The sequence below is a fragment of the Lactuca saligna genome, chromosome 4, assembly GCF_052625555.1.
Source record: "Lactuca saligna cultivar CGN05327 chromosome 4, ASM5262555v1, whole genome shotgun sequence".
NCBI lineage: Eukaryota > Viridiplantae > Streptophyta > Magnoliopsida > Asterales > Asteraceae > Lactuca > Lactuca saligna.
This window is the reverse complement of record NC_136420.1, coordinates 275,221,576-275,293,664: the sequence shown is the minus strand read 5'-3', so window position 1 is coordinate 275,293,664 and position 72,089 is coordinate 275,221,576. Positions and strand designations below refer to the sequence as shown.

Sequence of the window (72,089 nt, the reverse complement as noted above, 5' to 3'; positions counted from 1 at the left end):
TTTTCATTTTTCAACAACCAAAATTTTCATATAATAAACATTCTCCAAAGTATTCCACAATAGTTATCAATTAAAAAATATCCCAAGATCAAAATCAAATATTCTCTCTGTGTGTACGGGTCATGTCGGCGCCGTTCCACGGTCCTCGCTAGTACCTGAAACACGTAACACAACAATTGTAAGCATAAATGCTTAGCGAGTTCCCCAAAATACCATATACCACACATACGCCTTTCCAGGCCATACTCTATGGGATCTTCCGATCCAGGTGTCTCAGGGGACTTCTGTCCCGGATCCCGGTAGACCTTCCGGTCCTACCCGTATCGACCTTCCGGTTCATACCCTGTTGAGCTTCCGGTCCTTACCATACATATCATACATAGCACATACATATCACATAACCGCATATAACACATATATCATATCATACAAGACCTTCCGGTCACTCATAAGTACCCTTCTAGGTACAATATAGTGAGAAGACTCACCTCGGATATCTCGGATAGTATCTCGCTCACGTATACACTGATCTAGCCTCAGCCTAAAACATAATAATCATCTTAATTAATATCAGTTCTCCTGCTAGACTAGACTCCCATATGTCCTCTAAGAAGGCTAAAAGACCATTTTACCCTTCAAACAATCCACTAGTCCAAATGTTGACCAAACCCTAAAAGTCAACAAAGTGAATGTTGACCAAACCCTAAAACCAAGGCTCTGATACCAACTTGTAACGACGTAATTTTCAAAAAAAAATTTTCATTTTTCAACAACCAAAATTTTCATATAATAAACATTCTCCAAAGTATTCCACAATAGTTATCAATTCAAAAACTATCCCAAGATCAAAATCAAATCTTCTCTCTGTGTGTACGGGTCATGCCGATGCCTTTCCACGGTCCTCGCTAGTACCTGAAACACGTAACACAACAATTGTAAGAATAAATGCTTAGTGAGTTCCCCAAAATACCATATACCACACATACGCCTTTCCAGGCCATACTCTATGGGATCTTTCGATCCACGTGTCTCAGGGGACTTCCGTCCCGGATCCCGGTAGACCTTCCGGTTCATACCCTCTTGACCTTCCGGTCCTTACCATACATATCATACATAGCACATACATATCACATAACCACATGTAACACATATATCATATCATACAAGACCTTCCGGTCACAGATAAGTACCTTTCTAGGTACAATATAGTGAGAAGACTCACCTCGGATATCTCGGATAGTATCTCGCTCGCGTATACACTGATCTAGCCTCAGCCTAAAACATAATAATCCTCTCAATTAATATCAGCTCTCCTGGCTAGACTAGACTCCCATATGTCCTCTAAGAAGGCTAAAAGACCATTTTACCCTTCAAATAGTCCACTAGTCCAAATGTTGACCAAACCCTAAAAGTCAACAAAGTCAATGGTCAAACTTTGACCAGACTCGTCGAGTGCACCATTCCGTCAACTCAGCGAGTCATCAACTTTGTGATCCTCGGGGAAACCTGCTCCTACTCGTCGAGTCTGTTCCTGGACTCGGCGAGTTCATACCGTGCTCAAACTCAAGAGACTTCCTGAGGTCAGATCTGTTCCTCTAACCCTTAGATCTAACCTCCCCTAGATCAATAATCACGTAAAGTCTCTATCTTGATGCACATGCAACATCTATAAGACCATATATGATGATTTAGCCCCAAATACCTCAACCCAAGGTCCTAACCTTCATTGCTCTTCATAAAGCTTGATGAGTAATGCTCCCTGGACCTTTATGGATCTAGATCTAAAGCCTCCTCACCATAAGGGACTATTTGGACATCAATTCAACCCAACAAAGGGAATAAGAAACCCTAAATCCATATATACTTCATATATCAGAAGATGAATTGAAATGGTACCTCAAATGTGATGATCTTAGCTTCAAATCCACAGAAAAGCAACCTTCTTTGCTTCTTCTTGGCTAGGACCTCCTTCTTCTTGCTAAACAACACCACAAAGGTCAAGAATGGCTTCCTTTCTCTCTCAATACGTTCAATCACTCTAGGGTTTCTCTCTATGAACTGGTAGCCACAAATGAAGGCCATAAGGGTCTTTAAATAGGTCTCAAAACCGAGAAATTAGGGTTTCTATCGTCAGCTCTGACTCGTAGAGTCGCTCCCCTGACTCGTCGAGTCCCCTCATTAACCATGTCATCCAGTCGCGAAAAGACTCGACGAGTCTAAGCACCAACTCGTCGAGTCACCTTACATAATTAAAGAAATACAACGTAAATCAATATACATTAAAAACCGGATGTTACAAACATTGTTTCCAGTGACTTTTAACTGTTTATACACTAACTTATAAAAGAAAGACCAATAAACTTATTTTAAACAAAGACAAAAAAACCATATTTAAATGATGAGATATACATGAAAATACAACTTATATGAAAAAGAAAATGTGTGCTCTATCATTCTTATCTTTCAAAAAATATGAAAATTTATCCTTTTGTTTACATGTTTTCCTTTAAAATTAAGCATTGTTTAGTTGTGTCGTACATATAAATATGCATCAACCATGAGCACAAGAACTCAAACAACTTCTATGCTTGTTATAAGTTTTAAACGATAATATCTTCATTGTCCTCACGCTTCTTTCCTTTTCTCCAAAAAAAACAAAAGAGGCATATTACGTTGCCTTTAGAGAGAAGTTGTTCTTCTCCAACATCTTTAATGACTACCTGCATGAAAATTCACTTGGAGAAAATGGTTAAAAATCATGAAGGTTGTCTACTTTCACAAACATACAAGTTTTCTTGAACCCATAGTCATGTTTTGAGTGTGAGAAAAGAAGTCGATTCTATCTTGTACAACATTTAAGGTACCTTAAAAACAACAAATTCTAACTCTCTAAAGGCCATTTTGGTTAAAACATCCACTTTCACATTTGTCTTCACAACCAAACCTAAATGAATATTGATCATTATAGCGATACTAACATGCAAACCAACAACCAAGGCCTAAACACATAAAACAGAAGTAGTAAATGAGTAAAACACTATATTGTCCTTATTATCTCAATTTGAATAACAATTAAATTACCTTTTTTTCATCATCTTTCTCACTTCTTATGACCTCGAAAGGCCACTCTCACCCCATCTTCTCAAGTCCTGCTACTATATATGTTTTTTTTTGGCTCTAGTAGTGTTTTCCGTTAAGTAACATGCAAAATGATAATATTGCACCCAAGACATTGATAAAGTTAAAGAAACAAGAATATATATACGGGTGATAACTTCAATTATTGCAACTGCTTCTTGTCGTTTATGTTTAAGTAAAAAACCCTTTGCACATGAAAACCCACTTCTAATTGTATGTCTTTTTATTAATCCAGATTTCAGTTTCTAAATCATTCCATAAATTATTAATATCTCATATAAAAAAAAACAAACCAAAAACACGTCAAAACGATTTTTACATACATACCCATGTCTTGTTTTCTAATACTTGACTAAATTACCCCATATAAAAGTGATATTACCATTACACCAATCATTAATCTCAAAACTATAAATTCACACCTACTTTGGCAGCGAATATCTTCCAAGTATCACATAAAGTTTGCATATTTTTCATCGCTTGTTATTTACCCTTATATCAGTGGTGTTAAATATAAGGATCATTAAGTAAAAAAGGGCATACTATTTTTTTTTTTTGGAAACGGCCATACTTTATTAAAATGCCCCAGTCGAGCAAGAAACTAGACAGGGGCAAAATGGGAAAACATTACAAGAACGTCCAAGTGATGTTTACAAAACATAAAAAGGAGACAATCTCCACTCGTCCCAATTGCAAAAATTACCAGAACCTCTTACTTTGATCCATAGGAATGACATTGACTTGATAATTTCCACTCCTCTGCTTGGTGTTGTGAATGTGCCATTGAATATTCTGTCATTCCTAAATTTCCAAATCCCCCATAATAGTCCATAACATATGACTATGAATCTCCTTCTTTGCTTCATACAGTTTCCCCATGTGGCTGCAAATTGAATTATTTCACTTACACCTATAATCGTAGGGGGGCAAATTCCACACCAGGTAAAAATCATTTCACGCACATAAGTAGCAAAAGGTAAAAATCATTTCACGCACATAAGTAGCAAAAGGGCAGTTAACTAACAGGTGATCAACCTGTTCGTCAGCACCAACACAAGATCCACATAGAGAGGATGGAATATTGATACCCCGACTCATTAAAGTCGATGATGTAGGAATCCGACCCAAAGAAACTCTCCATATAAATGCTACTACCTTAATTGGTGCAAGTTTGCACCAAGTGATTGAAGGTTGTGTAGCATGGTGAGATGTAAGGTCAATTTTTTTTACGAAGTGACTCCACAGTATACACTCCGTCTGTTGTCAATTTGCATCTCCAATGATTGTCACCTGGTGTAAGGGGACTGGAAAACAAGTCTCTATATAGCGAACCAAGATCTTGTGTGAGGCCTAATGACAAAGGGCATGATTTCCACTGCCATGCATTCTGTTTACTTGCAGTCTTTTGGGCTATAGAACAATTTTTGTTTGGTTCGATAGCATACAGGTTTGGATATTTGTGTCTAAAGTTTTCAGAGCCAATCCAAGTATTATTCCAGAATGAGGTTTTTTCTCATGATCTTACTACATATTTGAAGATATTGTCGATATTGATATTCTGTTTGCTGAGTTCTTTACGTGCGTTTACTATATTGTTCCATAGTCCAGGAACCTTTTTATTGGATAAGAATAGGTTGTGTTTACTATTTAAGTTTTGAATACCTATTACGACACTACTCCACAGGGAGGGAGGATCCGATTTCAATCTCCACCACCATTTGACTATTAGGCCAATGTTGAGCGCCCTAATAGAACCAACTCCAAGTCCTCCCTCTTCTTTGGGGGCAATCACTTTCTCCCATGACACCCAATGGATTTTCCTATTTCCATTATTACCCCCCCATAGAAAATTCCTTCGTATTTTTTCAAGTTTCTCAATAACGCCGATAGGGGCCATGAAAAATGTACAAGAAATATGTAGGTAGGCTACCCAACACTGATTCCACGAGCGTTAAACGACCACCAAATGACAACGACTTAGACTTCCAACAGGATAACTTGGATTGGAATATGTTACTTACCGGATCCCAATTTTTTTTTTATCAAATTCATGTTAGCACCCACTGGTACCCCAAGGTATGTAAATGGGAGGCATCCCGCTTCACAACCAAGAATATTTGCCCAATTTGTTGTTTCACGCAAGGTGGCCCCTACACCAAAGACTTTGGATTTCTAATACTTGCCCTCCCGTCTTCTTTTATGGTACCACGGTTGCTGGTAACTAAACCTATAAAGCATGAAACATATCTACAACATCAGAAAACAATGTTTGGTGAATTATATTCTTTCTATTTTCATGTTCATCTATTCTTTCCATCTTTCATACTCAAATCTTTCTTCTTTTTTCTATCGCATGCTCTACATTCAAAACTCTTCTTCTCATGGCATGGAATGTCATTCTTTCTCATCTCAACACTCTATCTCCTTTCTTCTATTTTTCTCAAGACTTACCATTCTATTCTCTTGTTCTCATACTCTATCATACATTATTCTTCTCCAATAGCACACATTGCTATGATAATCAATCATATATCTCTTTTATCTTTCTTAGCCTTTTATTAGGCTCATCTCATACTCTCTACATACTCTATCGATGTCTCTACCTCAAGTTCTTCACTTATATTCTCTTAATAGTTCTATCTCTCTATATATACCTTGTCTAATCTCATCTTTCATATACTATTCAATATTCTCAATGCAGACTCTTCTCTTGTTTTTCTTTCTTCATCTCATACTTCTCACCTTGACCCCTCATGGATCCTTTGACGGATTACTTCTATGTTCTTAACAGAACTGTTGGATTACTTGTCTAAGCTCATTACTATAATTGGTATATACTTGAATTGATGGTAGCATAGTCTTTTTGGGTTGCCCTCAAACCTAGTAACTGAATAGGAAATATTTTTAGCCAGAGAGAGTGATTTGTTAATTTATTAAATGATTAATAAATTAATTAGAAATCAAAATAAATGACTTATTAATATATTATGAGAATAATATATTAATTAGAAATAGTAATATTTAATTAAGTATTAACCAAAAATTAATTAGATTAATTTTAGGTTGAATTGGATTAATTAAAAGTATAAGGACCTAAGCTGTAATTGTTCAATAATTGAAAAAAAGGATTCCAGAACCTTCTCTATGAGAGGTGGATGGTTTTCGAGTGATTCTTAGGTTTCTAGCTTATCCCTTAGAGATAATTAGGAAACTAGATAATTAATTGATTTAAGATATTATTATTTTAATCAAGTAAAGGTCATCTAAGGTTTATTGGTCAACGATAAATAGCGTCTCATAGCCTCTAAATTTCGACTACTTGACTCCTTAAGAATATTGCTGGAATTTTGTCTCTTTAATTCTCTCTCTTCAAGTTTCATTGGTTGGTAGGGTTTGGGTGTGAACCATTAGAGACATGACACTTATGGTGCTAGCTTCCAAATCAAGGAAGAAAATACTTTTTTGATTTTTTACTACACCAATAAAAAAGGTATGTAATTTCTATTTTATTTGTAAATTTCAAAAAATACCCCAGGTTTAGAGGGTTCTTGTTGTTCAATAGAATGTTACTTCAATATTGTTATGACATCGATCCAATAGGTTGCATGTACTCTTAAGTGTTAAAGATTTATTTGTGTTATTGCATGTTAAACCCATCAGTGGTATTAGGCCGTATGGTTGCTTAACAATTGAATGTACATTCCTTGAACTTGAACAATTTTTTTTTCTATCAGACTTATCTTCCGACATGAGAATTTCATGCTCACGACATGAGCACAATAAAAATCAAAATTTTCTTTTATGTCAGACTGATCTCACGACATGAGACTTAATGCTCATGATGTGAGCACAATATTTCTAGAATATTGGATTTTTGTACCTAATTTGATTTATATGGTTATTATTTGGTAATTATCTCTTATAAAATCGGCGAAATCCTTATTTTTCTTATATTAGATAATTAAATAAAACCTTAAATGTTAGAAGATAATCTTCTATAAGATATTGATTAATCATAAGATTAATTAATATTATCCTTATAAATCTTATTATTAATTTATTTAAATGATTAATTAAAAGATATTTAGTAAATCCTTAAACTAGATTAAATTTGATTAAATAAAAAGGTTAATTTGTTAAAATATTAAACATTGTATTTTTTGAATTGTTTTAAATACACCTTATACTATGTATAAAATTATTAGTTTAATATATATATATATATATATATATATATATATATATATATATATATATATATTATGTATAAGGAAGCGGCCTACAAAATGGTTGTTGAATGGGTGTCTACTCTCACCTACCACTCTCATGTGTAGTGGAGGGTCAGTAGGCAAACGGATTTCATATGACATAATTTCATTAGAAAGTATAATGATATAAAGTAACTAAACTAATTTTAAAACCTTACTCTTAGTTACTTTAGGAAAAATGTGGATAGTGTGCTAATTTATGAAAATTTACATTATGCTTTACATGTTGTTAGTGAAGTGTGTATGGTTAACTGGCATAATAATAGGGACTATAAAGAGATATGATGTGCATCTTGAAAATTATCATTGTTGATGGAGCATGTGTAGTGAACTGTAACATCAATGTGAGATGATAGATGACATCGAGGTTGTCAAGCGGGTTTGCATGGTTATTCACATCTTATTTGTAGCATGCTATAATTCGAAATTAAACACGTTATTCATAAGATTCAATGAATCTCATAAGATCTAGGTGTTTCATCAGATTGAAGTTGGTAAAAGCCTTACCTACCTTAAATAGATTCAAATTTGATTATGACATCCCTCTTCAAAGTTCGAATCAATAATATCGATCCTAGCCTTAAAATTAGCTAACTTGAATTCTCTTTCTCCCATTATAGATGTCAAGTATAGAGAATAATAGTCTTTCTCATTCTTTTGGAAATGGTGTTCCGCTATCATCTGAAGATGATCTTCCACTCTCTAATCAAGGTGAATATGTTTTCTCTTCTTCGAGAAATGTTGGAACTAGACATCATGCTTCTTCATCTCTTCCACCTCTTCCTCCAGTGACTCTGCCAACGTCACGTTTTCCTCGATGAAAGATATGAAACTACTCAAACCCTATTAGCATGTATATATCAAGATGGAAATTATGTGTGTGCATGTTCTATAAATGAAATCGAGCATGGACATGTCGGATAGAATGGGTATCATTTTTCCAAGGGAGAAAGCCATTGATTTCGTTCTTCTTTTTCTTCCAAAGTCATACGAACAGTTCATTGAGAACTTTCATATGATGAACATAGATATGCCCCTAATTGATTTGACCCAAATGTTGATTATTGCTAAAGCAAAAATACTGAAGAGCACATCTGAAGCATAAATGCTTAAAGGGTCTGATCCCAAAGTTTCCATGGACTTCGAAAATGGTGGTCAAGAAAAGATTTATCATACAAATGGAAAGGGATTGGCCAAGGGCAAACAATTTATTGTATGGTAAAGAGAAAGGATAGTTTTGAGATAGTTCCATGTGTTAACCCCAAAGAGTCCATATATTTCTATTGCCAATTGAAGGGACATTGGTTGTGAAACTGGCCAAAGTAGCTAAAATATCTCAGAAATAGTGAAGTCAAATTTTGTGACTCTACTTTAGGCACATCAATTATCTTAACAAGTTCATATTCATAGATTCTTAATACATGATGTGATGATCACATTGCGATGTTATTGTAGGATCTAAGAGAAAGAAGGAAGCTTAAGTAGAGTGTGCTAAATATGATCAAGGAAATGGACTTCAGTCACATGGTTTGATAATTAGAATTTGGAGCTGCTAATAAGGATTGAGGATAATTTATGTAACATCCCAAAAATATAGTCCAAAATTTTGTTTTAAATTATTTAAGTAAAACCCATAATTCGTCAAACTACATAATAAAATTACAAGTCATGTATCTCAAACATCATATCAAAATACTGTATCAAAACCATGTGTCAAAATATCAGAGTCTAAAACATCCCAGGCCAAAAATTGTGGTGTGTGCCATGTAGTTATCCTGAGCTCTTCCTTTTGCTACCGGAACTACCTGAAACCTAAACTGAAAACTGTAAGCACGAAGCTTAGTGAGTCTCCCCAAACTACCACATACCATACACATAATAACTTACACTGGGCGTTGCCCACTACATCGGGCGCCGTCCGACATCGGACCGAAGTCCGTTATACATATAATATATCAACACACATGTAATATAACACATAACATAAAAATATATACTAAACTTTCCTCAGGCTTGTCGCGTGTCACACCCCCGTACCAGGATGGCAGAAACGTCCGGGGGTGGATGACGTCATTGTGTAGTATCATAACATTTGAATATGAATGAAACATAGCAACCAAGCATCATAGAATAAAAGATACAAACATACATTGCTTATAAGTCATATTAGTTCATGAAATTACACAAAACTAACATAGTGTATGATATTTCAAAAATACAGCAAATATCCAAGATCCATAGCCCAAATACCTACTTAGTAAGTCCCTGAGAATACAAGTCATTTTGAAAAGCGTCAACATAGAATGTAGGTGAGTTCATAAGCATATTTGTATGAAAAACTTTATAAGTTCTTTGTTTGTAATAATTTGTAAAACTCCAGAAAAGCCGATCACTACTAGAAACCAGGCTATTAATGACACACAATTTATGAAACGCACAGATATATGATACGCAAAAGTGTGTGATGTAAAAACAATGTCATCTCTCCTAAAATTTAAAGGATTTAGGATGCGCATTTGTGCGTGCCCTAAAATTAGTGTCACAAAATAAAAATAAAAATACGGAGGGCGCCTAGCATAAAATGTGTGTCATGTGAGTGCGTCGCTTTATAATTTTTTTTTTAGTGAAACATGCGTTTTAAGCGGGAAAATGAAATCACCAAAAATTAACCCCCCACCTATTCTATCCCAAAAATTAAAACCCCGCCTCTTCTAATTAGCAAGAAAAATCCGTAGGGACTTTGTCTTATCCGCAGCTTCCTCAATTCCTCGATCCATCACCTCCATTAAAAACCTAATCCTCAGTTCCAAAAACTTCTTACACTCTTAATCGAAATCAGTATAGATTGCCCCACTTCACCTCCCCTCTACCCTAATCCATTTAGAGTCATCGACTCCTCGTTTTTCTTTCATATTTGAAACTCCTCATTCATCAGAAATAGGAGGTAGCAAGGTCAATATTCTGAGATTCGAAATTATATGACTCAAATTAGAGGTTGAAGATCAGAAATCGAAGTTTGCAAGTCAGAATCAGGATTGAAAGTCAGCGGTTCAAGGTACGATCGAAAGCATTAGAATGTGGAAAACAAAAACGGAGGAGGCATCAGGTTCGAAGGTTGTCCTCTTCTTCTTATTCACATATGTGCCCTATATTTCTTTCTCTTACATTCAGTTTTTAAAGATTCTTTTATTCCCTAAATCAGGTACAGAGATTGTTCTCTTATTCTCCATCTATTTTTGGAATGACGACCTCTCTTGTTAATCTAAAGGGTATTTTCAAATTGTTTGTTTTTGTTTTTGCTAATTCATATTTGCTGTTGATTTGTATATTTCTTTATAAATGTTATATGATGGTTATCTGGTTAAAATCATATTAGCATACTTTGAATCATCTATCTCAAGAAAAAAATCTAACTGTTCCCCTTTCATTAGGTGGAAAACTTTATCCAGTATCTCTCGGCATTTTTGGATGGATTGGTGGTTGGTTTCGTTTCTGCATGGAAGCTAGCTCTTTTAAGTGTCGCAATCATTCCCGGAATCACATTTGCAGGTAGATTATATCCTTATACTCTTACAAGTCTCACTTCCAAAAGTCTTGAATCCTATGCCAATGCTGGCATCATCGTTGAACATGTAATCTGCTAATCTTAAATTGGGATACAAAGTACTCGATTCATAAGAACAGTGTATTCATATGTGGGAGAAACCAAAGCACTCGATTCATATTCATATGCAATACAACATACTCTCAAATTGGGATACAAAGAAGGAATGGAAAAAGGATTGGGATTGGGATGCACATATGGATTCACATGCATGTCATGGGCGCTTGTGTTTTGGTATGCAGGTGTATTTATTAGGAATGGGCAGACAGATGGTGGAAAAGCATTTACAACAATCTTCTCTGCCATTGTTGGAGGCATGTAAGGTTTTTCTTTTTTTAATAATAATAATAGTAATTCTGTTTCTTCATAAATTTAATTAAAATAATCATAACAAGAGTTTCGGTCAATTGTTTTCGAATCTTGTAGCATTCAGCAAAGGGAAAGCTGTTGGATATAAATTATTGGAAATTTTTAAGCAAAAACCGACTATAGTTCAAGACCCTACAGATGGGAAATGTTTGACCGAGGTCAACGGGAATATCGAATTTAAGGAGTTGTCTTTTAGTTACCCATGAAGACCGGATATTCTTATCTTTAGAGAGTTTTCCATTTTCTTCCCGGCTGGAAAGACAGTTGCGGTGGTTTTATGACCCTAATCAAGGTATATATATATATATATATATATATATATATATATATATATATATATATATATATATATATATATATATAATCTTACTACCTGTTTCTTATTTCTTTTTCACTTAATAGTTAATAGAGCTCCTCTTAATGGTTAACTATTCAGACGCTCCTTTTTACCTCCCTACCCTTTTACCATCTCTTATTTGGCCTCACTTCTAAATAAAATGGTAAAATGGTCTTTTGGAGTTCAAGGACTTGTTGGAGAAAATAGCATCAGTACTGGATAGTGAGGCAGAAAAGTCTTTTATGCATAGGTTTATGCTTCTAAAGAAAATGGTCTTTTGGACTATTTACTTCAAGGACTTGTAAGAGAAAATAGCATCACTTCTAAAGAAAATGGTAAAATGGTATTTTGGACTATTTACTTCAAGGACTTGTTGGAGAAAATGGCATTAATACTAGAAAGTGAGGCAGAAAAGTCTTTTATGCATAGGTTTACACTTGAAATATCTCATATTTACTTACATGTACATGAGGAAATTTAACTAACAATCATCATGTAGCTATCATATGTCTGCAGTCACTAATATCCACACAATCACGTCTAGTAATCTCTCCTTCTGAAACTGATGCATCTACTGATAGCATCTTGACTTCTGATTCAATCTGTATTAAAGTCCCTACCGATGATATTCGAGTTGGAGATTTTGTATTGGTTTTGCCTGGAGATACTATTCCTATATATGTAAGTCTTGTTAATTTTCAATTGGAACATCATAATTCACATTACAATTTTAATAAAATAGTTTATGGATTAGGGCTTTTGATATGATGAATTAAATCTTGTGTTCAGGGGAAAGTATTTGTATGAAGAAGTGTTGCGGATGAGTCTATGCTTACAGGAGAGTCTATTCCTATTTTAAGGAAGAAGGGCTTTTTGTCTCTGCTGGAACAATAAATTGGGAATTATAAAATTTGAGCATTTGGAGAAAAATTTAATCTTTGAGCATTTTATATAAAAAAAGTTATGGAATTATAAAATTTGAGCATTTGGAGAAAAAATTATTCTTTGAGCAATTTATATAAAAAAAGTTATCGAATTATGAAATTTGAGGTAATATTCTGTTTCATGATTGTCTTTTAGGATGACCCACTGAAAATTGAAGCTTCTTCCACCGGCTCCAACTCAACAATAACAAAGATTGTCAAAATGGTATTAAAGTAAAAATTAAATGCAAGAAATAGCAATTTTACTTTCATTTCTTTGTTTATTATATCTTTAAAGCACCAATTTTGTACATTGTTTTAGGTAGAGGATGCAAAGGGGCGTGAAGCACCTATACAGAGGCTTGCATATTCAATTGTTGGGACATATGTATACACTGTTATGACATTATCAACAACAACATTTTCCTTCTAGTATATAACTATTTTCCATTTTGCCCTTGTCATTGACAAGTTTAAACTAGTAATTGCTTTGTGTTTTTATTTAATTGTTAACTATGAAGGTACTATGTTTGGGTACATGTTTTTTCAGATGTGCTGCTAAATGACATTTCTGGCCCTATGGAAAATCCTCTGCTTTTGAGCTTAAAACTTTCCATAGATGTCTTGGTGAGTCATAGTTTAAACTTTTATCTTTTTACACCTTTTAAAAAATAGAAAAATAAAACGTAGTTTCACCATTTTATTAAAATAGTAAAACAAGTAGCATTTATAAGAAGATGTTCCTGATGAATTTGCATCACTCACAGTTAAAACTTTTATTTACTACACCTTTTAAAAAATAGAAAAATAAAACGTAGTTTCACCATTTTATTAAAATAGCAAAATAACTAGCATTAATAAGATGTTCCTGATGAATTTGCGTCACACATACTTAAAAATAAAATCCACCATTTTTGCTTGTGATTTACTACATATCAGCAGTAAATGTATGTACTAAGTATAGTTATTCTCATTTTTACATATTGGGATTTGTTGGTTTACGTGAATCTAATGGTTGCATTATTCAAATTTGTAGGTCTTGTTGATGTGCATAGTGTCAAGCAAAGTAGCTCGGATGTTGTGAAGGTGGGCAACAAGTTCTTGTAGTTAAACTATAATTTGTTGATGAGTTTCATCTCTTTCACATTTGATGTATTATATTTGTCTACTATGGAATGATTATTTGTATGACATTAACTTTTGTGCAATGGATTGTATTTTTTGTATATGGTATTTTATTTTCTATTGTGAGACAAGAAATGAAAATTCAATTTGAAAATTAGTAAATCTAGAAATATATATTTTTTAAATTAAAATTACGAAACGCAAAAATGTGTGTCATCTTCAGTTATGACATGGCCTTTCTTGAACGCGACTTTAATGATACGCATTTTGTGTCATAAATGCGTGTCGTCTATAGACAACGCGCAAAACCATGTCGTCTCTCGTTATGAAATGCCTTCCTTGACACGCATTTGCGCGTCGTCTGAATGTTTTACGACACGCATTGCGCATTGTAAATGACTGTTTTTCTAGTAATGGATATTTTCTGTGAAAAATGGTTTGCGAGTCTCGTTCTAAACTGTCAATAATTTCATGCATGTCCTTTGTTTTATGTTGTTTGTAATTGTAAATAGTGCATTCCCAGAAAATCCAATATTTTGTATTGTGTAAAAAAAATTACAGTCTTAAACCCTAAGACTGGAGTGGTGATAATGATGTACTGGAAAATGAAACGTACTTTTGTATTTAGTAAAACTAGTGAAATGTATGTTTTTCTGTAAATACAAATAATGTTGTTAATCCCTATGTGAGTCGTCACAACGATGCTTGATGTGACTGATATGCTTGTCATGACGTTCTTCAAGCGTCGGTTTCAGTAACGTATTTTTCACCCCAGACTGACCCCGTTTAGCTGTAGCGAACAGATCAGGTGTGGGGGTGTCAACCGCTTATAGATCTATAAAAAATTACCTCGATCTCCCTCCAGGAGACTCTGGTTATAACTACAATACTTACGGCGTACGCTACGTAGGTACGGTGAAGGAAGGTGTCTCACTAGAGCATTAACGGATTTACACAAATTTCGAGTCCCTTTATCGATTAAGGAAAATAACATTTCCTTTGCACACATGTGATAACTGTTTTATGACATCCGATTTGGTAGATTTCATATTATTCAATTTATAACATGCTTTACAGATTTTATGACATGCTATTCTTTATCCCTGCCTTTACAGTTTTTATGACACACAATTCATGACACGCTTATTGTTCTGTCATAACTTTTGCTTTGTATGTTATTTTGGTGAGATTATTTATAACACTTTTTGTAAATAATCTGTTATTAGCATTTCATATTGCATACTTCCTTATGTTTTTAAGCCATCCAACATTAGTGTAGACTTAGTTAAAAAAAATTTCTAATAAGATTAATATTAGAAAAATATTAAAACTTTTAACTTGATTAAAACACCAAAAATTAGTTTGAGAGTTTATAACACAAAACATTCTAGTTTGTTGGGACTTTTAGCAGGTCACAATTTTTTTTTTAGAAAACACATATATAACCATGAAACTTATTACATGCAAACATTTGTGTCAGTAGAGTGTTCATATATATATATATATATATATATATATATATATATATATATATATATATATATATATATATATATATATATATATATATATATATATATATATATATATGTCCAAAGTTAACATATTGAGCACAACACATATCTACAAGATTTCATGCAACATATATGTTAACAAACACTTTTCTCATGATTTTTATGAAGATGTATGAGATAAACTGCATATTCAAGCAATTACACAAAGGTTAAACATATAACACATTGGTCCATTTAATTATCCAATAGTTAAACAAAAACTTGACTTGTATTCCCCCTAAAAAAGTATGAAAAAATCAAAATTAGTGCGGTATGAAGCTCAACTTGCTTGATTTTCGAGATGTAGAAGAAGAAGAAGAAGGAAATTTTCGAGCGTAGCTTTGTGTCTTGGAGAGATTATAAAAAATGGTGGTGTTCTAAGAGGGTAACACACAACAAATGTGTGTAAAGAAGGAGTTGTTATCATAGTAATGTTTAGATTTACAAGAGTTACGTGAAGGTCTTACCAAACTTATGAACGTTTAAAGAAGAATCCTTTGAAGATGGTACATACATAAAATTTAGAGGAAAGAAATGAGAGAAGTTTGAGTTTTTGAGAGGAGGAATGGGAGGATGTTCTTGAGTCGAAGTGAGTGAAAATGAAAAAGTGAAGTGTGTGGGGGTGTAGGTTCGGCCGAGAGATAAAAGAGAGGGAAGGAGAAGAGTTGACCTTGGAGGATCATGGCTTTGTTACATGGGAGGTAATTATGAGGTGTCAAGGTATTTCTCTATTCTTTTTCCTTTTTACTGTTTAGGCCATAACCGACCTATAGGGTTCTCAGCCCAAAGGGTGGCCCAAAAATAGTGGGCTTTGATTTTTGGCTTGGCTCAATAGGAATTTTTGGCCCAATAGCATTTTTTGGTCCATTAAAGCCTAAGAAAATGGTTTTCGGCCCATAGAGGCCCAAAGGAAAGCTCTCGGCCCAATAAAGCCAAAAGAAAAAGCTTTCGGCCCAATAAGGCTCAATGAAGGGTTTAAGCCCAATGTAACGCCCAATAGAAGTTTTCGATCCAATAGGGCCCAAAGAAAGGTTTTTGGCCCAATAAGACAAAATGAAGAAGTTATCGGCCCAATAGGGCCCAATGAAAAATTCATGGTCCAATAGGGGATTTGGGCCAAGAATTCTTGGGCTAATGCCCAAAATTGATCGGATTTAGCTATTGGATCGAGTTTTGGACTTACATGAGGTTGTTTCAACTTGGTTCACAATGTATGTACGTATGAACTTAAATGGCATTGTAGTTTGAATTTCACTATCTTGATGAAATAGGGTTACATAGAAGGAATGGTTTCGTACAAGAAGTCTAAATGCCAACCCTAATTTGCTGGTAGTGACATCCCCCCCCCCCCCCCCCCCCCCTTTAGAGGGAATTTCGTCCCGAAATTTGTTCTACAACAAATTTTATGAAGAAAAGAAGAGGTTTGGATACTTTTGCATCATCTGGTCATCGCACTCCCAGGTGAACTCTGATCCTCTTTTTGTGCACCACCAAACCTTCACAATGGGAATGCACCTTTGTTTCGTTCTGTTCACTTCCCTATCCATTATCTCCGTGGGTTCCTCAAGGAAATCAAGGTTTTGATTTTTCTCAATCTCGTCGAGCGGAATAACGAGGGTTTCGTCAGATAGGCATTTCTTCAGGTTTGACGTGTGAAATATAGGGTGTACGTTGCTAAGCTCCGGTGGTAGCCACAACTTGTAAGCCATCAGACCGATGCTGGCAAGGATCTCGAATGGTATGATGTATCATGGATTTAACTTTCCCTGCTTTCGGATCGTATCATCCTTTTCCATGGAGAGACTTTTAGCAGTACGTGATCACCTACTTGAAATTTCAATGGCTTTCGCCTTTTGTTTGCGTAGCCCTTCTATCAGTCCTTGGATGCCTTCATTGGTTCCCTAATCTGCAGAATCTTCTCAGTTTTTTCCTTTATAATTTCAGGACATGTGAGAGTACTGTTGGGTACCATTCCCTTCGCTAATTGTGTGTCTCCTACCTCCGCCCAACAGAGACGTGATCGACATTTTCATCCATAAAAGGCCTCAAAGGGAGCGACCTTTATGCTTGTGTGATAGCTATTGTTGTACGAGAATTCTATTAGTGGCATGTGGACGTCCCACATCTTGCCGGAGTCTAACACATAGGCCCTTATCATATCCTCCAATGTTAGGATGCTCCACTTACTATGCCCATCTGTTTGGGGATGGTAGGCCGTGCTCATATCGAGCTGGGTCCCCAACGGTCTCTATAACGACTGCCAAAACCAAGAGGTAAACCTACTATCTTTATCTGATATAATAGATATTGGCACGCCATGTAATCTCACAACCTCCTTTATGTAGATCCGGGTCAGCCTTTCCATTTTATACGTTTCCTTTATTGGTAGGAATTGGGCGGATTTGGTCAATCAATCAACAATCACCGAGATGACATCCAATCTGTCTTTCGTATTGGATAGTTTGGTTATGAACTCCATCGCTATCCTCTCCAATTTCAACTCGGGTATTTCGATTGTTGCAGTAGACCCAATGGCTTTTGATATTGTACCTTCACTTTACTGCAAGTCAAGAACTTGCTCACATTGGTAGCAATTTTAGCCTTCATATTCGGCCACTAATAATGTTTTTTGAGATCCAGGTACATCTTGTCAGAACCCAGATGGACGGAGTATTTTGACTTGTGGGCTTCATTCATGACCACGTCTCTGAATCCACCAAACTTTGGTGTCCAGATTTAGTCCAGGAGGTACTAGGCTTGGTTATCCTTGATTGTAAGGTTATTGTCCATCCTGCGCAAAGCCTCGTTTGAGACGTTTACTAGTTTCAAGGATTCCAACTGAGCCTCCTTGATTTGTGAAGCCAAGTGGGAATGAATGGTCACCGTTAGTGTTCTTACTCGGTGACCCGAGTGTTGTTTTCTGCTTAGGGCATCGGCCACCGCATTGCCCTTTCCTGGATGATACTAGATCTCACATTCATAGTCACTCAACAACTCAACCCATTGGCGTTGCCTCATGTTTAGTTCCTTCTGGTTCAGGATATGCTGGAGGCTTTTGTGGTATGTAAAGATGGTGCACTTCGTCCTGTAGAGCTAGTGCCTCCAAATATTTAGAGCGAAGACCACATATCGCAGCTCGAGATCGTGAGTAGTATAGTTTATTTCATGGGTCTTCAGTTGTCTGGATGCATACGCAATAACTTTCCTGCGCTGCATAAGCACACAACCTAACCCTTGATTTGAAGCGTCGCAATACACCACGAAATATTCCGTTCCCTCAGGAAGAGAAAACACCAGAGCACTGCAGAGGGCTTGCTTAAGGGTTTCGAAGTGAACCTCTTGTTTCTTTTCCTATGTGAAATTTACACCCTTCTGTGTTAGAGCGGCGAGTGGCTTGGCGATCTTGGAGAAATTCTAAATAAACCTCCTGTAATAACCAACAAGGCCCAAGAATTGACTAATCTCCGTTGGAGTTCTTAGGGTTGCCCACCCCTCAATTGCTTTGATCTTGGTCGTCCATGTATATTCCCTACTTACTAAACACGTGTCCCAGAAAATCCATTTTACGGATCCAAAACTCGCACTTAGAGAATTTTGCGTGTAGCTTTTCCACCCTTAGAGTCTCAAAGACTTGCCGCGAAGGTTGGCTGTGTTCTTCTTTACTTCAAGAGTAAACTAGTATGTTGTCGATAAAGACTATCATGAAGCTATCAAGATAGGGTCGGCAGACTTGGTTCATCAGGTCCATAAATGTAGCGGGTGCGTTCGTTAGACCGAAGGGCGTTACCACAAATTCATAGTGGCCATAACGGGTCCAGAATGCGCTTTTAGGAATGTCTTCCTCTCAGAATCATAGTTGGTGATATCCGAACCTTAGATCTATCTTTGAGAAGTAACTGGCTCCTTGAAATTGGTCAAATAAGTCATCAATCTGTGGAAGAGGGTATCGATTCTTGACGGTGAGCTTGTTAAGTTCATTGTAATCGATACAAATGCGAAAAGAAGCATCTTTCTTTTTGAAAAACAAAACTGGAGCTCCCCATGGAGGGAAGCTCGGTCTTTTGATCCCTTTTTCTAATAACTCGCTCAAATGGCTGGAGAGCTCTTGTATTTCTACAGGGGATAATCTATAAGGTGATTTGGAAATTTGAATGGCTCCGGGTACAAGGTAAATCTAGAATTCGACCTGCCATTCAGGGGGTATCACAGGGTGTTCTTCAGGGAACACGTGTAGAAAATCGCACACCTCTGGGATGTCTTTAATGCTCTTCTCTTCCTTCTTTTTATCCACTACGTGGGCTATAAAGGCTTGGTTCTTTTGTGCAAGCACTTTTGTGCCTTGATTCATGAGATGAGATGGAGGTTTGCACTGGGTTTATCAGCATAGATAATTAGGGTATTGTCGCTGGGTAGGTGAAGGCGAAAGACCTTCTCACAACACATAATATCGAAATGGTGGAGGCTTAACCAATGCATACCGGTGATCACATCAAATCTTTTAATAGTAAGCGACATTAAGTTGATTTGAAATGAGTGTTTATTTAATGTTAACGTGCACCATAGAAATACGTCGTAGGTTGTTTTAGTTTTCCCATTAGCCATTTCCACCGTGATGGTTTCGTTTAACTTTTAGGAGTGTTTAAATTTATGACTGACGAAAATTCGTTCCGCCCCACTATCAAATAAGGTGCATGCATAAATGTTGTTGAGGAGGAATCTACCAGTGACTATTGCTGGATCCTGAACAACCTCCCCTTGTCCCATTGTTAGGACTCTGCTTGATCCCCCTACACTCCGATTGTTGGCCTTGAGACAGTTTCGTTTGTAATGTCCAGTCTCCCCGCACCCGTACCATACTTGACTGGCCCCAACGCTGTTGGGTTGGTTGTTTTGTTGTGGTTGTGTTCTACAATATCAGGCGGTATTCCGTCTTTGGTTATAGTTGATGCACTGCAGGTCTCGGCATATGACGTTATGGTGGAAATTACATTTATCGCATTTGGGAGGGAGCCTGCATGTGGATTTGCAGGTGCTGGTGCAGCTGGTATTGAGGTAGCAGGAGTGGTAGCGGCATGAACTGCTACATTTTCTTTCTTTTTCTCAGACTCTTGGGTTTGTTGTCCTTTTCTCTTCTTTCCCCAGTTTTTCTTGTTATCACCCCCTTCTTTAGTTCAGTGACAGCAGTCTTCGTGCCTTTTGGTTCTGCATGGTTGTAAAGCTTTTGTCCCAGGCGCTTGGCACTATTCAATGTTGTTGGGTTCGCGACTATCGCATTTCCCTGAATGAACCATTCGACTTTCTTACTCTCAGAAGTTATCATTCCCAGGCACAAGAGTGACAGATCGCTGAACCTGGCAATGTAAGCTTCAATATCGGAATCCTTTACATTCAGATTCCATAGCTTTTGTTCAAGCTTCTATACTTCACCCCGAGGGCAGTATTCATCCAGCATCAGGGTTTTGAGGTCTTCACATTCCATGGGGTTTTCTACTGGTAGAGTTAGAGCCTTGACATGGTCCTTCCAACATGCGAAGGCCTTGTCGGAAAACGTCCAAGCTGCCAACTTTACTTCACTTTCTTCTGGAGACACGCATATTTCGAAGACAGATTCGATCTTCTCGAACCATCGAGTGAGAGCTATCACTCCTCCACTCCTGTTAAATGGCCTTGGTTTTCCGTTGGTGAAATCTTTATATGTTCATTTTTCTGATGTCCTTGATTATCACTATGGTTGGAACTCCCCGCCCCATTTCCATTTCCTCCTCCGTTTGCTCCGTTGTTGTTAATATGTATCAGTGCTGCAATAACTGCAGCTGAGACTGTCGCCTAGAAAGCAGCAAAATCCATTTCTAGTGGAGGCGGCGGTGGTGGAGGTGCTATTGTGTTCTTTTTTGTTAATTTACCTTCTGGACATTTCCTGCTATGAAGTAGGAACGAAGATGAGTTTATGGAAACCCTTTGTTTCTAGTGGTTACAGTGCTTCGATTTATACTTATAAATGAAACTGTACTATATCAAATAAAAATGAAAATAGAGAACATAACAGATAACAACATCAGAAGTAAAACACATATCCGTTTCATTAATGATAAAAGTTTGGTACATAATGTGGGAAAATTGAACTTTGAAAAGGCCTACATTACATGAAATCATACAGCATATCGACCCTACGAGTAGTGTAACCACTTAAACGTAAGGTCGATCCTACATACATGAAGAAAAGAAAAGGAGTAGCACCAACGCATACCCAAAGCCTAATCTATAGGAAGTGGCAGGTACGATGAGTCCTACACACATCGAGTGGTCCCTGGTGGTGCCTATAATGACATAGAAGTGCCCTGAAACTCGGCTAGTTAGCGCTCGACGACTTGCACCCTTGCCTCCAGTATAGCCTACTGCTCTTGGTGTTCCATCACAAGGTCTTGAGTGCGCCTCTCCACACACTCCATTGCAGCTCTCGCCTTGATCATCTTGTTGGCGGTCACCTGTGCTTGATCGCTAATGTCCCTAGTCCGTCGGACCATAACAGAAAGAGCTCGATTCTGCAGACCTCCATGATGGAGGTTGTAGAAGCCTTTCTTCATGCTGAATGGTGGGCGATGTCCCTGGTGTTGGCTCCACCTCTCAATTTCAAGTGCCTAAGGGGGCGTAAGGCCATTGTAGCCCCATCGATGCACCGAAAACCTCGCCATGTAGGGTGGGTTGATGACTTTGAACTTTGCGTCCGAGTCACCCTCATCTTGTTCCTTATCGTCCTCAATCTCCTCTTCCACCTCATCCTCCTAGGTCTCTTCTTCTTCCATCTATTTCGAATCCTCCTCAATCCATCCCCCGTTTCCCTGGTTGGGGAAATATGGGTCTCCAGGAAAATGGAAGCCTCCCATATCGTCTGCACGAGAATATATATATATATATATATATATATATATATATATATATATATATAAGTACATAAAATAGATGGAAGGTCAAAATACTCCTATAATATTTTATTTCTTTTAGTTTTGTTCTTATATCCTTGTGATTAAGTTGGTAAGTTCTAGATTTCTTGTGCACCCCGACCACCCCTAAACACATGTTGGTCATATCTCAAATAAATATAGTTGATCAGGCTGTATTTACCCTAGATATGATTACATAACTGTCTAAGTCTAGTCGCGATGTCCAACTCCTTTAAAGACTTTTACTTGTTTTCATGTTAAGACTCTATTGTTAGTGTAATCACATGATGGTATGCTTTTTATAAAATACTTATATTTTTAAATCATATTTTTTGTCAGAGTGTTTTAGCCCCCATTGTATTTATACTTTCATATCTTGTATACATAGATATACTAGTTCACTATAAACCTGGCTCTAATACCAATCTGTCACACCCCTGAACCTGGACGGCGAAAATGTCCGCGTGGGGGGGGGGGGATGATGTCATTGTGTAGTATTATAACAATTGAATATGAATGAAACATAGTAACCAAAAATCATACATTAAAAGATACCAACATTCATTGCTTACAAGTCGTACTAGTTCATGAAATTACACAAAAACATAATGTATGATATTTCAAAAATACAGCAAATATCCAATATCTATAGCCCAAATACCTACTCATTTAGTCCTTGAGAATACAAGTCGTTTTGAAAAGGGTCAACATAGAATGTTGGTGAGTTCATAAGCATATTTGTATGAAAAACTATATAAGATCCTTGTTTGTAATAATTTGTAAAACTCCAGAAAATCTGATATTTTCTGTGAAAATGGTTTGTGAGTCTCGTTCTAAAACTGTGAATACTTGCATGCATGTTATTTGTTTTCTGTTGTTTGTAATTTTAAAGAGTGCATTCCCAGAAAATCCAATATTTTATGTTGTGTAAAAAAATTTCATCTTAAGCCCTAAGATTGGAATGGTGAAAATCCAAATGAAGAAGTTATCTGCCCAATAGGGCCCCATGAAAAAGTTTTGGTCCAATAGGGGTTTTCGGCCGGGAATTCTTGAGCTAAGGCCCAAAATTGATTGGACTTAGCTATTGGATCGAGTTTTGGACTTACATGAGGCTGTTTCAACTTGGTTCACAATGTATTTATGCATAACTTCAATGGCATTCTAGTTTGAATTTCATTATCTTGATGAAATAGTGCTACATAGAAGGAATAGTTTCGTACAAGAAGTCTAAATCTCAACCCTAATTTGTTGGTAGTGACATGCCGCCATCGAACAGAAATCTGGAACCTATAGCACATAGCATATAGCTAAACATTCCTCGGGCTTGCCCCAACATCAAACCTAAGTCTTGAACACATAACAATACATGCAAGGATCATAAAGACATTAAGCATAGAGACCTTCATCGAGCCCAGCCCAACATTGGACCGATGTTCGGAACACATAAACATATAAGATACATCGGGCTAACCCCATCATCGGACCTAAGTCCGACATATGCTAACATACATAAATGGGCCGAAATTTGTGTCTTCGACCCGTTCCTACTGGATGAAAACTATCCTCTCAAGCTGGCTCCTGATATCTCAAGTGAGGAATCTCCGATGGCTACACCAACAACTTCTCGACTATAAATTCACAGGGAACCCTTAGTCAAAATCTGAAAGTCCTTGTAAGGGTAAAACGATCATTTTACCCCTGGTCAAAGTTAATGCACTGGTCAAACTCAAAGTCAAGGTCAACTCTCGTTGAACCAATTCGTCGATTTACCTCCTAACTCATTGAGTTCCTATGCTATTCAGACTCGTGATAAACCGAGTCAACTCATCGAGTCCCTTCACAGCCTTGTCGAGTTCCACATGGTATGGAATTAGGACAAATCAACTCAACTCGTCGAGTCCCCCTCTGGACTCGCCAAGCCCCTTTGTCTGTTTAGGCTATCTTGATGGATTAAGCCCCTACACTTCAGATCCAAACTTCATACTTCACATAAACCCGGAAAATGTCCTTTTAATGGTAAAGTTTCCAACTTTACCTGTTAATACCTCCTTTTAATGGGTTTGGCACAAACCCTACTCCTTTGGACCTAACACTTGGTCCTTAAGCCATCCATACATCAAACTAAGACTTACAACCACATATCTTAACCCCTAACACTACATTGACACGTAAAGATCCCACCTTTCTCTTCGTGCATGGCCTTTTTGTGCTAAAGCGGCCAAGATAACACTCTATGTCTTGATGGGGGCTCTAATGGCATAAAGTTTGAACCATTATGCCTTAGCAACCCTAAATGATCCCAGATCTGAAAGGACCCTTGCTTGGGACGTCCAAATCCCAAGGGTCAAGCTCGTTAAACCAAAACCCTCAAAAGTGGAAAAAAATTAAGTAGATCGAAAAAATAAGTGATCAAATTATAGACTTGATTACCAGAAAAGGAAGGGAATGAAATGTTGCTTCTGGATCTACAATCATCTCTTGAAGTCCTCAAGCTTCTTCTTCCTCTTCAAGCTTCAAAATACACAAAAACACTCAAAATTTGCTCACTCACTCACACAATGCTCTAGGTTTTTTTGGATTAGGGTTTCAGACTTCAAGGATGGAAATGAGGTCACAAGGTGGGGATTAAGTTGCTTAAATAGGGTGCAAAACCCCGAAATTAGGTTTCATTCTAGCAGCTCTACTCGCTGAGTTGAGGGCTCTCAAGTCGTCGAGTAGATGGCTTTAAACTATGTCAAATCCCGCTTCTAGTCGACAAGTATGGGGCTCCCAACTCATCGTGTAGCTCTACAAAATAAGAAAAAAATATAATTTAAATGCGTATTAGGAACGAGGTGTTACAATTCTCCACCACTTGACTTAGACTTCGTCCTCGAAGTCCGCTGCATCTAGAAACAACTATGGATAGTGCTCCCTCATCGCCTCCTTAGGCTCCCAAGTCCACTCCAAATCCTTGTGGTGCTGTCACTGCACCTTCACCAATTCAACCCTTTTGTTCCTCAGCTCCTTCATCTTCTTATCGCAAATAGATACTGGTCTCTCAATGTAATTCGAGTTGTCATCAACCTGAATATCATCTAGAGGCACCACCTATGGGTCATCCACTAAGCACTTCCATAGCTAGGAAACGTAGAAAGCACTGTGGATCTGGCTGAGCTCTGCTGAAAAATCCATTCGTTACGATACCTTGCCCACTCATGCTATGACTCTGAAGGGGTCAATATAGCTGGGGCCCAGCTTGCCCCGCTTTCGGATCCAGATGACACCTTTCCAAGGTGACACCTTCAGGGGGACCATGTATTCCACCTAAAACTCCAAGTCTGAACTTCGCTTGTCGGCATAGCTCTTCTGCCGACTTTGAGCAGTCAGGAGTCTACTCCGGATCTATTGGATCCGCTCTATGGTCTTGAGTACTACTTCAGTGCTCCTCATGACCCTCTGACCGACCTCACCCCAACATATTGGGGTCCTACACTTCCTCCCATAGAGCATCTCAAAGGGAGGTCGGTCTATGCTGGCGTGCTAGCTATTGTTATAATTCCACAAACGGAAGATACGTATCCCAGCTACCGCCAAAATCCAAAACACATGCACGAAGCATGTCCTCGAGAGTCGGAATCTTCCTTTTGCTCTGTCCATCCGTCTGGGGTGGAAAGAGATGTTGAAGTGGAGACGAGTACCCATCTCGTCGTGGAACCGCTTCCAAAATTGGGAAGTGAAACGGACATCTTGGTCTGACACCACTGAGACAGGCTCTCCATGACGTGCCACTACCTCTCGTACATAAATCTCGAACAACTTCTCGACCGATATTCTCTCCAAGATCGGGATAAAATGAGCACTCTTGGTCAACCAATCCACGATTAACCATATCGAATCAACTCCACGTGCGGTCCTAGGAAGCTTTGTAATGAAATCCATAATAATGTACTCCGACTCCCACAAAGGAATATCTAACGGCTGTGACTTGTCATGAGGCCTCTGGTGCTTTGCCTTGACCCTACTACAGGTCATGCACCTCTCTATGTACCAAGATACATCTTGCTTCATGCAAAGCCACCAGCAATCAGGGCAGAAATCTATATACATCTTCGTCGCCCTAGGATGGATGGAGAACCTGGACTTGTGGGCATCATCCATCAGAATCTGTCACACTCCCCCCCCCCCCCCAGTATGGTACCTAGACTCTCCCATGCAGGGTCAACAGCCCACGCCTGTCGTAATCAAAGGAGGCCACCTGTCCTATGATCCGCTCACACTTCTGATGCTCCTCCTTCAGGCCCTCAACCTATGCCTCTTGGATCAGCTCCAACAATGGAGTAATCACTGTCATCCTTAGATAGATGTCTCGAATCGGGGCCGCTACCGCATTGCGGATCAAGGCATCGGCCACCATGTTAGCCTTGCCTGGGTGGTAGAGGATCTCACAATCGCAGTCCTTCACCACATCTAACCACCAACGTTGTCTTATGTTCAGATTTGACTGATCCATGAGGTACTTCAAACTATTGTGGTCTGTGTAAATGGTACAACGGACCCTATAGAAGTAATGCCACCGTATCTTGAGAGTGAAAACCACAACCCCAGCTTTAAATCATGTGTCGGATAGTTAGCCTCATAAGGCTTTAACTGTCTCGAAGCATAAGCTATCATGTGACCCCGCTGCATTAAAACCGTACCCATGCCTGTTATCGAAGTGTCACAGTAAACGAAGAAGTCGTCAACTCCCTTTGGCAAAGTCAGGATCGGTGCCTCGCATAACCGCTGTCTGAGAGTCTCGAAGGCTGCTTGCTGCTTAGGCCCCCATAGAAAGGTTACCGACTTCTTGGTCAGTCAGGTCAAAAGAACTGCAATTTTGGAAATGTCCAGAATAAATCTCTGTTAATAACCCGCTAGACCTAGGAAAGTCCAAATCTCACTTGGAGACCTCGGAATCTCCCACTACATCACGGCCTCTATCTTGGCCGGATCAACCAGAATACCTTTCTGGTTGACACGGTGCCAAGAAAGTGCACTTCGCACAACCGAAACTCACACTTGGAGAATTTTGCAAAAACTATCTCCCTCCTTAGTGTCTCCAGCACCTCCCTCAGGTGCTCCTCATGTTGCTCTTGATTCTTGGAATAGACCAAGATATTATCGATGAAAACTATCACTTACCAATCTAGCATCGGTCTGCAAACGCAGTTCATGAGGTCCATGAACGCGGCTGGAGCATTACTGAGCCTAAACGGCATCACTACGAACTCATAGTGACCATAGCAAGTCCTAAAAGCCGTCTTCTGCACATCGTCATCCCCGAATCGCATCTGTTGATAAACCGACCGTAGATCAATCTTGGAGAACCAAGATGCACCCTATATCTGGTCAACAAAATCATCGACCCTTGGGTGGCCTCTCACCCTGAATCACTAACCCTCCCCCACTAGGATTGCAAACCCTTACTAGCTATTGCTCACAGTCAATCACTGACACATTGGGGCTCAACCAATCCATACCGACTATAACCTTATTCCCTTGAAGGGGAATAGGGTCTAGATCAACTGAAACATGCTAATCAAACAACTACAGTGTACATCCTCGATGGACCCTCGCAACCCTGACGGTCCTATCATCTGCTACGTCTACATCAAGTAGGCAATCCAACTCCCTAAGAGCCCCAGAGAATTGCTTGTTGAGCATGAGTGATGCGTACACATAGCTACACCTAATTTGACCTACTCTCCTACTAGCTATTTGACTTAGGGTAGTGTACCCCTCACAAATATTATATCACAAAAGTTAGGTAACTAACACATGGAACATAATTAATTGTTTTACCTACTTACGATTAAATTAATCTAACATTCTATAAAAGTAAAATGGGTTTTTGTCCAATTTTTTAAGTTTATATGAACTTAATTTATCAACGACTATTCAATCAAATTATAAAACCACTTATGTTAGTTTGAATCCACTTTCCCTCAATGGTTTAAATATTGATTATGACAATTCTCGTTGGTTACCAATTAAAATATTATTAGCAATTCAATTCCAAACTTACCCATATCCAATTATTTCATGTAGACCTATGCATGATCACACCTAATTTAACACAAAATCAATTATTAGATAGGATTGGAGCTGTGTAAGGTTGAGTTAACGAACGCAATTGTGGTCAAAATATGAGTTGTCTAGCACAACCAAATTTAGTACTTCAATTACTTATCTAAGATTGATTTGATCTTAGCTCTAATAATATAATGTTCACTAAATTACTAAGGTCACTAAACTACACCGAATATGAATTAAAAAAATCAAGTATCAAGTTAAGCATGCTATGTATAAACAATCACACATAAGACATTAACCAACTAGGTAAATCTAAATTAATATAAACAAACTGATGAGTTCGAAAACTCTTTGATCGATTAGATCTTTGTAACAGGTAAATAAATAAAACAGAAACAGTAATGTAAAAAACACAAGTATGGATCTGAATGTGTCGAATGATTTGATTAACTCAAACCTCAGCAGAGCTCGATGAAGAACATCCGATGTAGAGGATTCTAGGGTTACAAAAGATAAGAACTTGTACGCTATCAAATATCTATCAATCTTACGTTAAGAATGCATGCAAGCATCTATATATAATAAACCCTAAACAAAACTCATGGATGGATAGGCCCATACCAGAGACAAAACTTGGACTAGCTAACGAGCCCAAAAGAAGCAACACTAAACTGGACCTAACAACCTCCCCCTTTGCGTCAATTTGGAGCGAGACTATCATTTCTTCTTGCTTGGACCAGCTGTTGGAACCTTCTTGGTTGTATCAAACAGACGAGAGATAAGTGAGAGAATAGTCTGTCTGAAGCGAATGTACCATTGAATCATATCATCAAAGTACTTCTTGTCATCCGCCGAATTCTGCTTGCACCGATGAATGATCCCTAAGACATGTTCCAGACATGCAGTGGTATAGAGATGTTTGTCTGCCAAAGCGAACATGCATTTTTGGCCTTTGTTTCTGGTAAACATAACTGAATTTCTCTTCGGGTCTATCTTCCCCATCTGCATCATGTTGAGATCACTGGCAGAGCCAACATGAGATATAGTAGGCTTTTTCTTGAATACACTCGCTATCTCCTGATCCATCTTGGCGACTTCCATGATGTAACAAACAAGCATCCTCTTGAAATGGTCGATGATCGGACCATATTCTGCTTCATTAGTAAGAAGGATGTTGTGCAAAATAATCCAGTGGTGTGGATTCAAGTTGGGAAGATCAGCAAGCAAGATGGCATGTCCAGTCTTGGCAGATCCTCTCAGCACCTTAAACCGAACGTTGGTGAAGTTTCCTTCCTTATACGGATTTAGAACCCGAACATTGACAATCTTCTGAGCGCTCCATGTTTGGTACCGTGGTTGAGCGGCCCTCAGATAGAAATCGACTAAGTCCTTGTCAACCTTTGGATGAGGATGAGAGAACTCAGCAATGTTGTCAAAGGCATGGAATACGAACGCCTTTCGGGTCAGTGGCATATCGAAATGAGAATCGACAGTATTAGAACGATCTAGAGAGATCACCGGTTCTAGCCATAAGATGCTTGGAGTATCTATGGCTTCTTTCAGCAACTTCTCAAGAGTCCAAGGAGGAAAGAGAGTTTTCCTGCTCTCAAGAAGGTCGTGAGCTTCTTTCTGTCTTCTTTCGGCTTCTTCAGCCTCTCTAGCTACACGAGCGCTAATGTCAGCATCTTTATCTCGACCTTGCTTCTTCAGAAGGTCGGCAATGGTCTCCTTATCATCATCATCACTCTCTTCAGCAATTTGCTTGCCCTTGTCTTTAACACCCGAACCTGAGGCTTGGCCTGAAGGAGGAGGTTCGGTTGTTTTGGTTGCTGTTGAAGTAGGAGGCGGTTGAGACACATTTTCTTTTTCTCCCCCTTGTTTCGGAATGGACACGAAAGCAAGGAGCCCTTCAATCTTACTCAGGAGAGAAAGGGCAGGAACAAGCTTTTCTGCGAGAGTTCGCCTCACAGAATAGTTGAGTATCGGGTCATTTGCTTCCAGGATGTTTGAAATGGCTGCGTGGACATCCGAAACACACGAAGACACAATCTCTCTTTCAGATCGAAGAGACTCAATCTCCTTTTGAGAATTGGAGAGTTGAAGACTCTTGACCTTCAGAGTAGTGGTCTTTCCGGCAAGAGCGTCCATGAGAGAATTTTCAGCAACAAGATCCTTTTGGAGCTTGGTCAGTCGCTCCTCAATGGTTGCCTTAAACGCTAAATTGTCGTATGAGAGAGTTTGACGAAGAGCAGAAAAAGACTTCAGTTTGGATGCAACTGAGGTAGCCAGCTGGTTGACAAAGGGTTCCAGCTTTGTTTTGGTGGCTTTAACATTTTCCTGTAATGACTGTAACAAAGAAGAAGCATCAGTGAATAGTTTATCGACTTTTTCGGTCGCTACCTCACAGGCTTTGGTTGAGGCATCAATGGCTGCAGTGGCGGAGTCTAGAGAGACTTGATGAGCTTTGGAAAAAGCATCAACAATTTTCTGAATGGCAGCTTCAGAGATGGTAGACTGGGATGAAGAAGAGGAGGAGATGAGCGAATCTATTTTATCATGAAGCTCCTTGAGATGCTTCTTGGTAACGGGAGCATCATCATCGTCGTCACTCTGTACCTGAAACAGACTGTAATAGGCCGAATCAACTGTCATATCCTCCCTGCCGAGGAATGGTTCTTCATCCTCTGCTGCCTGAGCAGGAGATGAGGGTGGTGGTGAGGGTGGAGGCTCAGTAGTTGTAGTAGGTTCGGGTTGGGTGGTATGTTCGGTAGTTGGTGGGGGTTTGGGTGCGTCAGTAGGAACCCCTGTATCAGATACATTGGTTCTTACTTCTGCGGTGGTGGTGGTTGCTTCGGTAAAGATGGGAGGGGGTACTGGGATGGAGGTAGATGGTATTTGAGTGGTGGAGGTTATGGGGGGAATGGAAAAAGGAATGGTAACGGGTGGAGAAGAGATAGGTGAAGTGGAAAAGTGAACTTCTGGAGTAGGCGATCGTGGTGGAGTGTTACCACGAGGAGACTCATCAGAGTCTAAATTATCTTCCTCAGATTCGCTTGAGGAGGAAGTGATTATCAGCTTTCGCCTTGGTTGGGTTTTCCTCTTCTTCAGCGGAGGAGACTGAACAGTCTTTGTAGTTTTACGCTTCTTGGGAGAAGGGCCTTTCGCTCCCTTGCCAACCTGCTTGTCTTTGCCTTTGTCATTCTTCTTTCCCCTTGGCGCAAGCTTGTCAGCTTCATGGATGGACTTGAGAATTTCAGGAGTAAGCTCTCTCGGACCAGAGCGACGAAACTCCTTGTAGGTTTTAATGATCCGGCTGTCGGCAGGAACATCTCCACACATCGACTCAGGGATCGAGCCAATGAATTGAAGCTTGGATGCGTCAGAGACAATGATCTTCGTGGTATTGAAAGTACAAATCGAAGACATTGGAGAACCAGCAACAATGGGGACGTGGTACTTGTCCATCACCCATTTTGTGATGAGAGTCCAAAATCGAGCATAGGAAATCTCGGAACGCCGAGATGTAGAAGACAGACTCTGAATGAGTTGTTGCCATAGGACCGACCCGTAGTCCAGGTTGATACCATTGTAGACCCCATAGAGAAGTGTGATGAACAAACGACTTGCACCGTCTGATTCAGCACTGCGTTCAGACAGCCCCTTGAACAGCACTATAAACTACCCATTCCACTGAGGAGGCAGGCACGATTTCTTGAACTTCGTAACCGTTTTCAGCACCTCAGTATACCCCATGTTGTAGAACATAGAGAACATGTGACCCACCGGAATCGATTCAGGGTTAACCCTAGTTGAATCAGGTTTAAACCCTAAAATTGAGCAAAACCTCTGCTTGGAGATTGACGCCTTGTGATCGAGCACGTCGAAGAAGATCCTGTCGACTGCCTTTTCGTAATGAGCAGTGGCGAAAATCTGAGATAAGAACTCCATAGGAACTGCTTCATCTTTGGTGAGTGCAGGAGCAAGTGGCGAGTACTTGAGGCATTCGATTATCGGGAACATGAAGGCATCATAGACCTGAGGAGTAAGATCGATGATCAAACTCTGTTGGGGACAAATCGGCAGGATGTGGGAAGTGGCATGAACTGATGATGAATCCGCCATTGTTGTGAAGAAGTTGGGAGAGATGATGAACAGTAGAATACATGAAGAATTTCTTACTCTCTGATTTTTGGGTGCAGTAAAGAGGTAAACAAGGGTTGAAGTTACCTTTTATACCGTGGGTAGAGGAGAGAGAAGAATCTGTCCCAAATCTTCGAGGGAAATACGAAGGGTTTTTCGGAAGTGATTGATGCGTGACAGTTGGTAGCAACGATGATTACGCATGAGAGAGAGTGTCAGTCCCGATTCACACGCCTTCCCATCAGGTGCCGTTTTTTAAACGAAACGGTTCCACTTCGCACGCCTGGCCTTCAAGCGCCGTTTGAAAATCAAATCGATTGGACTCCCGCCTGAGTCAGCATCTTATCCTTTTAGATTAAACGTCATCTTAAAGCAAAATTGACCACGTGGATCAATATTAACCACAATTCCTTTATAACTGCAAATCCCATTTAAAAATTATGCCTTGTAACTAATGAAAACAGAATTTTGGAAAATCAAAAAGATTTTCGTGCTTAGTGTGTAAAAGAAAAAGAAATAAAGCAACACATATGAGGGATTTTGTGATGTCAGTAAAGACACGAAACAAAGGATCCCGGGCACGAATCTATTTCTTCAAAGTCAAGAGAGACTTTAAAGTGTTTGTATGGTTTCCCGTTGAATAACGATCAAACACTTATTGAGAAGTGTTGAAAGGCTTCTTTTAATCAGGCTAATTTGGTTGGCTTTTGCTTCAATTCAAAATTCCTGATCTTGATATAAGAGAAAAATCAAACGAAGTACTTGTGAGACCAATGCAGTCTGTTGAACAAGTACGTTTGAAATAATTTAAGTGGATAGATAAAACAGTTTATGTAAAATCTCAAAAAAATTTAAAACTGGATTCCAAGGGAAGAAATGTTATAGGACTTAACAATTTCATAGGAATCACACAAAAGAAAATTAGAGATTTGACTTTTCATCCTCATTGATAAATCCGTCAATTCGTTAGTGAAAGCTTAGAGCAAAATTGATTGTTCACCGTCAATGCATAGTAGGTATTGAATTGTGGGTTTCACTTAGTACGTAGTGACACGAAGCTAAGATCATAAACACAGAAATTGTGTAGCCATAAACCTCAGTGGTAATTTCTGAGAGTCTCAAGGGTTACGTTTATGAAGCGAATGAGATGGAGAAAAGTAGTGTAGATAAAGAAACCAAAGTACCTCTGCTGTTAAAATAAGCACCAAGCAGAAAACACTTATCTCATGTGAGAAGAGAGTCAGGTAGCTCATGATTAGAATAAATATGAAAGCCTAATTGGGAAGACAAGGTTTGTATGTACCAAGTCAGTAAGGCTATTATTCAGAATCAGGTGAGGCTTTGGACACATACAGCAGCATGCTTCTAGGGACACTTGGTTAAAAAAAAAATTTAGAATTTTTGATTTAAAAAAAATTGAGACACAAACAAATTTTTGGATCCGAACCCGAGCGTTCGGTCTATTTCGGCAAAAAAAAAAAATTTGGAACCGAACCCGAGCGGTCAGTTTATTTCGGTTGCAAAAAAAATAAGTTTGAAAAAGAAAAGAACTTTGAAAATAAGTGAAATGAATTTGAGAAAATGATACAAAATGTTTACAACCAAAGAGACTACCTTAGAGTGATAAGAGAAGATCAGATGATAGGACCGAACCCGAGCGTTCGGTTCATTTTGGTATACCAGAACAAGACCCGAACTCGAGCGTTCGGTTCATTTCGGCACACATGAGACCCGAACCCGAACGTTCGGTCTATTTCGCTTCCAAAATTTAAATTTGAGAAGTAGTCTTTGGTATTGACTCCGAATCCATCATTCCTAGCCCTTGTAGAATTTTATTGAGAGATGCTTCAGGAAGAGCTTTGGTGAAGATGTCAGCCAGTTGATCAATGGTTCGAACAAAATGAATTTCGACATTCCCATCTTCCGCATGATCCTTAATAAAGTGATACCTCAGTGCTATATGCTTGGTCTTGGAATGTTGCCCTGGGTTATGACAGATCCTAATTGCACTTTCTGAATCGCAATATAGTGGGATCTTTTTCATATTGAGGCCATAGTCCTGGAGCTGGCTTTGGATCCAAATCACTTGAGATGTACAGGAAGCTGCTGCGATGTACTCTGCTTCGGTTATAGACAGAGATACACATGTTTGTTTCTTTGATTGCCAGCTAACCAACTTCCCGTCTAGGAATTAGTAGCCTCCAGTGGTGCTTTTCCTGTCTAAACCACAACCTCCAAGGTCTACATCTGAGTAGGCTTGAACGAAGAAACCTGAGTTTGATGGATACCATAAACCGAGAGAGGTGGTTCGTTTCAGATACCAGAGTATGTTTTTCACTGCAAGAATATGTGGTTCACGAGGATTCGCCTGAAATCTAGCACAGTAACACACATAAAACATTATATCAGGCCTGCTAGGAGTGAGGTACATCAAAGAACCAATCATCTGGCGATATAACGTAATATCGACTGCCGGTTTTTCCAAGGATGGTGTGAGCTTGGTGCCGAATGCCATTGGAACTTTAACCTTTGAGTCTCCCATCATGCCAAATTTAGCAAGAAGAGTCTTGGTGTAAGCTCCCTGGTTGATAAAGATGCCTTCGGGTCCCTGTCTAATATTTAAACCAAGGAAAAAGTTAATCGGACCCATTGAGCTCATTTCAAATTTAGTCTCCATCAGCTTTCTGAATTCAGCTGTTAAGCTAGGATTCGTTGAGCCAAAGATGATATCATCGACATAGATTTGAACAATCAGAAGGTGGTTACCTTCCTTCTTACGAAAGAAGGTTGGGTCAACCGAACCTTGTTTGAATTTTGACATCTTTAAAAACTTGGTTAGCGTTTCATACCATGCCCTAGGTGCTTGTTTCAGACTGTAAACAGCCTTGTCCAGAATATAACAGTGATTGGGGTACTTTTCATTAACAAATCCAGGAGGTTGCTCCATGTAAACCGTTTCTTCAAGTTCTCCTTTAAGAAAGGCGCATTTCACATCCATTTGGTAGACCTCGAAGTTCTTGTGTGCAACATAGGCCATAAATATTCGAACAGATTCCACCCTCGCTACCGGAGCAAAAGTTTCCTCATAATCGATTCCTTGTTCCTGGCAATATCCTTTCACCGCGAGACGAGCTTTGTTTTGAATCACATTGCCTTCCTTGTCCATTTGATTTCTGAATACCCATTTGAGACCAACAACTGAGGCGTCTTTAGGAGTTGGAATGAGGCGCCAAACCTTATTTCTTTCGAACTCGTTGAGTTCATCTTGCATAGCTTGAACCCAGTCAGAGTTATCAAGAGCAGTATTAACTGTCTTCGGTTCAACTTTTGAGACGAATGAATTATACATGCAGAACTCTACTTTGGAGAATAGGGATGTTTGCTTTGCCTTCAGTTGAGATCGGGTCAGGACCTTTTCAGAGACATTACCCACTACCTGGGATACAGGATGATCTCTGGTCCATTTAACAAGAGGAGGGTAATTTGGATCATAGGATGGATCCAATTCAACGTTGACCATTTCTTCCAATTTAGATTGACTATCGTCGTCGTAGAACATATCGGAGTTCTCCCCCTCGACTAATGAGCTTTCAGTTGTGGCTGGACTTTCTGGTGCTACAGGACTATCTGGTGTTGTCGAGCTTTTGGGTGCTGAAGGGCTTTCGGGTGCAGTTAAGCGTTCGGTTGGAACTGGAATAGAATTCTCCACCTCAATTTGTGAGCTCGGTTGTTTTGAAGAAGGTGGATTCTCCCCCTCAACTGAAGCACCTTGCTCAGGAGGTTCGTTTGGAACTTGTTCTCTTTCACCCATTCGTTTGGCTGCTTCTTCGACAATTTGTTTCAGATGGTCGACCTTGTTATCTGCTGACTTGGCCTCCGAGAGAGTAGCTTTCTCAGGGTCATCGAATAGTTCCACAAACTGATCGAACAGATTAGCAATCAAAGCCGTAACTTGACCAGTTTGAGGAAAAATCTCTCCAATTGCTTCTTCAGTAGCCTTTTAGCTTTTTAACGTAGTTATCATCGAAAGTCACATAATATGTTTCTTCAATCTTCCTAGAGCGCGTATTTAAGACCCGGTAAGCTTTTGAAGTAAGAGAATATCCCAGAAAAATTCCTTCATCAGCTTTAACGTCAAACTTGTTACGATGTTCTTTGGAGTTGAAGATGAAGCATCGTGAGCCGAACACATGGAAGAATTTTACGTTCGGCTTCCTGTTATTGATGATCTCATAAGGAGTAAGAGAGAAACGTTTGTTGAGATAAGACTGGTTCTGTGTGAAACATGCGACAGCAATAGCATTAGCCTAGAAATATAACGGAAGAGAAGCGAAACTTAGCATCGTTCGGGCCGCCTCACACAAGGATCGGTTTCGTCTTTCGACAATTCCGTTCTGTTGAGGCGTATAGGGAGCTGAGAAGTTGTGACTGGTTCCTTTTTCTGCCAAAAAGTCTTCAAATTCTTTGTTCTTGAACTCCAGTCCGTTATCGCTCCTGATGTTGCGAACGACTTTTCTCAGGTGCACTTCAACCTGCTTAATAAACATCTTTAACTTAGGAGTAGCCTCAGATTTGTGCTTCAGAAATAATACCCATGTAAAACATGAGAAATCATCAACAATAACAAGAATATACTTGCTACCGCCAATGCTTTCGATAGATGATGGACCACACAAGTCAATGTGAAGCAACTCAAGTGGTTCAACAACTTTTGTGTTTATAATGGATGGGTGACTTTGACGACTTTGGTTCCCCATTTCACATGCAGCACACAAATGTTCTCGATCAAACTTGAGAAATGGGAGACCCCGAACATGACCTCCTGTGACAAGCTTGTTGATGTCTTTGAAGTTGAGACGTGAGAGCCTTCGGTGCCACAACCAGCTTTCGTCAAAATGAGCTTTGGATAATAGGCATATAGCTGGATTTCCTTTGATTGGTTTGAGATTGAGAGGAAACATTTCGCCTTTGCGTTCTGATTTGAGAATTACCCTTTTTGATTTCTTCACTATGATTTCTGAACCTTCATCATCAAATGAAACTTTGAGACCGGTGCCTCCTACTAGTTGAGACACACTGATGAGATTATGCTGTAGACCCTCAACATACGCCACCTTTCTTATTGTGAAGTCTCCATTGGTTATCATCCCATAAACCTTTATTGTTCCATAGGAGTTGTTGCCGAATTTGACATTCCCCCCATTCTGAAGAGATCGAAATTCCCTTAGCGCTTCTTTCCTTCCTGTCATGTGACGTGAGCAGCCACTGTCAATGTACCATTCTTCGTTGAACTGCTCGTCACTTATAACATGCAAAAATTAAGCAGATTTAGGAACCCAAAGTTTCTTGGGTCCACGTGAGCCTTTCACAGGAATAGGAATAGTAAGAGAAACATCAATAAGATATGTTCTTTTTATTAATGTTGTTTCATCTTTTCTTTTAATGGTAAACACTTTGATTTTGTTAGGATTAGCAACAGTGGGTTTGGTTTCAGGTTTTGGTGTTTGGGCTTTAGACTGCTTTCGGTCTTCCTGGACAGAGGAAATCTTCGATTTTCCTTTCAGGTTCGTTGATGATTTAGAATTTTGTGCACGAACAGAATTGGGTTTAGAAGAGAATTAGGAACTAGAAGAATTAGAATGAGAATTTCTTTTGACTTGCGGTTCGATATGACCCTTTTATTTTTGGTCATTGGAGGGACCGAACCTGGACGTTCGGTAGCTATTGTTTTCGGGACCGAACCTGTCCTTTCGGTTGCTGTTTGAACCGAACCTGTCCTTTCGGTTGCTGTTGATCTCTGAACCGAACCTGTCCTTTCGGTTATGTTCCTCATGTGGCCCGAAAGCCTTTTTCTCTGACTTTGAATTTCTATCATGATAAGAGAAATGATTGTTTTTGGGAGCGCCAAAACTGCTTTCGCTTAGAGAGATTCTTTTTGTATGTTAGGTTTCTTTGCTGCTTTTGATCTTTCACTTGTTTCGGCTTTCTGTGGATGTTGGCCTTTTGTTTCAGCTACTAGTCAGCCGGTTCACTTTTCACAGATGATCTTTCGCTTGTGGAAGTGACTTCTTCTACAGGTATTTCTTTTGTACCAGTTGTGCTTGGCACGTCAAACTTGTCAGGCTTGTTCAGCGGCTCTGGTACATATCTTCCTTTTGTTTTCCAGGACGTTCGTTCTGACAAACCAACTGTTTCGTCGGCATTATCTATAGGAGCAGACCAAAAGAACTCATCACAGCCATCTGTGTTATCTTCGTTCACTATGGTAGTGAGTTCGGCTGTTTGATGCTCTGTTACTCCTGTGACCTTGTACACCTGATTTGGTGTTGTTCTCACCTTTTGGTACACAACAACCTTTTCTTCAAGAATCGGGGACTTATTTTGGGACAAACGAGCGACCTCCACAGAATTTTCAGAAATAAGATTTTTGTGGTTTTCGGGTTCGCTCTTGACAAACTCAGAACAGTCGACTACATCCTCTACAGAAATTTCACTCATATCGTCGTCCTCATTAAGTTCAGATGCGTTTTCAACATCAATTTTATTTTCTGAACTTAAATTGGCACTCAATGAGTCAAATTTTTGTATAGTTTCAGTCCTTAGTTTCAGCTTATCGTTTTCATCCAAAAGGTTTTTCAGCATGTCCTTATGGTCCTTGGACTTTATGAAAGATTCTATTTTGTCCAGACCATACATGTAAGTGGGATTTACATCATCAGACGATACAACACTTTCGCAGTTATATGCTTCAGCATCGATTTCATCCTCCTTAAACTCAAGGAAGGGTAAAATCATGCGATGTATTTTCTGCCGTATTTCACAATTCAGATGTAGTTGAGTGATGTTAGCATAAAGTCGTTTAGCAATCAAACAAAAAACATTTCTCTGTTTTAAAATTTTTAAATTGTCTCTTTGTAAATAAATGTTTTCATCCTTAGACTTTATCAGCTCCGACTCTTTTTTCTCTATCCACATCCTTCGCTCCTCACTCTTGGAACACACCCTGCTTATTTGGTCAGTTAGGTTAGAATTGGTGACCCGTGTTTGAGTTAAACAACTATCCAGATTTGAGATTCTTGAATTTAAGCTATTTAATTCCTTTTCATATGATTGATGTGGGACTTTGAATGAAATAAAGAGAGATTGTACCTTCTTGATCAATTCATCAAGCTCATTGATCTGCACACTTAGAGGTTTTGCTGTGAAGCATAAGTCCTCTCGCTCATTGGTGTCCTCGTTTCCACCATCAGTATTGTATCCCCTTATGTGAGATACATCAGTCACCACAAAACACTTTCCACTGCTTTCGTCACCTCTTGCAACATATGCCTTTCCATGTGAAGGCTTTCTCACTTCATCATCCTTTGATTCAGTTAACCATACCTGCACGCCACCGAACTCGTCATCCTCTGCCGAACCCTGTACAATAAGAGCATTCATAGAAGGGATAGTAGCAGCTTTCTTCCTCTTGATATCTTCCAGCTTTTTCATCAAGACAGCCTCTTCATCTTTTTCCTCATCTTTCTCTGCCATTTTCTTCATAACACAATCTTTAGCATAATGGTTCTTTCCTCCACAGTAATAGCAGCTAACGCTAGAATCTCCTTCAACTTTCGCCTCTTTCTTTGGTTCCTCTGTCCTCGGCTCCTCCCTTACCTTTTCAGAACTATAGCTCCCCTGCCAATTTCTTTTTTTATTGGTAGGAAACCTCTTCTTGATGAACCTCTTGGGATTGGATACCATCATTGCATAATCTTCTGACGTAAGACATAGTCCTCTAGGTTCAAATCTTCGTCTTCCACTGCATTCTTGCCTTTTGATAGGAGGGCCAAGGACCCCAAACTTGAGACCACATTCTTTTCTTGCATGACAATCTTTTCTTGGGATTTCAGAATTCCCACCAGCTTTGCCAATGAATATGACTTGAACTGCTCATGAGTTTTAACTGTAGAAATGACAACTCTCCATTCAGATCTTAGGCCATTCAAAAAGGTGACCTTCTGTTCATTCAACTTCCTTTCTATATCATGTTTGATCATCTTGCTAAGAAGATGATTAAAGCGATCAAACGTCTGAGTGACAGTTTCTCGGAATTCTACTTAAATTCACCGAACTCAGACAAAAGCAAGGTCTGAATAGAATGCTCCAAATCTTCATCTATGGAATATCGCTCTCGCAACCTATCCCATATTTCTTTAGCGGTACTGCAGGAACTCACCAACCTAAATGTATCAGATTGAAGAGCGAATCGGATCAGTCTCAATGCTTTAATGTTGCACTGAAACTTTTCCTTTTCGTCTTGAGCAACGTCTTTTACATCTTTTAACAGATCATTATACTCTTTCTGAGTTTTAATGACTTTAGATGTTCCTGAGTGAACAAATGGTCCAGACACAATGGCTTCCCAAATAAGATACCCATTATCTTCAGATCTGATGACATAGTCTTCAAAATGATGAGCCCAAACTTCGTAATCCTGGATGTATAGAATAGGAATCTTCGTCATTGATCCAATGCTGTTTGAGATGTTCATAGGATTAGATTGAGAATCATCCATGCTTGATCGTTTAACCTGTTTGAAAGATCAGACTTGTAATATGTAATATTAGGGCAAACGAATAAATAAAGAGATACGTCAATTATGGAGTGACGACTCAATAAATATCAGTTAATGCGGAATAACCCTAATCGCTTCTTTCAAAGAAGAGATGTGTATGAATTACACAACCTCCTTCTCTGATACCAATTGATGAGTTCGAAAACTCTTTGATCGATTTGATCTTTGTAACAGGTAAATAAATAAAACAGAAACAGTAATGTAAAAAACACAAGTGTGGATCTGAATGTGTCGAATGATTTGATTAACTCAATCCTCAGCAGAGCTCGATGAAGAACATCCGATGTAGAGGATTCTAGGGTTACAAAAGATAAGAACTTGTATGCTATCAAATCTCTATCAATCTTACATTAAGAATGAATGCAAGCATCTATATATAATAAACCCTAAACAAAACTCACGGATGGACAGGCCCATACCGGAGACAAAACTTGGACTAGCTAACGAGCCCAAAAGACGCAACACTAAACTGGACCTAACACAAACCATGAGTTCCAGCTTCATCTAGCTAACAGAAGCAGCTAGATTTAGCTATTCATCAAAATAATCACACACGTAAAACTACATATTCAAAGACATAGTAATGTACCAGACTATAAACAATGTATGATCTCCTTCCTCTTCTTAAGTTGAAGCTATGGGATTTTTGACTTTTATTCTTATGAAAAACGAATTCTGGAACTGTATTCTTCCAAAAAACAACCCCCAAACCAGTAAGCGTCAAAGATAGATATATATATATATATATATATATATATATATATATATATATATATATATATATATATATATATACTTGTCGTGAAATTACATTCCACGTCGTGGAAACAGTTATTTTTATGGGTTTTCTACTCTTTAGTCTTCCAAGCCTCCAAAGTTTCTTCTTTTGTCACTTTTATTCCTTATTCTTCAAGATGACTAATTTTGGCTGCAAAATACAATTTAATCTTATAAGTACCATTATTCAATGCAAATAACCAAAATATGTATAAAAATGTATTCAAATATTGGCTAAAAGTATGTATAAATATGGCAATATCAAAATACTCCACACTTATTTTAAATTCAAACCTTCATCACTAGCATCACATAGATTAATCCATTTCGATCTCATCCATTATACCAAGACCTGAATGCACATATTTGTGTCTAAATCCCTAATAACTTCCCTATCCTAGCTACTCACAATCCTTATGAACCTTCACCCCTTAGCTTATACAATACTCATTTCTGTAACCCTCCGAATCAATCCTCAGAACTCTTTCCTAACCTCAAGGTATTTTTGGTTAAGCTACACAAGCATACATAATCTAGAAATTACATCTTTAGATACCACAATGGAGCTCTTGGAAATTCTTCACTTTCTTTGAATAAATGATCTTTGATTTCTTTGAATTCACTACCTTTTGTGTGATTTTTGGTATCTTCTACTTTTAAATTTCTTCATAATTTTGATCTATTGATCTTCATACATTGATAACTCCAAAAACTCTTCAACTTTTCGGTACTTTATCTCTTTTTTTTTTTCAATTTCTCACCTTTTTTCACTCAAATCCTACATTCTTAAGCAAGGGAGCCTAACTTCAACCTTTATTGGCTAAATGTATTAGTCTATGTGCAATGACTACCTAAGCTTTCCATAGATTTCAGTGTTAGGCTGCAAAACATATTATACCATAAAAATTACCAAAATATCTTTTCATATCTCATGGCTTTTCACTAGGAATCGGAAGCCACAAATATACTATAACATGTATTCGCTCAATTAAAGATTTGAGCTCTCATTGGATCATACCACATAACACTAGCAACTTAAGTCTAAACTATCACTAGATTCAATTTTTTAGATTATTATTTCAAATCCATTTTTAAATTTTTCAAAATTTTGTAGTTTCTATAATAGTCTAGCAATTTACTTTTTCAACCCCTACCCCACACTTATTACATACAATGCTCATTGTATGTATAAAATAAATTAAAAGCAAGAAAAGGGAGAATTTCAAGAAATGAAGTGGCGAGATCGACTTCTTCACGTGTGAGTAACTTGAACAACTTGAACTTGGACTTCTTCAAATATGGCACTTGGAATTTCAAGAAATGAGACATGTAAATGTACATACAAAATTTGAAATCCAGACTTCAATCTTAGACTAATGTAATGCATAAAAGCTTCAAAACACACTAGACCAATGTGGGAAAGTATACGCCACATAAAATGGTGTAGAATAGAAGAAAAATGGAACTTTTACATTCCACATAGTGGTGTTGAATTACACAACGTGGCTTCAAATAATCACATTTTTTTTAAATCGCGTATTGAACTCAATCCACGACGTGTAAGTGGTGTCCACGTCGTGGAAACTGGGCATCACAAAAAGCTTTTCTTCTTTAAATAAGTGTAATGTGGACTTGTGTCTTAACATATTAAGACCCTTTTAAACAGCATATAACGTGTTCTAACTCGCTTCTCTCTCGGTTAACCCCACACTTATCTAAGATTATGGGTCTTGACTCATAACTCTTAATGACACAACTTCTCTCGAAAACTTCTATCTCTAACTCTTAACTTATTGCTCATGAAAACTCACGAATTCTGAAAAAACAAGTTATAGAAAAGAGAAGGAAATAATCATCCATCATTCGGTTACAAGTTGTGACAACTGTCAATTCAGGTCATTCTCGGACTCATGCCTCTTTATAAAAACCATTCATGCACCACATGCCATGGCCTAGTAGTATAGATTAGGTCAAAATCTTGCATAAACTAGGATCCAACTAAGATCTAGGACTAATATACTTGACACTTACGATTCTAGTAAGTTGCTTAACTACAATAGGAAATGTCAATGCTATAATTAGAATGAAACTTCAAACTTGCTACAATTGAAAAAGGGTATAAAACCCTAAAATAAATTAAAATATTCTAATTATATTTCAATATGATGGTGAATATCAAACAATATTCCAAAAACCCTAAAGAGCCAAAAATCCAAATTTATAAACCTTAAAGCTTAAAAACTTTATCAAAATTTGGCTATAAACTTCCTAATATCAAATTTTTATTAATCAAATTATGGATTATATCAATGAAATAGAAATTTAAATTATTGTACATTAATCATAATTTATTAGTTAAAAACAAAGATTTTTAAATAAATCAAGAACTACATAAAGAAGAATTTTTATAAAAATTCTTGGGTTTTATAAAAATGAAGAGGGAATTTATTTAATTTGAATTTTAGGAGAGAGAGGGCCATTAATCCACTCAAAAATCCGGCCACCCTCTCCCTATGCTTTCATCTTCCCAAAAATTCAATCATTAAGATCAAACCCTGACTCTTCCACTTCTCTCTTCATTTCCTCCCACACTCCACCTTTCCAACTCTCTTCCTCTCTCTCTAACTCACGAAAATCCTCCATTCTCTGCCATAATTTCGAGATTGAGAAGGCCTTGAAGTGTTCTTGCTTCTCTCAAGATCAAAACCAAGGTAAACAACACAATCCTCCCTCATAGTTTCATGATTTTACTTCCTCTTCTTCATGGTTTTCTCTACTCTTCGGATTCTATGCCCTTCCATGGCTAGAAATCCTTACTTTTCCCTTGTGGTTTGTAGATTCTCACCATAACACAATGTATGTGTTTGAGATGGTGAAAATCCGGGATCAAACCCATGCAAGGAGTGAAAAAGATGCACATGTGTTCATGTGACTTCAAAACCGAGTATTACATCTTCTTCTCCATTTCTTTTGTTTTCTTGCATGACCAAAAGCATTTAAACCATATCTAGTACATCTTGGATGCTCATTCACTCCATGCATGTGCTAGAAATCGGACCTTAACAGAAGCATGTATGTTGTTCTTGTCAAAATGCCCTAAGAATGCACTCAAAGCAAACATGCAATCTGCCAGATTACATTGTTCAGTTTTGAACGGCCATAACTCGGTCATTTCTTAACCAAATCCTGATATTCTTTTTGTATTGGATAGTTCCACGAGTTAGCTTTCAAACCCAACTGGTCTCACTGTAAAATATTAAATATCGGATTTTTGGCAATTTTTACAAAATGGTTGCGCAAACAGCTCTTTTTCTGTGATCACCATTTTTGCTTTGCGTGATCAATAGCCTTAAACCCAACCATAAATCTGGGGAAAAATAATTTAGAAACTTAACATATCCAGTGAATTATGGCTGAAATTTCGTGGCTTAAACCCCCACTGAATGGGCTACTCAAATTCATGAACTTCAGCCACATTTACATCTCATGCACCATTATATGCAACATTTTTTAACTTGTTTGGGTTCAATACCCCTATTTTCCTTTCTGAATAAATTTTGAACATTTTTCTTTTTGAAAGCCCTCACATGCATGTGATAATCTGTAAAATACCGAGAGCTTTTATCATTTCTTTGATTTATTAAAATTATTGCAAGAAACCAAGGGCATAAATCACATAAAATACTTCCAGAGGTCTATAAATCCGGAATAAATTCATGGATGACCCCTCATTAAATTTAATCGATTTTTGTTGCTGTTTGGTATGATTTCCGATTTTCTTTTTGTTTGGGTATAATAAATCACAAAACCACTTTAGAAAGTGTGAATATTGTATCTATTAATTTTCTCAGCCCTTACCTGTGGTGGTTGACTAATAAAAATAATTTCAGAATTTTTCATCATGCCTTACTATTTTTCCCAATTTTTGGTAATTATAATGGCCTAAAAATAGGAAAAATAGTTCTGATTATCCAAAATTCATCACAATTTACAAGAACACAATGTTGTACAGTAGGAGATTACATAAAAATTTTGATGATTTTTCTCTACTGTAAACTATTTTTCTCCCATTTTCTAAAGTTAAATACACTTAAATACACTTAAATGCACAGAAGTACCCAAAACCAGATTATACAATATGAAAACAACTTTTGGTATTTTTCCCAGGTTAATTATACTGTAAATGATGTTACCAAAATTTTTGGTAATTTATTTTAACTGTTTAATATTATTTCTTCAATTAATGATTATTTAAAGGAATAAAACAAGGCAAAATAGAAATACCCACCGAAAAATATCTTTTGTATTTTTCCCAGCCTAATTATGTATAATAACAGTTAAATAAAAAGTTTGGGTAACTTCGGAAGCTGCTTTCTATTTATTTCAATTTTTATTGGAATAAATGCTCAAAAATCATAAAATATAATTCAACAGATTGGAAATCCATTTTTATATTCTTCCCAGCTTAGTATTGTGTAATAACAGTTAAATAAAAAGTTTGAGAATTTTTATCCTTTGAATGCTATTTTTCGTGAATTTATGTTGTTATAAAGACTTAAAAATTTGAAAAATAGTTAACCATATAAAAAATTCAAGGAAAATTTTCTGGAAAACCTCTATTGTATTTAGAATGAAAAATACAAGGTTTGAAATTTTTTTGAAACTTTTTGATAATATTTTACGTTTTTAGGAATATGAAACACCTTTAAATGTGTAGAAATACCTTTAATTTATATTACTAAATCTGGAAAGTTAATATTCCAAAGTTGTAATTAATCGCACGACTTGTAGAATTTCAGCGTTTCAGAAAAAGTTTAACCAATTAATATAAAATCCAATACTAAAACATAAATTGGCATTTCGCTATATGTAGAGTTTAATATATTAGCATTAGATTTCGACATGCAAACTTACTAGTGTGTATTTTATGTCGTAGGATCCCGGTAGTAAGACGTTGGTGCATCCCGAGGCACTACTGGTACCTACACGAAACATTGTGAGTATTCACGCACTCCCCTATTTTCAGTTTTTATGTTTTGGGGTGGAAAAACATGTCCAGAAAAACTATTGTTTGCATGTTGTATTTAAATTGATTATTATCAAACATGATTGCTATTGTATTGCTATGTTTCTTTATGTATGTCTATGCAACACGGAACATGAGAACTTATCGTACTAAGGCCCTTCCCTTATCTCTAACCATTAACTCTTTGAGCCAATGGTCATTATGGATAGCGCTATTAGGAATTGACAATTCCTCACTCGCCCTATTGCTGGAGTGCATGATACCATATTCATCTATGGAACGATAAGCATAGATCTCGATAGGGCTTCAGTCATAGGTTTGGTTGAGACTCATTGTTTGCTCATATACATACAAACTCATTTCTCGTTATAGCAATAAACTTGTATTCATTAATAGTAATCAACTTTGTTTATCATTAAAGCAATGTACTTGTATTTACGAAAAGCCTTATTTCAAGCTCGATTTTATAAACTTGTTAACTAACCAACTATTTTCATAGTTGACGCTCGTTTTACATGCTTTTTCGGGAAATAATTAGTAAGTGGATGTAAAGATTCATCATCATAGAGCATGCTGCATCGTGTTGTAGCTATTATGAAGTTATATTTTGAACAATGTTGTTTTGGAAAACTTGTACTTTGTTTCTTTTTAAGCTATGGGTTGTAAACTTTTAAATACTACTATGGTGATGTATCTTTATCTTTTGCAATGAAACCGTTATCGCTGTCATATCTTGCGTTTCCGCTTTAGCGGGGTGTGACACAAGTTCCAAACAAATAAAACGATAAACAAACAAGTTCCAAAAATAAATGAAAACAACTTCAAATAAAAAGAAAAACTAGTAATAATCTTCATTATCTCGAGCTCCACTAGTCCTTGCCCTGTCTCCTTGTCGTGTCGATAGCTCTTCCCATGTTGGAATATACGGGTAATGAGGTCGCATTGTGGGAGGTCGCTCCATGTTCAAATGTATAGATAAAACATCGATCATTTGGGTGTTCTAGTTAACACCACCACAATGATTGTCTAAATACAAACCAACCCAACTATGAAACGGGTCGGTCAGTATACCGTCCTCAAATGTTTGAGGTGGCGGTTGTGGCTGTCCCCGGTGGTATCACATAAACTCCACCAACATTAACTACAACTCACATGACACCTAAAACATGGATAGTTAAGTCACTATCCTGAAAGCTTGTGAGATTCCTAATAAAATTATGAGTCAAGATGCCATAAGACCGAGCAAGTTGGGTGACTAGATGTCCACTTGTGATGGGACTACCGGGTCTAGAGTTAGTCGCCTTTCTACTCATAAATCACACAAGCATTTCCAAAATGTCACAAAAAACACCAGGGGTAATTATGCACCACAAATGATACAAGTTTTGAAGGGTCACTTTATCTCCGTGATTTTTATGATTGATCGTGAAAGTAATGAGGTGATGAAAAAAGCGATACATAAGATTCTAAATTTTCCCTTCGCATGCATCACTAGAATTGTACTCATGATTTGATATAGTGCTCCAAAAATGGACATCAAAAATATCGGAGGTGAAGTCTCTAACACATCCCTACAATAATAGAACAAAAAATGGTGAGAGCGTCTCCTCCTCAGTATAGAGTCTCATGTGCCATGCGAATTACCGAAGACTGAATTTATGGTACACGCCTCCCAATATAAAAACAAGTGCCCGATTGTAAGTCGGATTAATGGTTTTATCCTCAAAACTCACGGTGGCAATGAATTCCACTGATAACTCCCGATAGATGGGTTCTTTAAGAGAAAATATATTCCTCCACCCATTGCAAGTAAATGTAAAGCCATTCCCCATAAACACTTTCGTCCAATATCTTTCCAGCTCCATCACCATACCAACCTCGCGTAACAACGCCCAATCCATAGTGGGATCAACTGCAAACTCACAGTTATATAACCATGCCAAACGATTTTCATTATTATTCAACATTGCACAGGAAATATTTTGTGGAAACAGGTATAACAGGTGAATACTCGCCACATCAATAGGTTTTGTGGTTGAGGAACTGCTCTTCGAGGACCCATTTTTCCTAAAATAACCAACCAAAAATGAAACAAACCAAAACATCCAAGATATCAAATTATAATGCAAAACAGGAAACAGAGCGCCCAATTTCCACACCGTGGGTTTCATCTCCACGTCATGGACCTGGTCCAAGAGGTGGTTCTAGAACAGACCATCTGTGGTCAAAATCAACCACATATGTCACTTGGGGTTTCTTTATTTCATTAATTTACGGCTTTATGTCATACATGCATTCGAAATTAACAAACTAATGGACTCAATTTTTGGGTATTTCATCTCTAAAGAAACCCTAACCACCAAATGCATAAAATGTAAATAAAACTAGAATATTAATGGATGTATCACTTACCAAATGACATTTGAAGAGAAAGGATGCAAGAAATTTGGCAGAAAATGGTAGAAAGTGGCAGAAAATCAAGTGTGGGTTTGAGCTTCTTCGTCCATGTACGTAGTAAACAAATAAGGAATTGTCAAACTGTTAATTATAAACTGTTCCCCACCCGTGTTTCTTTAAAGTCCACGTCGTTGATTTTATTTCCATGTCGTGGGCTTCTGTGTTGGGCCTAGATTGATCGGGTTGTATTATATATGTACGACATGGGCTTTTATCCCACGACACGGAATTGAGAATTTAATTTTGAAATGTCCATTTTTAATATAAAATCCTTAATTTATTTACCACTTACATTTTTTTGAACCCCGCACATGATGTTCACCAATTTCTTTAATAATTAAAACAATTAGATGATTAATTATCCTATAACTCAACTAACATGCAAAATTAAACTAAGTGCAAAAAAAACGAAAAGAAATTCAAACCATGCTTGGGTTGCCTCCTGAGAAGTGCTTCTTTTCGTTGGAGTCTTGAGTCGGACTCCATGCCATCTCATGTTGAATTTTTCAGAGTATCCACCAGCATTTGCACCTTTTGCTCCTTCCATTTCCATTTATATGCTTGGACTTGTCTAAGGTACGCCTTTTTGGAATTTTTGTTTTTACCCTTTACATCTCCTTTTTCGAGCTTCCTTTTAATTCCCTTACTTTCCACATGTTTAACTTCTTCATTTTTGAGCTCCACGGTAACCATCCTTTTTTCGCAATTGAACTCCTTCAATTAGAAGTAACATCCCCTTCATCACTAGACACCAATTCTTAACTATCTTCACTCATCCAATATGTTGGAGTTTTATAAGAAATAACTTCAGTGACCATAGGAACAGATGCTCTCGGTTTGGTGCGGTTGACTTGCCAAATATCTTCATCCATAAGGTTTTCTAATTCCCTAATTTCATTCTCTTCATTGACAATGAAAACTTCATCTTGAACATCACTCTCTTGGAAACCATCTTCTACTCCAAAAGTAGCTTCATCATTTCCCACTCTCAAGGTAAGCTTGGATTCGCGAATATCAACCATGGTACTAGCAGTATTAAGTAGAGGGCGTCCAAAGATAATTGGAACATTGTTGTCTTCATTCATGTCCATTATGACAAAGTCAATCGGAAAAATGATTTTTCCAATTTTCACTAAAATATCTTCTATGATGCCTCTATGATATATCACTGAACAATTGGCCATGTGAATTGTCATTTTTGTAGCCTTCAACCTTGGCATATTGAGATTTTGATAGAATGATTAAGGCATTAGGTTTATGCTAGCCCAGAATCAGCTAAAGCATCATTCTTCAAATTATTCCCAAATTCACATGGAAGAGTGAGGCATCCTGGATCTCCAATCTTCTTTGGTAACTCTCGCATTATCACTTTAGAACAATGCTCACTTAGAACTACTATGAAATTCCTTTCTAATTGCTGGCGAGTATTTATTAAATGTTGCAAAAACTTGGCATGCTCTAGAACTTTAGATAATGAATCAATGAAAGGAGTATTTATTGGAATACCCTTTACTTGTTGCGTAAACTTAAAATGCTCATATTCCAGTAGATTAATTTTAGCTAGGGAAGGAAACAGTAAAGGAGGAAGCTAAGTAGGAAATGGGTTCTCCACGTCGTGGATTCAGTGTTTCAGGAAGTTTATTTTCTTCGAGTTTCGACTTCTTTGGATTTGATTTAGACTTAGATGGATCAACTTGTAGTACTTCAAGGAACTCATAAATGCTATCCTCTTCGATTTCTATTTCCATGACATGTTCTTGAGGCTTTTTTCTCAGGGATTTTCGGAGATAATTTATCCTGTACTAGAGTAGTTAGTTGATCTAGTTGGACTTCAATATTTTGGATTGATGCTTGGTGATTTCTTAGCAAGGCTTGCAGTTCCTTCATGATATTCTGATGTTCCCTTATCACCGCATCCATTTCATCGTGCCTTTTCTCAGAAGCCTATATAATTCTATGTAAGATAGATTCAATATCAACTTTTTTCTCGGTAGGTGGTTGTTCTTTTTGTTAGAAGCCTCGGTCAATTTGCATATACTTCTCTTCCTTCTTCTTCTTGTATTCATCATATGGTAACCATTTCCTTTTTGGTTTCCTCTAGTTTTCGTAATAATTATCCCCACTTGAGTAGCGAACTTGCACCTTTTTATTTCCATGGTCATCCAAGTGGAAATCTTTTGTTAAGTGTGGACCATTACACCTTTCACAACCAACTCTAATAGCATGAATTGATTGGTCCATCTTGGTCATTCATCTATCCATGGTGTAAAGCATAGCTAGTACAACAGCCATGTCTTTAGAATTTCCTCTCCTAATTCATTTAGTTCCATCATGTCTTGGATTATGGTATTCATGAGAATGCTTTGAGAACTCTTTAACCAAATCCTTTACTTCACCCAGATTTTTCTTTGTAAGTGGTCCTTGAGAATCAAGGAGTTTCCTTGTCATGACATTCACCCCATCATAGAATATAGACATTTATTGTTGTATGTTAAGTCCATTTTGAGGGCAGTTTCTTAATAACCCTTTATATCTCTCCCATGCCTCATAAAGTGATTCACCTGGTTGTTGTTCAAAGTTGGCTATTGACTTCTTGAGTTTAGCTATTTTTGAAGGAGGGAAGAATTGTTCCAAAAATTGCTCTCGCATCCGTGCCCAAGTAGTAATTGCACCAGGTGGAAGTGCTTTCAACCAATCTCTTGCACCTCCATTAAAAGTAACGGGAAGCATCCTTAACAATATAGTCTCTCTTGGAACATTCGGGACATTGAAATAATCCGCAATGTCATTGACCTCATCTAAATGCTTGTAATCTTCCTCATGATCCTTCCCAGAAAATGGTACATCCTTAAGTGCAGTAAGAATGTGTCCCTTTAGCTCGAATGTTGTAGTGGTAGGAATTGTAGGTTGTAGTAAACCAGGACCAACATCGTCTCTTATCCGCTTCTTGGATATCCCCATGGACATATGAACAATGTCTAGCATCTCGTTCTTTAGCTCATCCTCAGAATCACTTTCTTCAAACTCAAGTTCTGTACTGTATTCAGTTTCTTTTTGATTTGGATTTTGTTCAAAGCTTTCTAATTTGTTATCTTCTTTCCTTTGGCTACTTGACTCACCCATGTTCTTTCCTTTCTTCTTCCTAAAAACTGATTTAAGGTCTTTAAATGGTGAGTTCTTTGGTGGTTGGTCTTCTTTCACGTTTTTATTCGTCTTTTTGTGGAGGGCCGACTCTAGATCTTCAAGCGGTGGTACCAAAGGTTTGTTGGAACCTCTTGTCATGAACTAGTGCAAAATAAACAAAAATAAAAACATAAAATTGAACAAAAACTAAAAAATAAAAATACTAAAAAAATACTTTCCTAACTGAACCCACGTCCTGTGCTTAACGTCCACATCGTGGTTTCAATTCTGAAACAAAATTAACACAGTAAATTAACGTTTTGCAAGTTTTACCCCACAAAAGGATCTACTAACTCACAGAAAATAAATTAACAATCAAATAAGCCGTTCCCCGACAACGGCTCCAAAAACTTTATGCGTGAAAATATCTACACCTAATTTTACCTACTCTCGTCGCAAATAGTATAGCACAAAAGTCGGGTATCGAACACAAGAAACGAAATTAATTGTTTAACCAACTTACTATTAAATTAATCTAAAATTCTAACAAAAGTAAAATGGGTTTTTTTATCTAATATTACAAGCTTAGATGAACTTAATTTATAAATGACTATTCAATCAAATTATAAAATCACTTCTATTAGTTTGAATCCACGTTCCCTCAATGGTTTAAATATTAATTATGACAATTCCCATTGGTTCCCAATTAAAATATTATTAGCAATTTAATTTCAAATTTACCAATATTCAATTAATTCATGTAGAGCTATGCATGGTCACACCAAATTTAACACGAAATCAATTATTAGATAGGATTGGAGCTATGTAAGATTGAGTTAAGAAACACAATTGTGGTCACATAATGAGTTCTCTAACACAACCACATTCAATACTTAGCTCTAATTATATAATGTTCACTAGATTACTAGGTAGTCAAATTCATGCAGATTAATGGTCATTAAACTACACAAAATGTGAATTAAAACAATCAAGTATCAAGTTAAGCATGATAGGTATAAACAATCACTCATAACACATTAACCAACTAGGAAAGTCTAAATTAATATAAATAAACCTTGAGTTCTAGCTTCATAAAGCTAACAGAAGCAGTTAGATTTAGCTACTCATCAAAATAATCACACAAGTAAACTTCATATTCAAAGACATAGTAATGTACTAGACTATAAACAAAGTATGATCTCCTTCCTCTTCCTAAGTTGAAGCTATGGGATTTCTGACTTTTATTCTTCTTAAAAACGACTCATGGAACTCTATTCTTCCAAAAACGAACCGCCAAACCCATAAGTGTTATATATATATATATATATATATATATATATATATATATATATATATATATATATATATATATATACTTGTCATGAAATTACATTCCACATCGTGGAATAGGGCTGCACGTCGTGGACTTAGATCAATCCTTATCGGGCAAGGATTTCGACTTTGCACATACTCATCTTCTGGAATTTTCCTATCCACGTCGTGTAAATGATATCCACAATGTGGAAACAACTATTTTCGTGGGTTTTCTTCTCTTCCAAAGTTTCTTCTTTTGCCACTTTTAGTCCTTATTCTTCAAAATGAATTATTTTGGCTGCAAAATACAATTAAATCTTATAAGTACCATTATTTTATGCAAATAACCAAAATATGTATAAAAATGTATTCAAATATAGCGTAAAAGTACGTATAAATATGGCAATATTAGCGAGTGACATAAAAGATCGGGTGGCACCCGAATCAAACAATACCAAAGCTGATATACTGTTCACTAAGAATGATCCTATAATAAAAAAACATAAACATAAGCAATAATCAATATAAATAAAGAGATAAGGGAAAGGTACATACCCGTCAGCACGTTAGGAGCTGCTCGTGCCTCCTTCTCTGTCAACTGAAAAGTCGTGCTCTTTGCCACAGGCGCCTCACCCCGGCCCTGACGGCCGTCAGTAATCCTCAATGTAGCAGGGGCAGGTGCTGACACATGCCCTGCTACTAATAAACTCGGGCACTGGGATGACTTGTGTCCCCTCCATCTGCACTGAAAGCAAATCAGGTCTGATACTGTCGTCATGGTGGTAGTAGCTGTACAATCTCGGCTAATATGTCTAGTTCGGCCGTACTTACACCAGCTTGGACTCCCTGTCTTGCACGCCTCGTTGTGCATCCTGTCGCATTTGCCACAACATCCACGACCCTGCTGGCTCCTAGGTCTGTGATTTGACACCTTGGGATTCTTGACCACACTCCTTGTCTGAACCCCCTTGGGTTTCCTCTTACTCTCCATCTGTAAATCCAACTCCCTCTCTCGAGTTGTAGAAATCATATCCTCCGGCGTCTTGCAACTGGAGTGGCTCACAAACTGGCGGATATCACTCCTCAACATCTCATGATACCAAACCTTTTTCATCTCCTCGTTCGCCACGTACTGCGGAACGAGAAGGGCCCTTTCCGATAACATCAGGGTGATGTCAGTCAGCCTCTCAGTCGTTTACTGGAGATCCTGGAACTCCGTAGCAAGTTGTTGCACCTCTATTAGAGGTGCAAACTCGGCCCTGAACCTAGCCGTAAAATCACTCCAAGTCATAGCATCAAGAGCTGCATCATCACCAATGGAATGTTCGACCTCCTCCCACCAGTCACATGTCCTGTCCTTAATCAGATAGGATGCAAGACGAACCTTATCCCCCTTGGGAAATTTTCTAGTGTAGAATGTGTTGGCGACATTCACCAACCATCTAGTGCTCACAATGGGGTCCCGAGCCTCATGGTAGTCGGGAGCTCCACAAGCTCTAAAGTCCCTGAAAGCCAGTGTGCGTGAACCTGTCACGAACGTCACCTCGGTGCGGAAAGCACTCAACCTCTCATCCAAAAGCTCTAAAATACCCTCCTAGATAGTGATGAAGATCATAGGAGTCTGTTCCAAGATACTGCGCGTGACCTCAGAGGAGATAAACTCCCTAGTTTGGTCGTTTAGCTACTCGACTCCTGATCCTAAGCCAGATCGCTCAGTGGTTCCTGAATTGCCGATTGGTATAGTGCTTAAAACCACCATTCTGAAAAACACATCATAATAAACATCCGAATACTAGTCATATCTCGATGGATCATCTATATACTACAAGTTCCTTGGATTCATCTCAGCCTTCCTTGGCTCGAGTATGGATCCTCTGCTTTCAGTAGTACAAGCCCATACTACCTTGCATATCTATTCATACTTTCCTCAAGAACTGCCTTGACTTCACCGAGTCCCTTCTACTACTACTGTTTCATGTGCTACTCTCATCCTAGCTTCGCCTTAAGGTAATCACCATGCCACTCTCCACCATCAGTTGTAGAAGAATTCCTTGTTGTCTCCCCTAAGTAGCTCTCAAATGCCATCACATATCACTAAGACTAGATAATTCTTCGAATGAGACATCCTACCCTACAATGGTTAGACTCAAACAAGAGCTGCAAAATACAGCTACACCTAAACTTCTAAAATTATTTAGTCCTGGCAATATGTAATTTAAGTTATTCATTTACTAGTTAGTGAAAGACAACTAGAACTCCTAAAAGCACAAAGCCAAGAGCATTCGAGCATTGTGTTAATATAATCAAGCATTTACTAATCAAGCCATCATACTGACTAATATGTACTAACATGCAGTTCATAAAGCTGATAGACGTATAACAGGAACATAAGGCATCCTTCCTAGATCCTTAGCCCTAGTCTAGCATGCAGTTCTCATAAACATATCATAACATAAACTTGTATGGGTAATTTGGGAGTACTTACTTGAGCTTGGCTGATTTCATGCACCACACCCTTTTCTTTTTTTCAAAGTTTTTTTTTTCTTTTTCTAAAATTCTCTTCTTTTCCTCAAATTCATTTCTATATAAAGGTTTTCCTTTTGAATATTCAATACCAATTTCTTAGTTTGAGTTCAGACACACCTGAAAGTGTGACCGAAACCCTCAAACCAAGGCTATGCTACTAACTTATAACATCTCAAAAATATAGTCCACAAATTTCGTTTTAAATCATTTAAGAAAAACCCATAATTTGTCAAACTACATAATAAAATCAAAAGTCATGTATCTCAAACTTCATATCAAAATACTGTATCAAAACCATGTGTAAAAATATCAGATGGTAAAACATCCCAGGCTGAAAACTGAGGTATGTGCAATGCAGTAATCCCGAGCTCTTCCCTTTGCTATCAGAATTACCTGAAACCAAAACTGAGAACTGTAAGCATGAATCTTAGTGACTCCCCCGAACTAACACATACCATACACATAATAGCATACATTGGGCATTGCCTAATATATCGGGACATGCCCGACACCAGACGAATCCAGCACCGGGCCCTGCCCAACATCGGGCGCCTCCTGGCATCGAGCCCCGCCGAACATCGAACCGAAGTCTGACATTGAGGCCCGCCCGGCATCAGGCTCCGCCTGGCACCAGACCGAAGTCTGGTATACCTATAACATATCAACAAATATGTAATATAACACATAACATAAACATATAAACTAAACCATCCTCGGGCTTGCATCGGCATCGGACCGAAATCCAAAACATATAACACATAGCATATAACTAAATATTCATCGGGCTTGCCCCGACATCGGACCGAAGTCCGAAACACATTGCAATACATGCAAGAATCACAAAGACATCAAGCATAAAGACCTTCATCGGGCCCTGCCCAGTAAAGGACCGAAGTCCGGAACACATAAACATATAAACTACATCGGGCTAACTCCGACGTCAGACCTAAATCTGGCATATGATAATATACATAAACGGGCAGGCATTGGTGCTATGGACCCGTTCCTACTGGAGGAAAACTCACCTCTTAAGCTGGTTGCTGATATCTCAAGTGAGGAATCTCTGATGGTTGCTCCAAAGACTTCCCGGCTATAAATTCACAAGGAAAACATAGTCAAAAACTGAAAATCCTTCTAAGGGTAAACTGAAAATCCATACCCCTGGTCAAAGTTAAGGCTCTGGTCAAATTCAAAGTCAAGGTCAACTTCGAGTTGAACCAACTCGTCGAGTTACCTCCTAACTCGTTGAGTTCCTATGCTATTCAGACTCATGATAAACCAAGTTAAATCATCAAGTCCTTTTACAGACTCGTCGAGTTCCACCTGGTACGAAATCGGGACAAATCGACTCAACTCGTTGAGTCCCCTTCTGGACTCGTAGAGTCCCTATGTCTGTTTGGGCTATCTTGATGGATTAAGCCACAAAACTTCAGATCCAAGCTTCATACTTCACATAAACCCTGAAAATGTGCTTTTAAGGGTAAAGTTTCCATCTATGCCTGTTAAAACCTCCTCTTAATGGGTTTAGCTCAAACCCTAATTCCTGGGGACCTAAAACTTGGTCCTTAATCCATCCATACACCAAACTAATACTTATAATAACAGATCTAAACCCGTAATACCACTTGGACACGTAAAGCTCCCACCTTTCACTTCATGGATGCCTTTTTTGGGCTAAAAAGGCCAATATAACACTCTATGTATTGCATGGGGGCTATAATGGCATAAAGTTTTCACATTTATGCCTTAGCAACCCTAAATGATCCTAGATCTGAACGGACCCATGCTTGGGACGTCCAAATTCCAAGGGTCAAGCTCTTTGAACCAAAAGCCTCAAAAGTGGAATAAAATAAGTAGATCTAAAGAATAAATGATTAGGTTATAGACTTGATTACCAGAAAAGGAAGGGAATGAAATGTTGCTTCTTGATCTACAATCTTCTTTTGAAGTCCTCAAGCTTCTTCTTCCTATTCAAGATTCAAAACACATAAAAACACTCAAAAATGGCTCACACACTCACACAATTGTAACATCCCGAAACAACAGGTAAAGCTATTTAACCCTTCTATTTTTCCAAGTTGTCAAGATAAGTCGCTTGGTGATATGTTAGACTTGTGAGTACGCTGGGCGTACTGAGGAGTACACTGCACATACTCGCGCGCTTATTTTGGACGCAGACTCACTTGGGTACGCTGGGCGTACTCAGGGTTACGCTGGGTGTAGCGAGCCCAGATGTAAACCCTAATTTGGGGCTTGAGCACTATAAAAGGAATGCTATGGCTTCAACCTCAGCCTCCATTCCAGAGAGTAAAACCCTTATAGAGAGTCCCCCTTCATTTTAGCTAGTGTGTTGGTGTTCTAAGCTTCTAAGTGTCATGTCAAGGTGGTGGAGGAAAAGAAGAGGTCATTTTAGATGCTAGAAGCTTGTGGAAAAGAGTAGATCCAAGCTTTTCAGAGGTTGGAGTTTCTTCCTGAGGTAAAAAGCTCAAAAATTACCTTGTCATTTATGTTGTGTGCTTCTTGGACCAATTTCTAGGGTTTTTGGTCCCAAGATGGAGACTTTATGAGCAAATGGTCTCCATTGGCCTAGATCTATCATATTTGAGGACTATAAGTGTTGTATGTTCATAAAAACACAATCTTGGACGTAAATATTGAGCTATGCATGAGATCTAGACCTTTAGAGGAGGAAGGAAAGAGGTTTGAGTGTGTAAGGACCTTTACAGCCATGCAAAGGGTTAAAGGTTCCGACTTTATGGAATAAGAGTCTTTAAGGGAGTCAGATCTGGAAGTTGAAGGAGTGTCTTAACCGTTTAAGACCAAAATCTATGAAATGGCTCAACTGGGACTTACGATGGGCGTAACTCTCAGTACGTGCAATCTATGAGGTTGAGGCCCCGATTCTCGTTCACTGGCGTACGCCCCGCGTACAGAGAGGGTACCCACCGCGTATTACCTCATGTTGACTTTGATTGACTTTTAGGGTTTTGGTCAACCTTTGGACTTTTCGGTCAGGGAGGGGTAAAATGGTTTTTTACCCTTCTGTGGAAATTGTAGAATGGATTTAATCTAGCCTTAAGAGCCGTTATTTATTTGAGAGTATTGTTATGTGTTTAGGCGGCGGCTAGATTAGTATGATTCGAGTGCGAGACTGTCCGAGATACCGAGGTGAGTCTTCTCACTATACTGTACCTGGAAGAGTACCTATGTGTGACAGGAAGGTCTTGTATGTTATGAGATGTATGTGTTATATGTTGTTATGTGATATGTATGTGTGATGTATGATAAGGACCGAAAGGTTGGGAGGATACGGACCGGAAGGTCGATACGGGTAGGACGGGAAGGTCTACTGGGATTCGAAACGGAAGTCACCTGAGACACTTGGATCGGAAGATGCTACAGAGTTATGTCCTGGAAAGGCGTATGTGTTGTATGTGGTATTTTGGGGAACTCACTAAGCCTTTACGCTTATAGTATTGGGTTATGTGTTTCAGGTAACAGTGAGAATCGCGGGAAGGCGCCGACCTGATCAGTACACACATGAGGAGTTTTACAAATTATGATCTTGGGATGTAATGTTATGGGTTATTATGTGATACGATGTCATTTTTATAACTATTATAAATAAAAGTGTGTTTTTAAAATGTGAAAAATTGTTTTGAAATTTACATTGTTACAAGTTGGTATCAGAGCCTTGGTTTGAGGGATTCGGGTGCACCTTCGGGCGTACCTGAACTCAAACTGAGGATTTGAGAGATTTTCAAAATAAAATTCACGAAATCTTTCTCAAAAGTGAAAGGTTTTTGAAAGAGCAATGCAGAGCAGTGTGTACGATCAGCCAACGCCCGAACGGTGATTTCCCAAAATACCCTTACGTTATATGTTATGAGATATGATATGATATGTTATGCATGCTAGAGTAGGCCAGGTATTCATATTAGGACTAGAGTGGCCTGATTTGTGATGCCTTAGCCTAGCAGATTTCTGCTGCTACGAGATGCCTTGAGAGTAAGTAGGTAGAAGTGAGGAGCTTATGAGAGTTCTACTGGATGGTAGCCAATGTATAGCAAGAGTAGAGTAGTTGTGATCTGGGATCCAAGGCGGAGGACTTGGGGTGAATACTGATGTGGTGTGGTCGGTAGTATAGGGCTCGTACTACTAAAGACACCGGATCAGTGAGCAGTCCAAGTAAGAATCCTTAGGATACTAGGGGGCAAGTAAGGTTGTGTTATCGAGTGCGAGTATGCTTGAACAAGTCTTTGATGTTTTTATGTTGTATTTCAGAGACACCATGGTTAGGACACGACACACACCTGAGAGTAGCGGTGTCAGCGACGAGGATATCCGTCAGTTGATTTGTGAGGAGGTGGTTGCGGCCATACGAGCTTAGATACCAGAGATGTTTTGGTCTATCAAGACCAAATTGATTGAGAACTTTGATGAGCAGTACGCAGCAGTGACTGAGGCGGCGGCTGCAGCAGCTACTGCCGCTGTTGCTGCTGCCAGGCCTTAGGGAGGTGACTCGTTCTTGTTTCGGGAGTTCAGCAACACGAAGCCACCTGAGTTTGATGGGACACAGGATCTAATCGCTACGAGCTACAATGAGATGGATTTCTGATATCGAGGATGTTTCTACACGTGCTCTTGCCCATAGTATTTGAGGGTACGGTTCACGCTGAACCAGCTTCGCTTAGGAGCGAAGGATAGGTGGAAGTTCGTGACGACGAGCTTCACTCTTGCGGAGATTTTTGAGGTGACCTGGGAGAGGTTCACCACCATGTTCAGAGACGATGATGTTCCCCCTATAGAGAGGGAGCGGTTGGCTCAGGAGTTCTTGACCCTCAAGCGGGGTAAAAATTTGGTTACTGTGATTACCATGAAGTTTCATGAGAGGGCGATGTTCTGCCCTGAGCAGGTGTCTACTGAGCAGGCACGCATGAGCCGGTATTTGAGCATTTTGAGGAGGGATATTCGGGAGTTCGTATCGAACTCGACTTACCGGATATTTGTTGAGCTTCAGCAAAATGCCTGGAAGAGGGAGATTGAGTTGGAGACTCAGGCCAGGGAGGAGGCCAAGTCTCAGGGGATGGATAGGTGGTCGGCATAGTCTCAGCTGGCAGTCAAGTGGGCAAAGCCCGCTGATTCGAGATTTGGAGGCCAGAAGTGCCGCACCTGCAGAAAGTGCGGCAAGCGACACGATGGGGTTTGTCGATCTGGTGCTTGCTATAAATGTGGCAAGGAGGGGCATATAGACAAGGATTGCCCCAAGGGATTCATGGTTTGCTTACATTGCAACCAGAAGGGCCATCGGAAGGCCGAGTGTCTACAGTTACAGGGGATAGCACAGGGAGCACAACAGAGATCTGCCCCTACCGCCGTGCGCGCTACTGAGGTTGGGCCGATGAAGGCCGAGGCACTGAAGGCTCGCAGGATGACCTTCCCGTTGACAGCAGAGGAGGTCCGTGCAGCGCCCGATGTCGTGGCTGGTATGTATTCTTTCATTTATTTATGTTGAGATTGAGGTGTTGTGCTTATATTATGATATGCGTAAGTACTTTTCTTGTAAATTCTGTACCTGCTTTGGTGTTATTTGACTCGGGTGTAAGTCGATCATTTGTTTCCCTGGCATTTAGTTAGCACATCAGTATCCGACGAGGGGCAATGAGTCGGCCTCTACGAGTTTCAATATATAATGATCGAACGGTGTATGCTACAGATGTGATTCGAGGATGTATACTTGAGATATTCGGTGTGGAGTTCCCGATAGATCTGGTCCCGATTGCGATGGGGGAGGTATGTGTCATAGTGGGCATGGATTGGTTGAGCAGATTTGGAGCTGTTATAGACTACGAGCGTCAGTTGGTGACGATACGAGACCCTAGTGAGGAGTACTTACGGTGTATGGCGAGGGTACCCGATACGGGTCAGCGTATTATTCGGCTTCCAGAGCGAGACAGAGTTTGCAGCAGGGCTGCAGCGGGTTTGTAGCCTATGTGATGGACACACGAGTGGCCGCTGGGAGGCCAAGTTCGATTAATGAGGTCCCGATAGTGTGCGAGTTTCTGGATGTTTTTCCCGAGGAATTGCCAGGTGTGCCTCTCGAGAGGCAAGTAGAGTTCCGTATCGATTTGGTTCCGGGGGCAGCACCTATCGCCAAGGCGCCTTACCACCTTGCGCCACCAGAGATGTAGGAGTTATCCTTGCAGCTTTAGGAGCTGCTGGGGAAATGGTTTATTAGACCGAGTAGCTCACCTTGGGGAGCGCCGATCCTTTTTGTCAAGAAAAAAGATGGTTCACACTAGATGTGCATTGATTACCGGGAGTTGAACAAGTTTACGGTCAAGAACCGTTTTCCGTTACCGAGTATCGATGATCTATTCGATCAGTTGCAGGGGGCGTCTTGGTTCTCCAAGATAGACTTGAGGTCAGGATATCATCAGATTAGGGTTCGGGACGAAGATATCCAAAAGAGGGCGTTCAGAACTCATTATGGTCATTACAAGTTCGTGGTGATGCCTTTTCGGCTCACCAATGCACCGGCAGCACTCATGGATCTCATGAACAGGGTGTGCATGCCGATGCTGGATCGGTCAGTGATCGTGTTCATTGATGACATTTTGGTGTATTCGAGATCTAGAGAGCAACACGAGGAACATCTGAGAGAGATTCACGGGGTATTGAGATCGGAGAGGCTTTTCACCAAATTCACCAAGTGTGATTTTTGGTTACGAGAGGTCCAGTTCCTCGGACACCTCGTTAACCAGGATGGGATATTGGTCGATCCGACCAAGATTGAGGCGGTTGTGAGATGGGAGGTACCGAGGTCACCCACCGAGATTAAAAGTTTTCTAGGGCTGGCCGACTATTATCGGAGATTTATCAGGGATTTCTCCAAAATCGCCGTGCCTCTCACCAGGTTGACCTGGAAGGGTGTTACTTTTTCATGGGGTCCGGAGCAGCAGACCTCATTTGATACACTTCCCCAGAGATTCTGCGAAGCCTCGGTGCTAGCCCTCCCGGAAGGGATGGAGGATTTTGTGATGTATTCAGACGCATCGAAATTTGGGTTTGGTGCAGTACTTATGCAGATGGGGCATGTGATAGCATATGCGTCGAGGCAGCTGAAGCCTCATGAGACGAGGTATCCCACCTACGATTTAGAGTTGGGGGCAGTGGTGTTCGCCCTCAAGATCTGGCATCACTATTTGTATGGGGTTCGATGGACCATCTACACGGACCACAAGAGTTTGAAGTATTTGATGGACCAACCCAATTTGAATATGCGCCAGAGGAGATCGCTGGATGTGGTAAAGGATTACGATTGTCAGATCCTGTACCACCCGGACTAGGCTAATGTCATACCTGATGCCTTGAGCCGTAGGATGGAGAGCGCCCCGATTCAGGATATTTGTATGTGGTTAACAGTGATGACTCTGGTGTTGGACACCATTTGGGAGGCCCAGGCAGAGGCCGTGAGACCAGAGAACCGTAATAGGGAGCAGGTGATTGGGCAGGTGTCGGAGTTCATTACCGATAGTCGTGGGTTGATGACCCTTCAGGGTCGGATTTGGGTGTCGTATGCAGGCGGAGCGCGCACCATCTTGATGGAGGAGGCGCATAAATCGAGATTTTCGATCCATCCTGGGGCCACTAAGTTGTATTTGGATTTGAAAACGGATTATTGGTGGCCGTGTATGAAGAGGGATGTAGCATGGTTTGTTGAGAGGTGCTTAACCTGTCGCAGGGTTAAGGCTGAGCACCAGTGACCGCATGGATTGTTGCAGCCACTGGAGGTTCCCCAATGGAAGTGGGAACATATTTCTATGGATATAATCACCAAGTTGCTGAGGACTGCGAGGGGTGTCGACACAATTTGGGTGATCGTCGACCGGCTGTAGAAGAGCGCTCACTTTCATGCTATCTGTGAGAACTCTTCTTCTGAGAGGCTGACAGAGTTGTATGTGAGGGAGATGGCAGCACGGCATGGAGTGTCGATCTCGATTGTATCAGATCGGGATGTACATTTTTCTTCCAGGTTCTGGAAGAAGTTCCAAGAGGAGTTGGGCACGAGGCTGCATTTCAGTACCGATTACCATCCACAAACGGACGGACATATTGAGAGGAGGATTCAGACGCTTGAGGAGATGCTTCGGTCATGTGTGTTGGACTTCGGGGGAAGTTGGGACACGTATCTGCCTTTAGCTGAGTTTTCTTATAACAACAGCCACCATTCGAGCATTGGTATGCCTCCCTTTGAGTTGTTGTATGGGAGGAGGTGTCGGACCCCCATCTGTTGGGGAGAGGTAGGGCAGCGAGTGATGGTTAGCACTGAGATAGTGCTTCAGACAATAGAGCAGATACAGCAGGTCAGGCAGAGGTTGTTGATAGCTCAGAGTCGCCAGAAAAGTTACGTTGACAGGCGACGATCCGAGCTCGAGTTTCAGGTTGTGGATTTTATACTCCTAAAAGTGTCTCCATGGAAAAGAGTGATTCGATTCAGGAAGAGGGGCAAGCTGGGGCCTCGGTATATTGGGCCGTTTAGGGTGATTGCGAGGGTGGGCAGAGTAGCATATCGTTTGGAGCTACCTGCGGAGTTGGGCCAGATTTATGATAACTTCCACATGTCTCAGCTGAGGAAGTGTATAGCCGACGAGTCGACAGTAGTACCGTTGGAGGATATCCAGTTGGACGCGAGTCTGAATTATGTTGAGAGGACGATCGCAATCTTAGATAAGAAGATTATGGTTCTGAGAAACAAGGAGGTGCACCTAGTTCAGATTCAGTGGCAGCATCAGAGAGGGTCCGAGCTGACTTGGGAGCCGGAGTCGGAGATGCAGGAGCAGCATCCAGAGTTGTTTTCGACATGAGACTTCGAGGGCGAAGTCTGGTTCTAGTGGGGGATAATTGTAACATCCCGAAACAACAGGTAAAGCTATTTAACCCTTCTATTTTTCCAAGTTGTCAAGATAAGTCCCTTAAGTAAAATGTTAGACTTGTGAGTACGCTGGGCATACTGAGGAGTATGTTGCACGTACTCGCACGCTTATTTTGGACGCGTACTCGCCTGGGTATGCTGGGCTTACCCAGGGTTACGCTGGGCGTAGCGATCCCAGATGTAAACCCTAATTTGGGGCTTGAGCACTATAAAAGGACTGCTATGGCTTCGACCTCAGCCTCCATTCCAAAGAGTAAAACCCTTATAGAGAGTCCCCCTTCGTTTTTAGCTATTGTGTTGGTGTTCTAAGCTTGTAAGTGTCATTTCAACGTAGTGGAAGAAAAGAAGAGGTCATTTTGGAGGCTAAAATCTTGTGGAAAAGATTAGATCCAAGCTTTTCAGAGGTTGGAGTTTCTTCCTGAGGTAAAAAGCTCAAAAATTGCCTTGTCATTTATGTTGTGTGCTTCTTGGACCAATTTCTAGGGTTTTTGGACCCAAGATGGAGACTTTATGAGTAAATGGTCTCCATTAGCCTATATCTATCATATTTCAGGACTATAAGTGTTGTATGTTCATAAAAATGCAATATTGGACGTGAATATTGAGCCATGCATGAGATCTAGACCTTTGGAGGAGGAAGGAAAGAGGTTTGAGGGTGTAGGGACCTTTACAGCCATGCAAAGGCTTAAAGGTTCCGACTTTATGGAATAAGAGGCTTTAAGGGAGTCAGATCTGGAAGTTGAAGGTGTGTCTTAACCGTTCAAGACCAAAATCTATGAAATGGTTGAACTGGGAGTTACACTGGGCATAACTCTCAGTACGCGCAACGTAAGGGGTTGAGGCCCCGATTGCTGTTCACCGGCGTACGCCCCTCATACAGAGAGGGTACACGCCACGTACTGCCTCCTGTTGACTTTCGTTAACTTTTAGGGTTTTGGTCAACCTTTGGACTTTTGTGTCAGGGAGGGGTAAAATGGTCTTTTACCCTTCTGTGGAAATTGTAGAATGGATTTAATCTAGCCTTAAGAGTCGTTATTTCTTTGAGAGTATTGTTATGTGTTTAGGCGGGGGCTAGATCAGTATGATTCGAGTGCGAGACTGTCCGAGATACCAAGGTGAGTCTTCTCACTATAATGTACCTGGAAGGGTACCTATGTGTGACCGGAAGGTCTTGTATGCTATGAGATGTATGTGCTATATGCTATTATGTGATATGTATGTGTTATGTATGATAAGGACCGGAAGGTCGGGAGGATACGGACCGGAAGGTCGATACGCGTAGGACCGGAAGGTTTACCGGGATTCGGGATGGAAGTCCCCTGAGATACTTGGATCGGGAGATCCTACAGAGTTATGGCTTGGAAAGGCGTATGTGATGTATGTGGTATTTTGGAGAACTCACTAAGCATTTATGCTTACAGTGTTGTGTTATGTGTTTCAGGTACCAGTGAGGATCGCCTGATCAGTACACACATGAGGAGTTTTACATATTATGATATTGGGATGCAATTTTATGGGTTATTATGTGATAAAATGAATTTTTTATAACTATTATGAATGAAAGTGTGTTTTTATAATGTGAAAAATTGTGTTGAAATTTACGTTGTTACAACAATGCTTTAGGGTTTCTTGGATTTTGGTTTGGTACACGGAGGCTGGAAGTAAGGCCATCAGGTGGTCATTAAGTTTCTTAAATAGGGTGGAAAACTCCAAAATTAGGGTTTCATTCTTGCATGCCTACTCGCTGAGTTGAGGACTTTCAACTCGTCGAGTAGACGACTTTAAACCTGCGTCTAATCCCGCTTCTACTCGACGAGTCTGAGGCTCCCAACTCATCGAGTAGCTCTACAAAATAAGCAAAAAAAAATAAAATTTAAATGCGTACCAGGAACGAGGCGTTACAAATTAATAGATTGCTATTACTCTTTGGAGATGTCTAGAAATGTAGTTTTTCATTTTGTGCTTTGTAAGGACAAGTTCCAAATTTTTATTTATTTTCAATAAAAGTGAAACTTTGGTTTATTTGGTTGCCTCATTTTATATCTTTCCTTGCAATGGCATTTATGTAAGTCTTGATTACATTTCTAATATTAGTAATATTAATTGTGGATTTAATTTTCATAATATCCCTTGTGGTACTGTCATAATTGACCAAGTGAAAAGAAATATCAAAACCAACTAGACAAATACTTGGTGTTGTATAATTTGCACTGTATATGAGAATCTTGTTCATTGGAAAATTATGACTAATTCATTAATCACATGTCTATGTGAGTCAAGTAAAGTACTAATGGATCTAGTACATGTTGATATGGACTATTCAGATCCACCAAAAAGGAAGATAACTCTATTCGACATGATTTGTTGATGTTTCGGTAAATATGGTTGTGTTATAAGATTAAGCACAATTCTGGTACATTGAAAAAATTCGAAGAGTAGTAGAACAAATAAGAAGAATCTTTCTGGCAAAAAGATAAAAGTTTCTCCAATATGAAAGGAAAGGAGAGTACTTTACCATTATGTTTTGTGATCATCTTAATGATTGTGGAACTATATCACGATTGACTCATCGAAGAACATCTTAGTACAATTGTATGACTAAGAAAAGCAATCGGATGTTGTTGAAATAGTTTGATCAAGAGATGAATCATACTGCGTTTCCATCCATGTTTTAAAGTCTTACTCTGGTAACTACAAATCGTATCTTGAAACTAATTTCAAACTAAGAAGGTTGAAAAAAACCTGTAATATGTGGAGTAAAGTGTTTTCTTACTCTAACAGAAATAGATTTTGAGTTTTGATGTTTTCCTTAATCGAGATATAAACGATAAATCGAGACCTATTTTTGAAGGTTTTTCTTGTCGAGACTCCGCACAAACTTTTAAATATTTGTTTTAGTCATCAAGGAATGTTCCGTGAGAGAAAAGTCATATGTGAAGAAGTCAGTGGGAGTCTTATTTGATCTTGAGAGTTTCAGGAGTTAGTCAACAATAAACATTTTGGTCATCACTAGTATATGACCTAAGGTTGATAACTTGTCGTGCTCAGTTGACACATTCTTGTTTCTCTGCACCTTCCAGTTGACTTGACATTGCTTATGAGTTATACGGTTCTCATTAGACTGCAAAAAGAAAACCATGTTGGTTAGTTAAAGTAGATTGATAAATACATGTGAGCTGCTTAACAACACGGGAACACTAGTAGGCCCTTGAGCTACGAGAGGGCAAGAAATTTAGAATTGTGAAATTCAGTCCATGAAATGAAAGTTAATTTGAATCTTGTTTGGTCCAAAATCTTATCTTATGATTGTAGGTTGGAAATGATAGATTCACATGGATGGGAATATATACACCATAAAATCTAGGTGGTAAAAGGTTTAGACATTGCAATGGTTACTACAATGTTCATGAGTACTTAGAAAAAAGATAATTTAAGTATTAGATAAAACCACGCCCAGAGAATTACTTCATGGATTCTATCACGAGTAATTCTAAGACGATAATATCTAATATTCTTGAAATTAAGATATATGAGTTGTAATTTACAAGTTAGTTGTACATTAGTATTGCAAAAATGCATCAGTAACTTGATGTTATATAACGTAGTGTCATGTGTGATTTGTGGAGTAAATGATACAAGCATATGAGTCGAAGTTTATTCATTCCTTTTGCCTTAAGAGGAAAATAGATATCTTTGGCCCCCTGGTTCATTTGGTGTAGACATTTAAAGTTCTTGGCCAAGGCTGAACTTAATTGATGTGTTCAATTAGTAGTCTAATTTTAGTCGTCACAAATCATGAAATCGAGGAACAAAATTTTGGATAATGAGACTAATTTCTATCCATGTCTCGTGTCCATGTGATATCTTGTAGAATGATGGAATATTTGACCAGTTATCTTACGACACCTAACTGACTGGGTCAGAGTTCCTCAGTGGCTTTTTAAAGATACAATTTGCTAATCGGTAGGATATTATAGTTATAAAATTATCCAAGTAGTAGAGTATTGGATTAGGTGTTTAATCCTACTACTATAATTGGCATACACTTGAATTGAAGGTATCACAGTCCTTTTAGGTTGCCCTCAAAAAAAGTAATTGAATACGATAACTTTTATAGAGAGAAAGGGAGATTGGTTTATTAATTTATTATATGATCAATAAATTAATTAGAAATCAAAATATATGATTTGTTAATATATTATGAGAATAAAATTTTAATTAGAAATAGTATTATTTAATTAAGAATTAACAAGAAATTCGTTAGATTAATTTTAAGGTTAATTGGATTAATTAAAAGTACAAGGACCTAAGCAATAATTGTTCAATAGTTGAACAAAAGTGTTCCAGAACCTTCCCCATGAGAGGTGGACAGTTTTTGGAGTGATTCTAGGGTTTCTAGAATATCCCTATGAGATATTTAGAAACCAGATGATTACCTGATTTAAGATATTATTACTTTAATCAAGTAAGGGCTATCTAGGATTTCTTGGTTTGCTATAAACATGTTCTTATTGCCTTTCAAGTTTAACTACTTAACTCCTTAATATTATGGCCAAAATTTTTTTTCTCTCTCTCTCTCTCTCTCCATCTCTTTCTCTCTCTCTTCGAGTTTCCTTGGTTGTTAGGGTTTGGGTGTGAACCATTAGAGGTATGAGACTTGTGGAGCTAGCTTCCAAGTCAAAGAAGAAAGAACTTTTTGATTGTTTACTACAACAATCAAGATGGTATGTAATGTCTATTTTGTTTGTTAATTTGAAAAATACCCAGGGTTCATAAGGTTGTTGTTGTTCAATAGAATGTTACTTCAGTTATGATACAAATCTAATAGGTTGCATCTATGCTTACGTGTTAAGGATTTATCTTCATTATTGCATGTAAAACCCACTAAAAACTCGATTACCTTGTTCCACTCAGGGAACATTTTTTCTATCTTTTCAAAACATAATCTTTAATTCTCATAGGAATCATCTATCTACATCCCTAAAGGATCATTTGTTTCTGTTTCCCATGAAACTATCATTTCATTCCTAAATGAATCATACTATCGTCCCTAAAGGAACATCTATTTCTATCCCGAAGGAATCATAATCTTTTCCCTGAAAGAACATTTTTCTCTTTCCTAGAGGAACAATAATATTGTCCCTGGAAAAAATCTATCTCATTCCCTAAGGAATCATTTTTCTACACATGTCTATCTTCATTATGTGGCTCATCACATAGTTCTTGTTCCATGAACATTCTATCTCCTTGTCTCATCAAGATATATTCTATTACACTTCTTATTCTTAACTCTTTATGCACTTAGTCTTTAATTATGGGTAGTAACATATATGCATTTTACACAATTCCATAATGTCTACACATATATTCATACACTTATGATTATACTACATGTAATCATTCCCTATTCTACATAAACTCTCTTAGGTATTAACACATACCTTTTCTCATTACCTACACTAACATAGGATTATAAGACATATAATCCCATACTATCTTTATCTACTCTTAAGGGTATTACTCATAATTCTCTTCTTCTTTCTCTATACATATCTATATACTTAGTTTATGTACGCATGCTCAAATACATGATCTTAAGTGTATAACCACAAGTACATGATGTTACTTAGGATTACAATGCATATAATCATCTTCTTTCTTCCTCTTTGACATGTAACGATACATGGCTATCACATATATATATATATATATATATATATATATATATATATATATATATATTACAACATAGACCATATAGAGATTGAGAGTTATAACTCGCCTTATTAGTTAGTGAGGACTAACTACCCTCATTGTCTCCTCTGTTCAATTGATGCATCTTGGTTCATACTCTTGCTCAAGGCCTGTTTATACAATATTTCAAGTTCCTTAAAACTCATCTAAGCACCTATAAAGATCTTATCTACTTGTTCACACCAAAATCATCACTTTAGTATAATTCTAAATTTTTATTCTATACTCTTGATATCAACCAATTCATGTACTAGATATTCCATATTAACTAATTCATCATTATCTAACATTTAATGCATTAATTAAACATAAGCACTAGTTACAGATTCAAATCCTAACTCTCTTTGGATTGATTCCACCGTGGAAATCATTTCCAAAGGTTGGTTAAAGTATCTAGACACTACCAATAGCACTATACTTAATCTATAGGCTAATCAAACCAAGGAATCTAACCAATTCATCAAAACATCATTAATCCTATTTAGCTTAATTAGAGAGACCATGATTACCTCATCAGTTTTTAACTTTTAATAGAAGTCATACACACCCATATAATTGGCTTTTGATGCTTATTCCTTCTCTAAATCTTTGTAACTCATCTATAAAGGGGTTTAGGGTTGCCCTATTGTGAAAAAAATACAATAATGGTCAAATTAGACCAAACAACTAACTTCATTATGCTACAGTGACATTTTCCATTAAAGTTAGTATTAAAATAATTAAAAACATATTTTATCTTAAAATAAGAAATAAAATATTTGTAATGATGAAAATTAAATAAAAGGACAAACAAATTGTTTCTATATTAATTAATCATACTACTAATAATAAATGACATTTAAGTAAATATTATTTTTAAGTTTATACATATACAAGTTGTGGGTATAGGCTATTGTTGGTGATTTTAGAGTCACCAGGTTATTTTGTGTAAATGGAACTTAGATGTTAGATAAGGGGCTTTGCAACTTGTACTCTAATATATGTTGGGATGTTTTCGAAGTGCACACATGTATCAAGTTGAATTAGAAGCTGCTTCGACTACAAGTCAGGGGCCGGGGGCAGCGTCCCTTTGGTAGGGGCTTGGAGTAGCACCCCTAGCGGCGTACAAGGG

The 72,089-nt window shown here is 38.6% G+C and overlaps 1 protein-coding gene and 1 non-coding gene across 2 annotated transcripts; one reads left to right on the top strand and one right to left on the bottom strand.

Moving 5' to 3' along the window:
• Window positions 1-32,791: 32,791 nt before the first annotated feature.
• LOC145040678 (uncharacterized) lies at window positions 32,792-39,940 on the bottom strand. The gene is made up of 4 exons (XM_078988586.1): window positions 39,725-39,940; window positions 35,967-36,446; window positions 35,365-35,606; window positions 32,792-32,867 (listed from the first exon to the last, which is right to left on the bottom strand). Exons 1-4 carry the CDS (start codon window positions 39,938-39,940, stop codon window positions 32,792-32,794), a joined length of 1,014 nt encoding a protein of 337 aa, XP_078844712.1.
• An 11,880-nt stretch (window positions 39,941-51,820) lies between these two features.
• LOC145044467 (small nucleolar RNA R71) lies at window positions 51,821-51,927 on the top strand. The gene has a single exon (XR_013681417.1). It is a non-coding gene; the product is annotated as a small nucleolar RNA R71 (small nucleolar RNA).
• The last annotated feature ends 20,162 nt before the right edge of the window (window positions 51,928-72,089 follow it).

Excerpts from the sequence above, each read along its gene's own strand:
- LOC145040678 (XM_078988586.1), bottom strand. The coding sequence starts at position 39,940 with ATGAAAAAGCTGGAAGATATCAAGAGGAAGAAAGCTGCTACTATCCCT. Across the intron at positions 36,447-39,724 it reads AGTGTTTTGTGGTGACTGAT|GCTACTGAAGAAGCAATTGG; the intron begins GTATCTCACATA and ends AAAAGCTAAAAG. Across the intron at positions 35,607-35,966 it reads AATCTAAATTGGAAGAAATG|GAAGGCAATGTGATTCAAAA; the intron begins GTCAACGTTGAA and ends CAAATGGACAAG.